Source organism: Rhodamnia argentea, chromosome 11 (genome assembly GCF_020921035.1).
Source record: "Rhodamnia argentea isolate NSW1041297 chromosome 11, ASM2092103v1, whole genome shotgun sequence".
Taxonomy (NCBI): Eukaryota; Viridiplantae; Streptophyta; class Magnoliopsida; order Myrtales; family Myrtaceae; genus Rhodamnia; species Rhodamnia argentea.
The window spans coordinates 21,365,456-21,436,107 of record NC_063160.1 but is presented as its reverse complement, the minus strand read 5'-3'; the positions used below and the strand labels follow the sequence as shown (position 1 = coordinate 21,436,107).

General features: G+C 40.3%; 8 protein-coding genes and 3 pseudogenes across 8 annotated transcripts; all 11 read right to left on the bottom strand.

Moving 5' to 3' along the window:
• Positions 1-8,758: 8,758 nt before the first annotated feature.
• Positions 8,759-9,614, bottom strand: LOC115735852 (chaperone protein dnaJ 11, chloroplastic-like). Its single transcript, XM_030667278.2, has one exon. The coding sequence runs from the start codon at positions 9,543-9,545 to the stop codon at positions 9,036-9,038; it is 510 nt and encodes a 169-aa protein (XP_030523138.1). The 5' UTR covers positions 9,546-9,614; the 3' UTR covers positions 8,759-9,035.
• Positions 9,615-14,138: 4,524 nt separating this feature from the next.
• Positions 14,139-15,512, bottom strand: LOC115735984. The gene has a single exon (XM_030667472.2). The coding sequence runs from the start codon at positions 15,296-15,298 to the stop codon at positions 14,342-14,344; it is 957 nt and encodes a 318-aa protein (XP_030523332.1). The 5' UTR covers positions 15,299-15,512; the 3' UTR covers positions 14,139-14,341.
• Positions 15,513-18,761: 3,249 nt separating this feature from the next.
• LOC115735868 (dirigent protein 22-like) lies at positions 18,762-19,439 on the bottom strand. Its single transcript, XM_030667296.2, has one exon. It carries the CDS (start codon positions 19,411-19,413, stop codon positions 18,829-18,831), a length of 585 nt encoding a protein of 194 aa, XP_030523156.1. The 5' UTR covers positions 19,414-19,439; the 3' UTR covers positions 18,762-18,828.
• A 2,042-nt stretch (positions 19,440-21,481) lies between these two features.
• Positions 21,482-23,048, bottom strand: LOC115735733 (annotated as a pseudogene).
• A 4,355-nt stretch (positions 23,049-27,403) lies between these two features.
• On the bottom strand, positions 27,404-28,525 carry LOC115735734 (dirigent protein 21-like). The gene is made up of 2 exons (XM_030667134.2): positions 28,397-28,525; positions 27,404-27,973 (listed from the first exon to the last, which is right to left on the bottom strand). Exons 1-2 carry the CDS (start codon positions 28,523-28,525, stop codon positions 27,500-27,502), a joined length of 603 nt encoding a protein of 200 aa, XP_030522994.2. The 3' UTR covers positions 27,404-27,499.
• Positions 28,526-32,529: 4,004 nt separating this feature from the next.
• LOC115735953 (dirigent protein 23-like) lies at positions 32,530-33,314 on the bottom strand. The gene has a single exon (XM_048272358.1). The coding sequence runs from the start codon at positions 33,205-33,207 to the stop codon at positions 32,623-32,625; it is 585 nt and encodes a 194-aa protein (XP_048128315.1). The 5' UTR covers positions 33,208-33,314; the 3' UTR covers positions 32,530-32,622.
• A 2,857-nt stretch (positions 33,315-36,171) lies between these two features.
• On the bottom strand, positions 36,172-36,953 carry LOC115735952 (dirigent protein 22-like). Its single transcript, XM_030667426.2, has one exon. It carries the CDS (start codon positions 36,826-36,828, stop codon positions 36,241-36,243), a length of 588 nt encoding a protein of 195 aa, XP_030523286.1. The 5' UTR covers positions 36,829-36,953; the 3' UTR covers positions 36,172-36,240.
• Positions 36,954-41,570: 4,617 nt separating this feature from the next.
• LOC115735735 lies at positions 41,571-42,156 on the bottom strand (annotated as a pseudogene).
• A 5,329-nt stretch (positions 42,157-47,485) lies between these two features.
• On the bottom strand, positions 47,486-54,476 carry LOC125312968 (annotated as a pseudogene).
• Positions 54,477-55,576: 1,100 nt separating this feature from the next.
• Positions 55,577-58,257, bottom strand: LOC125312788 (probable amidase At4g34880). The gene is made up of 5 exons (XM_048272233.1): positions 57,617-58,257; positions 57,072-57,286; positions 56,743-56,985; positions 56,447-56,642; positions 55,577-56,128 (listed from the first exon to the last, which is right to left on the bottom strand). The coding sequence occupies exons 1-5, from the start codon at positions 58,166-58,168 to the stop codon at positions 55,772-55,774; spliced, it is 1,563 nt and encodes a 520-aa protein (XP_048128190.1). The 5' UTR covers positions 58,169-58,257; the 3' UTR covers positions 55,577-55,771.
• A 9,240-nt stretch (positions 58,258-67,497) lies between these two features.
• Positions 67,498-70,161, bottom strand: LOC125312785 (probable amidase At4g34880). The gene is made up of 5 exons (XM_048272231.1): positions 69,541-70,161; positions 68,996-69,210; positions 68,667-68,909; positions 68,371-68,566; positions 67,498-68,052 (listed from the first exon to the last, which is right to left on the bottom strand). Exons 1-5 carry the CDS (start codon positions 70,090-70,092, stop codon positions 67,657-67,659), a joined length of 1,602 nt encoding a protein of 533 aa, XP_048128188.1. The 5' UTR covers positions 70,093-70,161; the 3' UTR covers positions 67,498-67,656.
• Positions 70,162-70,652: the final 491 nt, after the last annotated feature.

Sequence of the window (70,652 nt, the reverse complement as noted above, 5' to 3'; positions counted from 1 at the left end):
CGCTTGGGGTCGAGGGCTGTTTGCATCCCGTTATATGTGATTCTGGCAAAGACATTCAGAAAAGGATAGAAAGTATAGAGTGAAGCTATGACATTCTAAATTAACTCGTTGACAAATTGTACGCTTTGGCTTTGGCCCATTCCGTACCAAGTCTCATGATTTTTTACTTTAAGCATATATGTGAGGTCATTCATCCCAATAGTGTCCCATCTGAGCGCACTTAACTTTGAATTTTTAAAGCAAAGCATTGTTGTTGCTTTAAAAGGCGTCTCTGTGAGTTAATTTCAGTTTTCAGATTTTAATGTGTCCAAGAATCGCTCTCCCCCTGCTCGGTTTATCCCTACCCCATTCGCCATCCTAGACGCCTAGTAGAAGCCCCTCTTTGTGTAGGCCCTCGAGGTCCGGTGATTACTCCCCGTTCTTGTTGGACAGGGTCATTGCAGAAGCAATGTTTATTTTATTCTTTTGGACAATACGGAATTCATGATTGCAAACAAGAACTTGTTCTTCCAGTATGGAACTTTCCTTGTAAGCTTCATACTATAGTAACGTCCAAAGCTTCGCGTGGCCTTCTTGAGCATAGGATGCTTCATGTGCACAGGTTTCATACGAATGGAGTGATTGCCAACATCATCGAGACGGCTCGTACCAAAATAAATACTATTTGCTTCGAGAGAATTTTGTCTGCGTTCACTGCCGCTTAAGACACATGATGCTCTCTGTCGCTATTTGTGAAGAAACTACTGCTAAGCGACGAAGTCATGTACTTCAGTCATATAACCAAAGTAATCCTCGTATATACATAGTATTCTCTTTCGCCTAAGTAATAATGAGTGGAAGACAAGTGCCATTGATTAAGTTTAAGAATTTTGTTCATCTCATTAATGAAATTGACAAGTTTGATGATAACTTGTTTTGTGCTTATCATTTTTAACAAATGTTTAATCTAATTTCTTCTTTTGCCTCATCCACATAGGCCTAATTCCCTAAGAGGGCCCTCAACTTTAGGTCCAATCTCAAATTTGCCCTCAATTTTTTTTTTGTCTAAAAAAAAAACCTCAACTTTAGGTCAAATCCCAAATCTGTTTCGAACTTTTTTTTTTGTCTCGGAAAAACTCAAACTTTAGGTTCAGTCACAAATCTACTATAAACTTTTTTTTGTATAGATAGTTAATGGGGGCAGATTTGATATTAGAATAAAATATGCTGATTTTTTTCTTAGATAAAAAAATTTCAGGGTAGATTAGGAGTGGACTAAAGTTTGAGGTTTTTTCTGAGACGAAAAAAGTTTGAGACAGATTGTAACTAGATTTTTAATTTGAGGTTTTTCTTAAGAAAAAAAAATAAAGTTCGGGATATGTTTAAGATTTGACTTAAAGTTTGAGGTTTTTTTTTTGGGACAAAAAAAAGTTATGGGTAGATTTGGGACTCCCTAAAGTTGAGGGTTTTTTCTTTTTCCAGGGAATGAGGCCCATCCGAATATAATGCAGATTATGCCTTTTTTGAGATTTATACGCATATGATAAGTTTCTGGTCACATTTTTGTTTTTAAGTAGTTGGATTATGGGTCTGTTCTTGTCTTTCTTATGGGTGATCATTGAAGTCAACGCGCCGAGAACAATGATTTATTACATAATCACATCTATCTCTTGAGAGTACTAAGCATTACCATACCTATCTTAATATGTGGACTTGATTTTTTTTCGCCATTCTTTCACATAAAAAGATTGTTCTTTATATATATATTACTGATAATGATGCTCTGACGACCAATTTAAGTGTTACTATTTACTTTTTTTTCCATCCTATTTTAACTCTTCTTTCTCCGACTTTTGTTTTGCCTATTTATAGAGCATCGGAGTCGAACCCGTACCTGTGATACTAGCTTCCCCCCACAATTCCTTTACTAGCAAGGTTGCATGTTTATTGGCCACCAATTACTTTCACGAGCTGAAAAAAGGAAGAAAAGGAGGTTGGATAAGGCTTGAGATTCGTTAATGTCTTTCATGTTTGGCAAAGTTATTTTCTCAAAATTTTAAGCTATCACAAAGCAGAGACCAAAGCAAAGATAAGACGAGGTACGAAAATTAAATTGAAGGAGGCTCCGTTTGTTTCACAATAAATATTTTCTCATTTTTCGGCATTTGGATCGCTTAGGAAAATAAGTGGACATAAAATATATTTAACAATGTTTAAATTATGACAAAAAAACAATGTTTAAATTCAAAAAAATGATTTCTTTTTTAAATATCAAAAATCATTTTTCAAAATATGGCTAGACATCCCGCTTGAATCAAAATCCTCCGCTTGGGCAAGGAAACTCCGACACTCATTCCTAGGCACTTAGTAGAGTGGCCAGGTCCCTAATGTTTGGACTCGGGACCATGAGTCCGGGCCCTGGACCCGGGACCCCGCGCCTTGGTCCGGTACCATCATGCCCGAGACCTTGGTATTCACGCTTGGGTCAATCGAGGCCGGGCTCGGCTCCTCGGCATCCATTCCCCGGTCCATTAAAACCGACCCCAACTCCCATGTCTGGGTGCTCGACTTCTGAAAGCCCGGTCCTGTCGAGAACTTCAAGCATTTGATATAGATAAAAGCCTTATAACAAAATATAGGTAAAAATATTCAGACATAACTTAAGGCGGTAAAGAAGTGTTCAACAAGAATTTATCTCATTAATTTTTTGAATCTAACTTTGTATCTCATACCAAAATATCAACATTGCCTTTTCTAGGTAAGTTTTTGGTAACATATCAACACTTTATGGAATTACTAGCTTTTTTATAGTTTTCAAATTACCAATTTTTTCTAACTTACTTTTATTTTATGGTTTACCGATGCTTCAAATTTATCAACTATTATGTGCGGTGGAATTATCCGAAAAGTTCTAAATCTATTGTACGTCGCCTAATTCTATCATAAACTTTTCAATCTGGCCAATTTAATCCTAAATCTTTCAATGATTTGTCAATATAGTCTTTCCAGTCAATTGTTCTGGAACTCGTTGACGTGGACAATTTTTGTATTTTTTTTAATTTTCTGAAGTTTTTTTTTCCATTCCTTTTATTTCCTTTTCCTTTTTTTTTTTTCTATTTCCCTTCGCTATTCTCTGCCACATGTGAGGATGGGCGGAGGTTGTTGACCATAGGCAAGGGTTAGTGGATGGCAACCTCTGCGGGCCATTCCTGAGGTTTGGAGACAACCGAAGAGAAAAAAGAAAAAAGGAAAAAATTACAAAAATCGTCCACTTCAGCATTGGTTGTGCCACGTAGGATGATTGACGCTGATTGAATCATCATGTTAGTCATTTTTGACCAATTTATTGGTAAATTGTCAAAATATTTAGAATTATATTGACCAAATTGAAAAATTTAGAAATGAATTGGCCGCCGTACAATATATTTAGGGCTTTGTGGATGATTTTCCCTTTACATGAGATTTACCAATCTACGTTTGAGTGACTTATCAACTTTTGTTATGTTATATTAGTTTTAAATTAGCACTCTCATTTGAGTAACTTACCAACATTTTTTTTTTTTGCTTTTTTGTTTTAATTTGCCAACTGTTATGTCTAGTTACCAGTTTTTATTTGCCTTAGTTAGTAACATCTTATCTTTGCCGATATTATTAGAGATTACCAGCATTAATAAATGTGAGTCACGGACTTTTTTCCTACTGAATTTACCACCTAAAACGACGAACTCTCATTTTAAGTTACTAATTGCGTTTACAGAATTTAATTTGCATCTCTTAGCACAACGCCTTAAAGTTAATAATTCTTTTTAAAAAATCGTCAATATTAATTAAAATGTCTAACCAAATTTTCTCCGATAAGTTATCAACTAATTTTGAGATGTCAGCTAATTTTAAGTTGCCAACTATTATTTGAGCTAGGAGAGTTGGAAAGTTCGAAGTGTGGCTTAGTTAGACAAACAAAATAAAAGTCGATAACTTGCTATGAAACAATGGTAGTTTTCGAACGTTAAAAAGAATTGGTGACTTGTTAATAGATATAGTAATTATCAATTCTTCTTAATAGTTACCAACAGTTAGCCCCTGAAGAAAAAAAACAACCGACCGTTCTTTATTTGTCGACTCTTCTCCATAGTTATTAAGATTTCTTTAATCTTACCAACACGGGGAAAATATAAACCAAAAATCCACTTTCGGACACAGAAATCAAACAAACGGAACAGAGACATCTTCATGCTCGATATCGAAACACCATGTGATTTTCCTTCTGATCCCCTACAATGCCCTTGCCCTCCCAACCCCCACAAGACATACCACGCAATTACCTCAGCAAGGAGTACTGTGAGTAGACGATGCGCTTGTCCTCTTTAGGTCGGACTCTTAAGGCACAGCACCCACCTGCATGCATGGCAGTGGACTGACTCGTAAGTGACGAGCATTACCCATCTGATGATCTGGGTGTCTCTCAGTTTGCGTGCAGGGGAGTTTCCATTCCGTCTTTACTGTCGACTGAGGTGGGGCTCGAAGCTCAGAGACAGCACAGTTGAAAAAAACAGAAAAAGAAAAAAGAAGAGGAATCTTCGGGTGGCTCCTTCAGGAATCGGAGCTGGAAGCTGCAGAGATGCGTGTTGGCTTTAACTTCACCTTCGTATTTTCTTCTCTCTCTTTCTTTTTGTTTGTTTCTCTCTTTTGGTCGAGTCCAACTTAAAATATAAAATTGATGGAGGAAAACGGCATGGAGCCATGCACAGACGTCCAAGTCAGGATTGCATCAGCTGCAACTGTGATGGATTCTCTCTCTCTCTCTCTCTCTCTCTCTCTCTCTCTCTCTCTGTTTGTTTCCTGCCCAAAAAAGTTCTGCAGTGTTCCAAGCAGCCAAGTATGGATTTCTGGGTGATTCTGATCTTACCCTGGAAAGCAAGTTGACGAGGATTTGGAACTTCTCTAGTTTGATATTTCTTGATTTTTTTGTGACTAAAGTTTCTCGTGTCGTAGTAAGATTAGAATCGCGCTGAATTCACATCTTAAATAGGTTCATCAACCCCTAACAAAATTCAAAGGACGGAATGACACAAATCATGGGTCTCACTCCCCACTTTCTCTCTGCATCGCTCTCCTTCTCTCCCCCTCTCCTTGCTGCTCGTGTAGGGTCGGTTGTGGCAAAGAGGGCAGCGGCGATGACGAGCGATGCTGGACAGCAGTGGAGTTGGAGGGTGGTCTCCTGTTGTTGAATTGCCGGAGGGCGGATCCAGTGCCGTGTAGCGCTCGGAGGTACATGGAGTACGAGAACAGATAAGTATGTTTCGCTTTCACGAACTGCTTCATGTACCCCTTCTTTGGTCTGCAACGAGATGCCATTTACTCGCTCCCTCCTCTCGAGTAACGATGCTCGAAAAAGCACTCATTTTCTCGTCCAAACAATTTCTTGATCTCCTCTCCTTCGTGGAAGCAATAATTCAAGTCTATTTGATTTACTTGTAAGATCCCCAATCTAAATTTTCCTCTTTCTGAAACGGGTGAAAGGAAATGTATTTTATTTTCGGTATGTAGTGTTATTTGACTTACAAACTTTTGTAAGTTAGGGTCAATGAAATTAGTCAATTAAGTCGAGTCAATGACAATACATGTCAAAAAACAACATTAGCCCGCATCAGTACCGACCAGAGTCGAGGACATAAACCTTCTTCGAGTACGTAGTCGAGGACATAAACCGGCGTCCTCTAATCTTGTTCGTACATAAAACTAAATCTTAAGCAGCTTCTCCAAATATGATGAAGGTGTCTCGGGATTGTAGAGTTAATTTTATTGGGGTGTTGTTCATGCTTTATTGTGACAGGAAAGCACGTGGATCCCGCTCCACACCGAGTGGACGGGAAATCCGGGAGAGCCGCCCTAGCGAGGGTCTCAAGGGGGTAGTGTTCTCTGGACATTAGAGGGCTTTTACGATTTAAGTCCGTAATTTTTTATTAGTAGTTTGGATTTGGACTTATGAATATCTATGCTATATATATTCTTTTTCGCTTGTAAATTGAGTGATGTAACAAAAAATACGAGGTGTTAATTATAGTGGACAATGATCAAATAATGGACATAACCAAGCCCAAGCATGAAACAATGTGCAAATTCATCTCGTCTTTCTTCATAAGTGATAGACTTGATTTAGTAAAAACTATTCAGGGTGTGTTTCAAAACATAACGAGGAGAGTTGATGCATCTTCCGTGCATTCCATGAGAACTCTCTTGGAGCGTCGCCAAAATTAGTCCAAAAGAAAAATGGGTTCGACAATTTGAGGCCCAATGGGCCTCACTTTGGCCCATGGGAGAGCCCGCAATAAACGGGCTCGAAGATGGGCCGGTTTGGTTAACTTGCGTCACTTTCAGTTCAATCCGACCCGTTTGGGTCTTTCATGCAGTCACCCTTTTCACTAGTGCTCCCTATGTAAACATGGCCTCCACCAGAACCCGGTCCAACCCGGCCAGCAACCAAGGACCACCGGCTAACCGCCGCTCAGTGAAGAAGCTGCATCGATCTATGGACTATAGGAGTCACGCAAAAATTAAAATTTTCTTTTTCGGTCACGCACAAAGAGAAAATTAAAATTAAAGATAACAATAAAAATGGCCCAAGCTTCGGCTGGATGTCGATGAGAATGGGCCCATGTCATTGTCGATGCATAATGTTTCTCATTTATTGCTTTTATCGAGATAAAATAACAAAAAACGTCACAATCGGACAACGAGGGCTCCCGACACGTGGCACCGCCCAAATCCTGTCGTCCACAAGTGTCAGCACTCAGATTCAGAAGCTTGACACGTACAGACGTGCCTTCGGCTCCTAAGAAAACCAAGGCACCTTAGTTTGTCGAATCGATGCGGGGAAAAGGGAAGATGTCCCATGTCTGTCTCGGTGGGGCTTTCGATTTCGAATCCGTTATTATATGTTTGTTCTAACTTTTATTGTTTTTGATGCTGTGATTTTGACAAGTGACAAAAAAATCCTCATCAGCTGAAATTAATAAATGCATCTAAGTATTTGTATGTAGACGATAACTTCAGAAGAAAAGACAATATCAATACCGTATGTGACTTTAGATTTTATGAGTTATATTACAAAACTATGAACCACATCAGTCTACTCGTCGAGGATGATCTTATGAGTCTTCCTTGATTTGCTCAAAATCCGAGATGCACATATTCTCAAGGCATTTGACTAAAATAGCTATCAAACTCAAACTCAGAACGTAAGCCCGACTTATGTTCAGACTCAAGCGCAAATCATATTTACAACAACTAGTGATTTGGCTTGGATTTTACACATTGGAAAGAATCAATTTAGATAGTCTCGCTTATTAAATATTATAGCAAAATATTTTTGATTGATTGGAAAAGATAGGATTATTTTCTAAACGAAGAACTCTACTTATGGAAATCAAATTCTAGTTATATGGGCACCGAATCAATGGGAGATTCTGATCTCAATCAACGACTACTTAATCTTTTTTTGGTAATTTTATCCAAAGGATTGATTGGAGAATTGATCCTAAGACTATCCAACGGGTAGATTGGAAAATGAAAAGTATAAAAGGAAACCAAATTAGTGAAGAACATAGAGATTTAAGAATCCAAAATTCAAAGTCTGAAAAGAGCTTTGTTTCTACACTTGTCTTTACTAAGCTTCAAACTGTAATCCTTGAGAGGTTCGTGTTAGAGTGATTGCGTGAGATAGTGTAATTTCTCAACAAGAATATCATCACTCATTGTAACCTCTAAACGATTAAATAATGGAATCCAGCCTCTAAGCAGTCAGTGTGGAGAGTGAACGTAGGCTTGATTTAAAATCGAACCACTATAATTATCATGTGCACGTTTCTTTATCATTGAACATTTTCATACCACATCCGAAGTTCCTTGAATATACGTGAATCTGAATATAACTTGGTAATTTAAATTCCGCATTAATTGTTCAAGTTCTTTAAATTCACCTATTCACCCATCTCTATGTGATTCTACTAGCATCATCAACTATAATTAACTTTGTCTTGTGAATTCCGTATTCAAATCTCAACATCTCGCATTGCTATCGTTCCATGATCAAGCCTTACATTATGTTTGAGGGCTCAGTAACTTGCGTGCAAAAATCATGGTTAGTGAAGTCCTAAGTTAAGAGATGGAACTATGACTTGATAATTACCAACATATCTTTAGAAAATCTGTTGACCCTTTTGCGAGAGGACGAGGAAGCGGGAGACCGTTGGTTGGCAGGCCATTTAGGAACGAAAAAGTTCGTTGGGATCGAAGTCGCATCATTCACTTTTGTTTAATCGGAACCGTATTCGCCTCTCTTTTGTCAGCGTGTGCAGAGCCTGATGCACGTGACCCCCCCCCCTGCTCCCTCATTTCTGACTCAGCTTCGACTAAGAACGCAGTGTTTCATCAGTTTCCCCTTTGTTCTTGTCTTGACGTGAGAATCCTATGAATTAGTCCCTGTCCTCGGGAATTAACAAAGCAACCTCGTAATTAAGTCCATCGTGTTCTTTATGTCTAGGACAGTTTTCATGCAAACCGGAGAACCTCGGAATCCAATGAAGCATCATCCAGATTTTAGGCAGAGCTTGCCCGGTTGTTCACCAGCAGATGTGTTATACAATGTCTGAAATTTGACCCACGGGTGGAGTTAATCGTCGAGGAATGAACTCATATTTGCCGATGATCGGATCCGTTACGCATGTTCAACTCTCGACATCATCAAGTGCGAATAATATCGCGTTCGAGATTTACTTAATCTGAGATGATCTTCCTTGCCATTGGAAAAACGCACTCACATGCACGAGGATGGCTTCAGTGGACTCTTGCTATGGTAATCAAAGGGAAAGAAATAAGGAGGAGAGAGAGAGAGAGAGAGAGAGAGAGAGATATGATTCGTCTCATTGGGACTACTTACTCATTTACACGAAAGTTGAGGCATGTTTACATTTCCCCTGTTTCTTCTACTCTGCTTTTCAACTGAAGAACAGGGTTGTCCCTTGCTATCTGCTATGTGTATCTGGCCAGTCTTGTATCTACCAACACTGATCAGTCTCCCACTTCTTGCAAGTGTACCCCGAAAACTGGGACATCGATGCTGCGGCTGCCGCCATCGTCGCGGAACTGAGAGGCGACCCGTACAGCCGGTTACGCCGGAAAAGATCCTGGTCGTAGTTTGCTCTCTTGTCCGGATCAGACAGAGTCGAGTATGCTTCATGGATCTTCTTGAACTCATTGGCTGACGTCTCTTTGTGGGTCACCCCGACAACGTCAGGATGGCAGACTCTCGCCAGTCTCCTATAAGCGACCTTGATATCGTTGAAGGAAGCGCTTGCGGGAATCCCGAGAACCTCGTACAGAGACGACGCCGACGCTGCCATTTCGGTTTTCACTCCCGGTGGCCTCCTGAATTCTGTGGAAGTGTAAGCAGCCACAGTTCTGGGCCTTGGGAGCCTAGCAGAGGATGAGGATTGAAGAGTGTAATGCGTGTGGATGACACCGGGGTGAACTGGGGATTGAGTGAAGCTTGGAGATGAGGAATACATTTGATACTTGCTGTTGTGAATGTGAAAATGAGGGAGCTTTTCTTGGAGGGTGGCTTGAGAATGTTAAGGTTTTTCATGGGATTTTATAGAGAGATAGAGACAGATAGAGAGAGTTTGAGGAGGGAAGTGTTAACCATGGTTGAATTTGAATATGGTCGACATTGTTTTGAGGCCTTTTCTGAGAGGCTTATCCATACAGGATGCTGACTCGAGAGCTGACTCAGCCAACTGTTTATATGGATAGACCTGAATGTCTTCAAAAGGTCCCCCACTATTTTGTCTTCCTCGTTAATTGCAGGAATTTCTGGGTCATCATCAGTAAATCCGCTTTTTTTACACGTTAATACTTAAGCTCTGAATTTATCATGCACCCAAAAATCAAACGTGTCTGCTGAAAAGATATCCATTCATCTAGATCTTATCATATTCGAAATCAAACAAGAGAGCCCTGTTTCTGTTTTGAGCTTCTTTGTTGCCTGGTTCTGTTTTTATCCATATGGATCAGGATTCAATAAGGGTCAATAGTGACCAAACGGAGATATGCCTACCAAAGCTAAGAGCACGGAATTCAACGTGTCGTTATCTTTATGTCCAGGATAGAAATGGTTCATGTCAATCCACCACCTATGATGCCCCATGCTGAAGCAAAAATCGATTCTATCTGATGTCCTTCTTTACTAGACAAATAGAAGCACGACACCTGGGCATCTTAAGAAATTCCTATGATACCATCTCTCCTATCATTGCATTGGTGCACAAGAGAAATAAAAAAAAGGGAGTGTTTGTGGTTTTTTCCCTTCAAGGAATGTCATTATCCTAGTTCCCTCTGTTCAGAAGACTCAAGGGGAGCTGCTTAACTTTATCCACTCTTTTTTTTCCCCTTTTGTTCATCACCTTTCCTTTTGTCTCTTTTGCCTTGAGCCGTAGATTTAACAAGAATGTAGGGTCTTGGCCTAAATGCACAGCATCAAGCTGATCTCAATTTAATTAGAGTAATGCACACTATACATACACAAAAACACAGGTAGATCCCGGCCTAGCAGCGAGCACTGTACTCAGTTGTTTTTTTACAGCGCACAAAGTGATTTTCTTCTCCTGGTTCTCATCATCATCGCTGTGGGTTTTACGGTCTACGTATTGGTATTCATTTTGAATCCAAGTGATGATTAATTTCCAGGTACAGAGAAGAGACGGTACTTTGTGAAAACAAACAAGAGAACAGAACCCAACCGCAAAGAGCAAAGAAGAGGAAAATGCTTCTCGCTCAGATGGATGTGAATGAACAGAAGGTCCTGACAGTACACTAATCAACTTTAATGACTTGGTTTTGATTTGATATTCCATACTTTAGGAGATCTTTAACATCTGCACTGTAGTAGTCTTGCCCCCACTGTCTCAGGAATGAGTGTGCTGTATTGCTTTTTTGTTTCTTTCTTTGGAAGTCTTCTCATTCTCAGATTTCATGAAGGACTAAGCTTCAAACTTAATGTCAGCATGTTTGTGGAATTAGATTGGATGAAGATTCACCAAATCCTGTTAATACACTTCATTTGTGTGCCACTTGCTCGTATTCCTTGTTGAAATGGAAGTAGGAGGCCGCGATTGCACTACACCAATCCTAATTCTTTCGAGCGAAGCTGGCTATAGTCTGTACTCGTCTTTCAGCTAAGTACCGGTCTGAGCTCGAAAGCCTTAGAGAGCAGCTTTAGCAGAGTTTGCATGCCTCGGTAGGGAGGGAAAGAGATCACCAAAGTTTCAGTTGAGAGCATTGAATTTCCTAGAGCCTCTCTTCCACAAAGGAAAGTTGTAGATCCTTCAGCATCAGATTCTTCATACCATTACAAAAGCTGAAAGAGGAATACAATCACACTCACTGAGTTACAAAATCTTTTCTTGAGTGGTCTTAACTTGAGGGTGTGGGTAGAAAGAAAGCGGAGCAAATCCTATCCTGAGGCGATGTCCTTGGAGTCTTTCGACATTTTTCATATCCATCAGAGAATAAGTCCTTATTCTACGATTACCTTCTCCATTACTATGTTCTAATACGAAGGAGTAGGGAGGAGTCACCCTTGTGTTCTCTCTCTTAGGTGGGTTTAGCCCTCGTAAAGTATTTCTATGACTCATCACATGACTCACTGATCGTGATGCGCGGATTACGCACCGAGGTTCGAGATCCAAGTGTTAGTATCCAGGCCCCTGTAAGAGAGAGCACTGTTGGATATAGCAAGAGGAAAGGGCAGTTTGCTCGGTTACTGAGTGTGCCGGAATTGAGTAAATATTAGTGAATTTGTGCAAATGGGTTTTGGGCAATTTAACTTGCTCTTCTTTCATCTACCCCTGTTGACGCTAAAAAAATGTTCAAGCCTTTTAAATCAACACGAAACGAATATGAGTGTCGATGTTGTGGGTGTACCATCGATAAGTTATCGGAGTTATTGATAGCTTATCGACAGAGAGATGCTTGTTGATGCCTATGTTTATTGATGAACATGATACAATTATCAGGAGATGCAATGTCGATTGGTCTAACGATAGATATACTTAACAAATTACCGATGACCGTGGATCCGTGATACAGCTATCGACATATGATGGTGATCGGTTGACGATCGACAGTTATTGAATTTGGTTTAGTGTGGAATACAGAAACTGGCGATGTCAAAGCGAAGTCGCAAAAGTTTAATGTAATTTTCGGTTTATCAGGTCATGTTAAAAGTAGTTTGCATTCACTTTTCTTTAGTTTGAACTAGTTCTTGTTACGCCATCTACTTCCAGGCATCGACATATTCACATTGTGGTACGAAAATTCTAATTTTAAACGCAACAGTTTTTGAAGATAATGATAATAATAACCTCTCTTTGTAGAGCTGAATGTAGTACTCTTGGTTATGATTTTGTTATAGCTGTACCTGCTCATTCAACTTTACTGCTTCCGTGTTTGCCTTGTTGTTCTTACCATGCCCAGTGTTAAAGCAAATTGGCCAGGACATATCGGACGACATACTCAGGTGCCGCATGCTAAGTGTATCGTAGAGTAGAGTAGGTTCGATTGGGGAAAAACTCCATAATAAAGGGAAGTTGCTATTTTTTCTATGTTTAGTGCTATGTGATCGAAAACTTTTTTTTTGGTGTTTGGATCTCATCCGAAAAACGATTTCAATTTCATAACTTTATTGGAGGAAAAAAAAAATTAAAGTTTCAAATAAAACTTTGTTTTATTTTTTATTTTGTTTTTTTTTACCTCCTTCCCGGCCCGTGGCCAGCCAAGGCGATGGCCGAGCAAGAAGGAAAAAGAAAAAGAACATAACAAAAATAATCACAAAATAGAAAATAAATAAAAAAAAATAAAAAAAATAAACATTATGAGTATAAAATACATAAAATGTAGATAATATAAAATAAAATAGAAAATAAAATTTTGTAAAATTCGAGATGAGTAATACCGAAAAATGTTTTCACCTCTTTAGATTTATGTTTTTTTTTTCTTTTAGATTTAAGAACTCGCTTTCCCAATTTTTTGTATGAATTTTCTGTTGATCATGTCATTGTGGCAAACCATACAAGTGAAAGTCCGGAAAACTAATTTTCTGAAAATAAATTCCCTGAAAAAGAGAATGGATTATCATTCCTTCCAGCTTTCTTTCCCTCATCAATTCCTAAAGTATGGAGAGAGGCAATTAATAGGACTACTTCGACAGCACGGGCTCTCTGTTTCACCATCTGCCTATCTGAAGAACCTTTTTACGGGGACAATTTGCTGCAATAATCTAGTAAACTGCAGCTTATCCGCACTCGGAAGCATTCCTGGAGTCATCAGAACAATGTAAGCACCGTAAACCAAATTCATTGTAGCAAGGTGCTTTCTGTTCGGGGCTGTTTCACATAATGAAGGATCAGGTTTCCAAATTTGGCAGATAAAGGGTTTTCATCAGTGTGAGCAATGCCAAAGTTTGCATCATGAATCATCAGCCGCAAAATCTTGGTACAAACAGATTGTGGAATCTCCAACTCGATAAATTTCAAAACTCGATATACTTGTGATAGTCTCTGTCCTCCATCTGGTTTAGGATCTTTATCTGAAACTGTTCAATATGCAGAAATGAATTCCTAATTTTTAGTTGTTCTGAAATGTGCTCAACCTGACTGTGTCGCTTCAGTTTATCGGCAACTGGATTGTTTCCATTCTCCATCCGGACCATCACCAGTCCAGGAAGTGATTCCCACCAACACCGATACTGCAAACTCGTCTCAATCCAATCAGGATATTGCATCATCTAGTATGACAGTTGGGTACCATAGTCAGTGGCTTGATTTTTCTTTCGTCCATTCGGTGCTAAAGTCTTCCAACAATAACAGTCGCTTCATTAATTGAACCCGGTGATTTGCAGGTCGGAGCACCTTGACATTTTTAAAGCAGGAATCTGAGCTCGACAAGAAGGCTCATAGCCGTTGGTGGAAATCATTTTCTCAAAAACTGTCTTTCAAGGTTTAGAAACTAATTTCTTACAGGACATGCCCTGAAAGACAAGGACTAGTCTAGGACAACTCAAGAAAGCAGAAGGGATCTTCTAAGTTAAGGCACTTGTCCCAAGATTCGGAAAACAAATTAACAGATAGAAAGACTGCCTATAAATTGAAGTGTAACTGACATTGGTACATTCCAACCCTATTGAAAACAAACTGTCCATGTCTGTGAGAACAAAGAAGAACCTATAATAGCAAGTGTGCAAAAGTGAACCTGAGACAAATGGGTAATCAGCTTCACAGGGACAACTGAACAAATGAAATGGCACTTTTTAGGCTTTCCCTTCAATCCTGGCAGATGTAAGACCGGTACAAGCATCTACGAAATCTGCATCTATAAAGTCCGTTGAGAATACCTGCAACCTATCAGCTAGCCCTTTAGAGAAGCACCGAGATATAAACAGCCTAGCATATCCGTGAATGCGATTAGTGACCGGCTTGACACACACTACTGGATTGTCCGCTTGCGGCGTTACTGTGTTCCCCACCCTGTAAAAGTACTTCCTTACGGAAGCTGGCGGCTGCTCACCCAAATGCTTCATATTGCTATCAAACTTGGTTGATGGTAAATCGGTATTCATCCAGTCATCCTTCAGATAGCCCTCACTCCACAATGGGCCTCCCGCCTGCGGTTTGGGCGAGTTCCTAGGCTTCCAGACACAAATCACTCTCTTCGGCAACAAATCCGCAATTGTCTTACCGAAAACACTTTCATCCTGGCCGATCAGGTGCCCCCCAAGTTGATCCACCAAGTACTGATCAAACTCAGGCGGGTCCTGATGACCAAACTCAGTTCGGACTTCTAGTATTATAATCTCCGACTTCGTCTCACCTAAAAACTTCTTGACGTCGTTCAGGACGACATCCACACTATAAGTCGGTAAAATCCCATGGCATACCCGGCAATCCTCCTGGACTCGAATGTCTAATACCCGAGTGCCTCCCACGAGCTGATCGTAGATGCTTAGCGATTGGCATTGGGCAAAAGGACGAGACACGAACCGTACTCCAATCTTGTTGGTCGCGGAATCATGAGTCCCTGGCCAGACAATCTTGAAAAGTGGAAGCTTCTCGGGATCGAGGCTGTTCATCCAGTTCTTCCTATCCAAACAGCGGTAGTCACAACCTGGGAATCGCGTCCCACAGGTTTCGCTGAGATCACTCAGGACTTTTGCCTCTCGCAACACGTCTTTCCGTCTCTGAATCTGCCTCGAGATCTCAGAACCCATGCTCAATACAAAGAAGATGAAGAGCAAAGTTTGATTGACTTCTCAAAACTCTCCTTTCTTGCTGCCTTGGAAATAATTTCTTGTTCCTTGAGGCTACGTTTGTCTTAACCACAGATGGATTCTATGGCCGATGCAATGCTGATGCAGGTATGAATAAATTTATGGAGGTAGACCCCCGTGGAGTACGACATAAGTCGAAGTTTATTTCATCGTGGAAGCTACTGCCTGATTTAAAGCCATAATCGAGCGCTCAAAGAGCAAAAATATTGACTATTGGTTGGGGGATTGGACATGTTGGGTTGGAATATGATTGTGGTGGACCACCCTGCTTGCGCGATTGATGGAACATTACCCTCTGATTCTGGCGTAGATGATTAGCTGTTATCCTTTGACAAAATTATCAAATAAAAATCCTAAACCTATTACAATTATGTTAATTCAATTCTAAATTTTTTATTTTTACCGATTCAATTCTAAACATTTTGTAATTGTGCCAATTCGGTTCACCCGATCAATTTTGACACTGTCGACGTGGATGCCGACCGTCCAATGACTTAGCCATGGTGAGGCTCACAATGATGCGGGCGGGGGGCGAGGCTTGCCGTCGCTAGTGGCCTGCCAGGGCAAGCTTCCCTAGAGATCGGCTGGAGGAAGAAAAAAAAAATGAAAAAAACGAAAGGAAAATGAAAAAATAAAAGAAAAATTAAAAAAAATATTAAAATATCATGACGTCATGGATTAAATCGATACAATTACAAAAGGTTCGGGACTGAATCGACAAAAAAGAAATGTTAAGGACTGAACCGACACAATAACAATAGGTTAGAATTTTATAGTTAATTTCCCCTTGTCCTTGTCTATATTTATTTAGATTACGATAAGTTGGGTCCGAATTTGAAGAAACCGAGAAGAACAGGTCTCTCAAGAACATATCCGATCTTGGATGACCTTTGAAGTTAATACTAGTCATTGGAAGCTTCACGTCTCGAAAGTCTGTTTTGTTAAAGCAAAATCGAGCAAGAATAATATTGTAGTTTCTTGAAAGATAACTCTCCTTGTGACATCTGTAGATAAGAATTTTGGAAATCGGATGATTATCTATGATCCAGGATGCTCAAATTCAACTTGGGCTTAGAACTCATAAGCGAAAAATGAGGGAATCGTTTTTTCTTTTTCTTTTGATAACCGAGGTGTCCGGGCCAATTTGCGCGCACCTAAAAAAAACCAAAGAATCATTGTAAAGCAGGAAGGGCAACAAAAGACAATTTTTTAGCACTTGATTTCATGTGACTACCTAAAAGGGACGAAACACAAATTTACGTCATGGAATATTCGACGCTTGTTTTTGCTTTCCTTTGGCTGTGATGTTCACGGATCATGTCGCTCGAACTTTTCACCAGAAGTGTCGGAAATATGAGGGCGCATCCTTTTTTTTTTTGGGCCTACATATTTAAAACTCGAACGACACATACCTAATCGAACGACAATGATTCAGCAATTGAATTCCACCCCACTACAAATTCAGTGTAGCGGGTTGGAACCATAAAAGCAGATGTGAAAACGGATCTCCCGAATTGCCTAGATGTGCAATTTTATCCTCGGACTTTTACTTCTTTCAATTTAGTTCTTAAGTTATTCCTAAATGTTCAATCCAATTCCTAAATTTTTCAATTTGTTCAATTTGATGCCTCAACTTTCCATAACAAAATCAAATCGGTCATTTGGTATTATTAGCAACTTCTTATAATTACACTATTACCAGATTTTGTAGTATCTTTTCATTCCGATCTATTTCTTAAATCAACAATAAATATACTATATTTTTATTTCCTTTTTAGCTTTTCGGTCTTATAAATATTGCTGTAATTCAGTTTAAATATATTTTAACTAAAGGTAGAAATATAACATCATTTAGAGTTATATTGGATTCATATTCCTTTTATATTACAAATAAGTTACTAAACTATTGATAAATTTATCATATTTTAATTTGTTGAATGTGGTCCCCGAATTTTGGTCAAATGTATACTATCGTCCTTGAATTTTCAATTTTTTTAATATAATCCTCGAACTATTAATAAATGTTCAATGTAGTCGCCAAACTGTATGAAAATATTTAAAAGGTTAGGGACCATATTGAGCATTAAACCAAAGTTCAGAGATTATATTGAACTAATAAAAAGTTCAGGAACGACACTGTACATTAGACCAAAGTTTAGAGACCATTTATGCTACTATCTTTTTCTCGTGCTTATATTAACCTAAATCTTGTTCCTAATTTTTTTGGTAGATAAAAATTTCAGATTTTTGGGCTCTGTGTTTTCTTAACTGAATTTTGTTAAATCTGTATATCGGGAATTATTATAGAAGAAATGTCAACCTGATACAAATTCAAAAGAGGCTCTACTTTTACTATTGTAAAGATCATAAAGTAAATTTGCATAAATAGAAATGTCGTAACATTTGTAAAAACCAAAAAGGTAAAAAAGTAATAAAGGAGCCATATTATTTTTCGTTAATTTAGGAAATAGATTGAGAGCAAAAGATATTCTAAAGGCTGAACAGTAATGTAATTATGAAATTTTCTACCATTTTTATGAAAATTTAAGGGGTTGCGTTGAACATCTAAGAATAGCGTCAATTCAAAAGTTCAATGATGACTTTGCACGTTGAGTCAATGTTTATGGACTATTTGTGTTAGTATCTCTAATCTTGAATGCACTTATTCCAATTCCTAAGTTGGAGAGACGCAGAGCAATGGATATATTGTTAAAGGGTTGCTTGTGCTTAGCTAGTATGATGCGCGCATGATAACACTTATGGAATAGAATTTCTGCTTAGAAAGTGCTTCCGGAGTAAAAATTTGCTTGTTTATACAACTTTATTTTTCTACTTCTGGAACATTTTTTTGGTCCGGAAATAATTTTGAAGTCACTTGAAGAAGTAAATTTTTTTTTTTTTTATAGAAGTAGAAATATTAACTTTTGCTTGATAGGTAAAAGTAGAAAAATCAACTTTTGGTCAAAAATTGATTTCTAGAGTAGAAGTGTTACCATGCGAGCCCTTGGATTCCCGAGACAGTTTTCATATGGAAAACGCAATCCCTAAGCATTCAACAATCCTACAATATGAAATTCCCTAAACAAAAAGTTAATTTTCATGTCGATTACTTCAAATTTCAGAATTATTAGGTGGGTAAGTTTCTATTTCTCAAGATGGTGAAACTTGCACATCACCTACTTTCTTCGCACTTCAGTTAGGTGACTGGATCTCTCTCCTAGCGATAATCCGAGTCCAAGCTAGAGCCTCATAAAAGGATACCATAACGTCCAATTTGAATCTCCGCCCCGACTCGAATCAATCAAAATTGAACATCACTTTAAAAGCATTACCAAATAGAGGACAACACCTCATCCACACACAAGCTACAACGATATAATTACGCCACGACATTGGGCCCGCATAGAACCAAAAGGTCAAAATGAAAGAAGAAGCGGACTACAACATGCGCCATTACATGTCCAAAGTGTTTAGTAATGCATATATATCAGATTATATTCAACTACCGCATCCCCCGTGGTGGAGTTGAAAAAGTACGTCTTCGCCGTCGCTATTCCGCTCGCCAGCCGAAAAACCCCTGTCCCACCTACAATGGGCATCTCCCGATAGGTCTCGAGTATTGGATTGCGGCCCAATATGCTCAGAGTGCTGCCGTTGAACTTCGGACTTGTGAATACGAGGTTCATGCTCATGAGCAGGGCCATCGACTCGAGCCCAACATTACCATAGAACCCCTGAGCCCGGCCCAAGAGGGGGGACTCCGGCTCGGGCCCCTCGGTCAATGGGTCGTCGATGATGGTGACCGCCCCGAACGTTGTCGAGGACTTCTTGGTCATCGCTGCCTTGGCAACGCGCACCGCCGTGGGACTCTTGCCCGAGGGTGTGTCGTGAAAGTAGAAGTGAAGGCGTGTGGTCTTGCGCTTGGCGTGGCTTAGCCTACTGAACCAAGCGTCGACCTTCTCAGGGTCATCTGTCTTAGCACGGGCGAGTATCGCGGCTGTAGCCACCAGCGCAAGTGCCACCGCCACCATTGCCATTAAACCTAGCTTTGCCATCTCTCTTTCAACCTGAAATTGTTGGGAAAAACGATACTGTTGGAAACAATTTATAGGCCACAATGAACTCAAAAAGGAGACTTACCAAAAGAATGCATCTTTTCAGACGGAAGCAACATAAGTTGTCGAATCTAATCACTAATTAGTCGTGCTTTTTTATCAGCGTCCGACTCCATTATTTTGTTGACCTTATTAAGTCATCGTCTTTGCGGTTAGCGAAATTGACCCTAATAAAATCAGTTTTTTGCACGTTTTAGTTAGAAAACATGCCATGCGTTGGACGAGAGGACATGTTAAAAAGGCATATTATTTCTAAATAAAAATGATAACACGAATATCATAAATTTCATACAAGGAAAAGTGTCAAAAAAGTCCTAAACCTATTACATTTGTGCCACTTTAATTATAAACATTTTGCACTTGTATCAATTGAGTCAATCCGGAAAATTTTGACCAGAAATTTCTGAAGTAGACGTCAATTGTCCTACGTAGCACGGCTAGCATTAATGTGGACATTTTAATATTATTTTAATATTTTTAAATACTTTCAATATTTTTTTAAAGAAGTGCAAGAAAAGAAAAAGAAGAAAAGAAGAAAAAACCAAACAAATTATTAAAAATATTTAAACATATCAAAATAATATAAAAAATAATCCACATCGGCGCTAGCCGTGCCACATAGGGCAACCGGCGTCTACGTCAGAAATTGTCGCCCAAAAGTTGTCGGATTGACTCAATTGGCACAAATGCGAAGGTTTATAACCGAATTGACACCAATGCAAAATGTTTAAGATTGAATTAACATCAATACAAAAGATTTATGATTGAATTGGCACCAAAAAAAGATTTATGATACCCACCACGGGCATGGCGCGTTTGGTGAGCTTTGAGCTCTTTGGCCTTAAGGTATAAGCTGGTCGAAGGTTCAAAACCCTCCCAACGCGTTTCTCGGACTTAAGTGGGGGGCCCTTGTTGGTGGGTTGCGGGGCTAGCCTCCCTCCAGGTATAGTCGCCGTCGGAAAGGTTTTTCGCCGCCCTTCGGGTGGTGGTGAGTTGACTCGATTACGACTGGCGGATCCTGGATTATAAAAAAAAAAACAAAAAGATTTATGACTGAATTGGCACAAATGCAATGTGTTTAGGACTTTTTTGACACTTTTTCCCTTTCGTACGGGACTTATTTTGGTGCCATAACTTCTCAATTGATCTCCTAAGTGTCATAACATGTAAAAATACATTCACCACAAGTGTCATGACTTTCCAATCGTTCATTAGTGTACCATAACTAAAAAAAAAAAAAATTTCATCACAAGTGCCACAAATTTTAATACCATATCGGATCTTTTGGCAAGGGAAATTGATGACGTTACTCAAATGAGATCTTTTTAAAAGCAAAAATAGGTTATGGCATTTAAGTAACTGATTGAAGGTTAAGGGATTAGATTGAATATTTAGGAATAGTTTAAGGACCACATTAAATGAATTAAAAGCTCGATGGAGACATTGCGTACTGAGCCAAAGTTCGGGGACCATTTGTGTCAATTTCTCCGATCTTGAATGCACCTATCCGAATTATTGTTAAGGGGTTGATTGTGCTTAGCTAGTTTGGCTTCCCGTAAGTCAGTTTTCATAAGGAAAACCGAATCCACCAGTAATTCTATAATACGAAATTCCCAAAACACTACGTTAACTTTTCATGTCGATTACTTCAAACTCCAGAATTATTAGGTGGGTAAAAACCATCGACATATTCAGCAAGTTTGTATTTTTCAAGAGGGCGAAACTTGCACATCACTTACTTTCTTCGTATTTCAGTTAGGTGGCGGGATCTCTCTTCTAGCGATAAACCGAGTCCAGACTAAAGCCTCACAAAAAGATAACCTCCACCACGAATCAATAAAAAAGGAAAAGCACGTCCAGCATTACCAAATGAAAGGACAACACCTCATCTACTTCTACACACAAGCTACAAAGACATAATTGCGCCATGACCTTTGGCCCGCATAAAATCAGGAGGTCAGAATGAAAGAGGTGGACAATAACATTAGCCAATACATGTCCCAAGTGTTTAGTAATGCGTAGCTATTACCTTATATTCAACTACCGCATCGCGGGTAGTGAGGTTGAGAAAGTACGTCTTCGCCCCCGCTGTTCCGCTTGCCAACCGAAAAATGTCGGTCTCGCTGACGATGGGCAGCTCCCGATAAGTCTCAAATGGCAGGTTGCGGCCCAATATGCTTAGAGTGCTATTGGTGTATTCCGAGCTCGTGAAGATGAAGTTCATGTCCATAAGTAGGTCATCAACTTGAGCCTAATTGAGGCGTAGAACCCCCGAGTCCGGCCCACGAGGGGGTGGGGGACTCGGGCTTGGGCCCCTTAGTAAATGGGTCGTCGATGATGTTGACCACCCCGAATAGTGTCGGGGACTTCTGGGTCATTGCGGCCTCGACGTTGCGCACCGCCGTTGGGCTCTTGCCCGAGGGCGTGTTGTGTAAGTAGAAATGGAGGCGTGTGGTCTTGCGCTTGGCGTGGCTAAGCCTAGTGAACCACGCGTCGACCTTTTTAGGGTCATCTGTACCAGCACGGGCGAGTGTCCAAGAGCCACCGCCACCATTGCCATTAAACCTAGCTTTGCCATCTCTCTTTCAATCTGAAATTGGTGGGAAAAAACCACTGTTGGAAAGAAATTATAGGCGAAAATGAACTCGAAAAGAAGACTTACGAAAAGGACACATCTTTAGAGACGGAAGGAACATAAGTTGTCGAAACCAATCAGGGCAATCACTAATTAGTCGTGCTTTTTTTTATCGGCGATCGACTCCAATATTTTGTTGACCTTATTAAGTCATCGTATTTGCGGTTAGGGAAATTGACACTGAGCTTTTTTATAGGATATAAATGGCTTGTCTTTGCACGTTTTATTTATACAAAAAAACATGCCATGCTTCGCACGGGTTCACGTCACAAAGGCATATAATTTTAGACAAAAATCATACTATAAGTGCCATAACTTTCATACGTCATTCACTTTAATGCCATAACTTTCGATATCTTAAGTACCATAAATTGTAAAAAAACATTCGCGACAAGTGCCATAACTTTTTGATCGATCACCAGTGTAACATAATTTTAAAAAATCACCACAAGTGCCACGAATTTTAATCCCATATCGGATTTTTTTGCAAGGAAAATCGCTAACATCACTCAAGTGAGATTTTTTTAAAAAAAATAAGTTATGGCAATTAAGAAACCGATTGAAAAACTGTGGCATCAAAGTCAGCGCCGTACAAAAGTAATGGCATTTGTGATGTCATTTCCTAAATTTTTTACATACGTAAGGTATATATAGGTATAGTAGAAAAATTTGAATGTAGAGAGTGATTTATATCAAAATATTACAGTTTTTTTTTTGTCAAAATAGAATTATAATAATTAAGAACGTTCTGTAAGAAAGTCACCGAACCAATATAAATATAACATTCAACTCAAGATCGCAATACATTTATATGGATCCCCAAATAATCGAGCTTCTTTACTCAGGTCTTTCTCTCGAATCTCCCATTTACCTTGACGGCTCTCGATGGATGGGATGGCAGAGCATGTATGTTAGGAAATGGAGAGAGGACCTTAGCCATTTCTACATAGTCACGACTAATGATTATTGAGCCCATCTATCATCGGTCACTACTACAACGATATGCCTATAGTAAGCCCTCCTGCCACATTTTCACTAGACTGAGATGTGTAGAGCCCAATATGATTCAGTAATGTAATTGAACTTAGGTTTCATAATAGCCTGTTTTTTTTGGCAAATATAAAGTGATGTCGTAATCGGTGGCGTTGCATATTCATAATAAAAAGATTGTCCAATGTGCTCTACTCTCTCACATCGAGGTTTGTAATATGAATCGTAAGTAATGAAACGTGGTGATTCATGTTCTAGGACCCAATTATTGGTATTTGTAAGTGGCATGTTGTCAAGTTCATGAAACCAATAAATATGATTTGCATCTAAGGAGTAAAAAAGGTTGGACAACTACAATGGCAAAATTTGAAAGATTTGGGCTCCGTTTGTTTCACGGAAAATATTTTTCCGGAAAACATTTTCCCCAATTTCCGGTGTTTGGGGGGTGGAAAATGAGCGGTCAACGGAAAATATTTTCCAGTCAACAAAAAGAACGTTCTAAAACTAAGGAAAATGATTTCCTCATTTTGAAAAGAGGAAAACATTTTCCACACTTTTCATTCCTCCTCTCTTTCAACTATTGTTTCTTTTTAATTATTTTTTGCTTTCTTTTCGTTTTTTATTTATTTTTTCAAAATTCAAAAATTTCATTTTTAATTTTTCGGATAAAATCTATTTTTTAATTACTTTCTTTATTATTATTTTTTTTGTGTTTTTTTTTAGTATTCCTTCTTCTCCCTCGGCAGGTTGCTGGCCACGGACGCAGCCGGTGGTTTCGGCCTCGAGCAAGGAAAGCTATAGCGAGGAATAAAGTCGTGACATCCGTCCCGAACTTCTCGTGCTCCACGCAGAGCTCCATCTCGTACCACGACGTGCGGTTGGTCCAGCTGGCGCAGCCACCCATGCTGATCTTGGTGATGCAGGGTGGTCCGATCCCAAACCAGATGAAGCAGGCTTCTTCGCAGGGGAATCATAAGTTTCATGATTATCACTGATCTTTTAAGCAAGAAGAGCATAGTGTGTCAGTTAGTTCTTTCAGCATTATTGCTTGATTTTAACTTTCTTCTACTACATGGTTGGATTTCTATGTGTTGACATGTCAATCGCTAAGGTTGCTACTATTTAGGGGTCAGATTTTCCTAGGGGGAGACCAGAATAACTTAGTAGCGATTAGTGAGATTGGTGCACGGTGACTTTAACGGTTTTGCCAAAGATTGAATTTTGATCGGATGGGCGAGTGAGTAGCGTTCTAATTTCTTTTACAACTCTTTATTTACCAGAAAAATGAAAAAAAAAAACAAAAAAAAATCTGAATTTGCCTGGTCGTCGTTTGATTACAAGAATCCACGCCAGGATTTGGGGAAGATGCATTTTATTGAAAAACCACTTATCCTTACTAATTTATTCAATTTTATGAAACACAGGCATATCGTCTCGAGCGTGAGCTCAAGACGCCTCCCCACCTTTAACCAATTCACTTTAATTTTCCTTTATTTTTTAATTTCAAAATATAAAAAAAAAAATCATAAAAAGAAAATCCAAAAAATTGCACCTTTGAACTTCAAGTCAGAATTCATCGAAATTGCCAAATTGAATTTTTTTCATGAAATTGGTACCGGAAGGGCATTAATTAAAAAATTAATATAATCAAGTCTCCGAACTTAAAATAAGACGAATTTTCCTTACCAAACGGCGGAAAACATTTTCCAGAACTTTTTCAAGTTTTTGCCGAACATCGGAAAAGGAAGTCATTTTTCTAGAAAATGACTTCCCGAAAAACATTTTCCGAAAAGGTCATATTTTTCGCGAAACAAACGGAACAGTAGTATATTTGCATCTAAGGAGAAAAAAAAAAGACTTGGATGAATAGGAACGTGCTAGGGTCGGGAAAAATAGTTCATTCAATGTCTTGTCTTTAAGTCGAACAGTGTCGCGTCACATCATTCAAGTTCAAATGCACTTATTCCACTTATAAAGTTGAACAAACATAGAGCACCGAGTCTTATTATTATCGGGTCAGAATTTGAAACAATCGAAAAGAAGAGGTTTCTCAAGAACATATCTGGATCGTGGACGACCTTGATGTTCAAATTCAACTTGGGCTTAGAACTCAAGCGAAAAATGAGAAATCATTGTAAAGCAGAAAGGCAACAAAAGACAATGTTTTAGCACTTGATCTCATGTAATTACCTAAGAGGGACAAAATACAAGTTTAATATTCGACCCTTTGTTTTTGCTTTCTTTTGGGCGTGATGTTCACGGATCATGTCGCTCAAACTTTTCACCAACAGTGTCGGAAACATGAGGGCGCAACTTTTTTGTTTTTAAACTTTTTGGGCCTACATATTAAAGGAGCACTTGACCAAGACAAGAAATTTAACTCACGGATCCAAAACATGTGCACTTTATGAACTACAGCTGCTAAAACTCGAATGACAATGATTCAGCAATTGAATTCAACCCCACTACAAATTCAGTATAACGGGTTGTAACCATAATAAGAGATGTGAAAACGGATCTATCCACTATTAGTTTAAACTTTTGGATTATATTTATAATGACCAAGAAAATTACACAAATAATATCTAAATTTTGGTCCGATGTGTAATTTCATCCTTGGATTTTTAATCCTCTCAATTTAGTTCTTGAATTATTCCTAAGTGTTCAATCCAGTCCCCAAACTTTCAATTGTTCAATTTGGTCTCTCGACTTTCCACAACAAAGTCAAATCAGCAATTTTGTAAGTTCTCATAATTACACTTTTGCCCATATTTTAGAGTATCTTTTCATTTCATTCCATGTCTTAAATCAGCAATAAATACCGTATATTTTTATTTTCTTTTTTGAACTTTTGGGTCTTATAAATGTTCCTATTATTTCATTTATAGTTACATTGGATTCATATTTCTTTCTTTTTAAAAATAAGATATTAAATAATTTATAGATTTTGCATATGTTCAATATGATTTTCGAACTTTGATTCTATGTGCAATACGGTCCTTAAACTTTTAATTTGCTCAATGTGGTCCCTAAACTTTGGTTCAATGTAAAATGTTGTTCTTGAAATTTCAATTTGTTTACTATAGTCCTTGAACTACTAATAAATGTTTAATGTAGTCCTAGACTATTTGAAAATGTTTAAAAGTTTAGGGACACATGAAGCATTGGACCAAAGTATAGGGATCATATTGAATAAATAAAAAGTTTAGGGATGACATTGCACATTGAACCAATGTTTGGGGACCAAATTGAAAAAGTTAAAAGTTCATGGACTATATTGAACATTAGACCAAAGTTTATGGACCATTTATGCTACTTTTTTTTTAATAATATTTATGCTGCTTTCTTTTTCTTGTGCTTATATTAATTGAATTCTTCTTCCTAATTTTATAGATAGATAAAATTTTCAGAGTTTTGGGTTTTGGGTTTTCTTGAGTAAATTTAGTTAAATCAGGAAATTGTGAATTATAATAGTAGGAATGTCAACCCGATACAAATTTTAAAGAGGCTCTACTTTTACTATTATATAGATCATAAAGTAAAGTTGCATAAATGGAACTACCATCATATTTGTAAAAACCAAAAAGGTAAAAAAAGTAATAAAAAAGCCATATTATTTTTTTTTGTTAATTTAGGAAATAGATTGAGAGTAAAAGATACTCTAAAGGCCGAACAATAATGTAATTATGATTTTTTTTTGAATTTTTGTTATGAAAAATTAGGGGACTACATTGAACATTTAAAAATAATGCCAATTCAAAAGTTCAATGATGACACTACATATTGGGCCAACGTTTAGGGATTATTTGTGTCAATTTCTCTAATCTTGAATGCACTTATTCCAATTCTTAAGTTGAGTAGACGTAGAGCGCTGGATATATTGTTAAGGGTGCTTGTGCTTAGCTAGTTTGGCTTTCTAGGACAGTTTTCATACGGAAAACGAAATCCCTACGTAATGTTGGGTTTCAGCAATTTTATAATACGAAATTCCCAAATCAAAAAGTTAATTTTGATGTCTACCACTTCAAATTTCAGAATTATTAGGTGGGTAAAATCATTGACATATTCAGAAAGTTTGTATTTTTCAAGATGGCGAAACTTGCACATCATCTACTTTCTTCGTATTTCAGTCTGGTGGCTGGATCTCTCTTCTAGCGATAATCCGAGTCCAAACTAAAGCCTCCCAAAAAGATAACCCAAAGTCCAATTTCAATCTCCACCACGGGATCAATGAAAATCGAAAAGCACTTCAAAAGCATTCCCAAATGAAAGGACACCACCTCATCCACGCACAAGCTACAACGATATAATTACGCCATGACATTTGGCCTGCATAAATCCAAAAGGTCAAAATGAAAGGAGATGTGGACTGTAACATGAGCGATTACATGTCCAAAGTGTCTAGTAATGCACAGATATTACATTATATTCAACTACCGCATCGCCGGTGGTGGAGTTGAAAAAGTACGTCTTCGCCGTTGCTATTCCGCTCGCCAGCTGAAAAACCCCGGTCCCGCCTACAATGGGCATCTCCTGATAAGTCTGGAACTCGAACGGTGGGTTGCGGCCCAACATGCTCAGAGTGCTGCCGTTGTGGTCCAGGCTTGTGAATACGAGGTTCATGTACATGAGTAGGGCCATCGACTTGAGCCCGGTCAAGGCATAGAACCACTGAGCCCAGCCCACGAGGGGAGAAGCGAGCTCGGGCCCCTCGGTCAATGGGTCGTCGAGGATGTTGACTGCCCCGAATAGCGTGGGGGAAGTCTTGGTCATTGCGGCCTCGGCGGCTCGCACCACTGTGGGGCTCTTGCCCGAGAGCGTGTCATGTAAGTAGAAGTGAAGGTGTGTGGTCTTGTGCTTTGCGTGGCTAAGCGGCTTAAGTACACCACAAGTGCCATAGGTTGTGTCTGACGCTCACTTTAGTGTCAAAACTTCCAAATCGATCACTTTAGTGTTAAGTTTTTGTAACTTCGATCACTTAAGTGCCAACTTCTTTTAAAAACGATCACTTTAGTGCCGGAGCTAACGTGGCTTGCCGAAAATTCGACATGTACTATTTTTATTAATATTTGAGATGACGTGGCTCGGTGAATTTGACACTAAAGTGATTGTTTTTTAAAAACATTGGCACTTAAATGATTGTTTTTAAAAAAGTTGGCACTTAAGTGATCGTTTTGAAAGTTTTGGTACTTAAGTGATTGAAGTTACAAAAACTTAGCACTAAAGTGATCGATTTGAAAGTTTTGGCACTAAAGTGAGCGCCGTACACAACTTATGGCACTTGGGATGTACTTAAACCTGGCTAAGCCCTCTGAACCATGCATTGACCTTCTCGGGGTCATCCGACTTAGCACGAGCGAGTGTCGCGGCCGTAGCCACCAGCGCAAGAGCCACCGCCCCCATTGCAATTAAACCTAGCTTCGCCATCTCTCTTTCAATCTGAAATTGTTGAGAAAAACGATACAGTTGGAAAGAATTTATAGGCCAAAATGAACTCAAACAGGAGACTACGAAAGAATACATCTTAAGAGACGGAAGAAACATGTCGAAACCAATCACCAATTAGTCCGACTCCATTATTGTTAAGTCATCATCTTTGCGGTATCAAGTCACATCGTCTTTGCGTTTAGCGAAATTGACAATAATAAAATGAATTTTTTGCACGTTTTAGGTAAATAAAAAACATGCCATGCTTTGCACGAGATGACATGTTAAAAAGGCATATTAATTCTAAATATAAAAAGGCATCATAAGTGTCAGAACATTTGTACGTGGTTTATCTTGGTGTCATGACTTTTCAATCGATCTCTTAAGTGCCATAACATGTAAAAAATCATTCGCCACAAGTGTCATAGCTTTTTGACGGATCATTAGTGTGCCATAACTTAAAAAAATCACCCCAAGTGCCACAAATTCTAGTACCATATCGGATTTTTGGGCAAGGGAAATCGTTAACTAATGCTGCTCAAGTGAGATTTTTTCTTTAATAAGTGATGGCATTTAAATGATCGATTGAAAAATTATGACGTCAAAGCGAGCCTCGTATGACAGTTATCGCACTTGTGATGTCATTTCCCAAAATTTCTACATTCGTATGGTATGTAAATATATAGTAATTTCATTTAATTAGTGAAAGAAAATTTGAATGTAGAGAATGATTTATATCAACATATTACATATTTTTTTGTCACAATAGAAGGATTATTAATGAAGAACGCTCCGAAAGTCGCCAATCCAATATAAATAAGACATTAACTCGAGATTACAATACATTACATAGCTTCCCATAAAATCGACACCTAATTAGTGAAATGGACAGTGTGTGGAACCAACGGATTTGATTCTAATCGAGCTTCTTTACTTAGGTCCTTCTCTCTAGTCTCCCTTTTACTTTGGCAGCTCTCGATGGATAGAACGTATAGAGTATGTACGTTAGGAAATCGAGAGACGACCTTAGCCATTTGTATGTAGTTGCGACTAATGTGCCCATCTATCACCGGTCACTACGAGAACACGATGTGAGGATAATTGTCCAAAACGTCCTAAATCTATTGTACAGTGGGAAATTCATTCCTACACTTTTCAATAGCACCAATCTAATCCCAAACATTTTGAATGATTTGCCAATTAAGACCCAAACCTTTTGACAATTTGTTTATGACTATTACAACCTAAACCTTTTGACAATTAAGACTTAATTGATGACTTGTCAAGATGTTTAGGACTAAATTGACACAATTGAGAGGTTTATGACTGAATTAACCGCCGTACAATAGATTCAGAACTTTTTGGGTAATTTTCTCCTAAGATGTGTGAAGCGCAATATAATTTGGTAACGTAATTGTACTTAAGTTTTCATGCATCGTCCAATTTTTTTATAATGGGAAATGTTTCTCTAACAGTACTATCGGGGTCGGTAAAATCTCAACCGTAAATCCACACACTATCACATCATGTTTTGCATGAAGCATTCATTGATTGAGAGATCGTGTGGTCAGAAATAATCGACAAGATTGTCTCGGGCTAGTAATTTCCTTTTATAATAGCCTGTTTTTGACAAGTATAAAGTGACATCGTAATCCATGGCAAAGCACATAGATTTTTTCCAATATGATCTATTCTCTCACATCGAGGTTTATAATATGAATCGTAAGTAATGAAATGTCGTGATTCACGTCTAGGACCCAATAATTGAATATTTGCGTTTGGTATGTAGTAAAGTTTCTCGGGCCAACAAATATGTTGGTTCGGTCAATTAGCGCCATCTCCCTGACATCATCTTCTATAATGTGGTCTTGCAATCGGAACGTCGTTGACGACACACTTCTCTATGCCCTTTTGTTTTTTCAAGGGTTGTGGAAGCCGGTGTTTAAATAGCGAATCTGGATTACAATTGCCTAATCACTTTTCTATACTTCGACTGAAAAATCAGATGATTGTGTGTTCGAACTAGAGAATTGAGAAATAAGTAGGATCATGGCGGTGAATTGTTATATTAGTTCCTCTTCGGGTAACCGGTTAATTACAATTATGCCTTTGGATTTTCCTGAATGAGAAAAATAAAGAGGGTCGAAAAAGGTTGGGCAACCAAAGTGGCAAAATTTTAAAGATTCGTGGCATACCACTATTCAAATATTAGGGATAAAAAAACTGCGTGAACGAGTAGGTACGTGCTAAGGTCAAAACAAATAGCTCGTTCAATGTCTCATCTCTAGGTGGAACCGCGTCGTGTCACATCTTTCGAGTTCAAATTGCACCTATTCCAATTATAAAGTTGAACGGACATAGAGCACTAAGTGTTATTATCCTTAGCTGGTTAATTGAGCTTATCGTGAGACGGTTCTTGTTAAAATATGTTTCGAGTTTGAGCTCGAAGAGAAAATATGAATTTTAGAAATAGATAAAGTAAAGTGCTTCTTGATCATGGAAATTAGAAAGAAAGAAAAATAAAGGGGCATACATGCGTTGAAGTCAACTGAGGAAACTACCCTTTATTTTTGGGCATTGGATTCCAATTTGGGGATTTTCTTATATTGTCTTGATATAAATTTACTTGGTGGACAAGTTTTGCCAGCCAAGCAAATAAAATTGAAAAAAGGGAGGATATTTACAGAATTGAACTTCCAGTTGGATTCGAAAACGGAAATAATTATTTCCACCGGTATTCATATCCAATGGTGGATATGCACAGAAGACTTCTTCGTGCTTCTTCAACGTCGTGGCCGTAAAATTGTTATTAAAGCACCGTTTTTCATGAGTGCTCGGCAGTGGACATTCTCGTGGAATTACATCAAGTATTAATTCATTTGTGAGATTGAGAGATTATTTCACGAGGTATTGCGAGGCTAAACACTTACGGGTTATTTGATGCAATTGGGGTTGAGAAACACCGAGAGTGTTTGAGTAACTCGAATGTGGTTTGTAATCTCCCAATTGTATCACTTGATCTATAGTGGAATTCGTTGCCGTTCTCCCCGTGGACGTAGCTCTCTACGATCGAACCATGTACATATGATGTCCGATTTATTTTCTTGTTATGTCTATTTATTTTTCAATCGCTTGTTCTGTGCAACAATTGGTATTAGAACCGATGCTTGATTGATGGGCCTCCAATCAGCCCTGGTGTTTGGTGAATATCTCAAGGAAGAAGTCTCATTATCGACACTTGTTTTGGGTGGAAATTGCCATCACGGTTGGTTTGGCGAGAAGCGACCATGGACAGTTGGTCCGGTAAAGCAAGTCTTAGCAAGAAAAGACCGTGGAGTTGGTCCGGTGACGCAAGATTGAGACCATGGGTGATGCAATCCCAAGCGAGCAGTTGATGTTGGTTGATTGTGGTGCATAGTTGCGGGTGCATTGCAATGATTTGGAGAGTCAAGTTGAGATAAATTCACGTGACGGGGAGATAGGATGCATGTGTGAGCTGTGTTAGAGAAGTTGTACATCGGATAATTGATGTGATATTGAGTTGTTAATATATCCAAGTTGACTCATAACTCATTGACTTAAGCTTTTGAGTGAAGGTGGGTCCAACTAGATATGTTGACGGGCTCGGACTTAACCTCCCTCTTGGCGGTCTCTCCGAGTGAAGCTATCGGACTTCTATTGCGCACTCCCAATAGTTCTTGTATCAAAACCAAATGAATAAATAACCATGGGTTTCAATAATTTTAAATTAAGCATTCCAAAAATACCAAAAAAAAAAAAAAAAAAAAATTCACGTCGATTGCTTCAAATTTCATAATTATTAGGTGGGTAAAATCATTGACGTTTTCAGCAAGTTCTCTTTGTATATTACCAACTCGGTGATAAACCGAGTCCAATTTAGTTCATCCAAAGCCACACAAAATCAATGAAAAATCACAGAGCACGTAGAGATTACCAAATTGGAAACGACAGGACATCTACACACAACTACAAACGAGGTGATTACTCCACAACCTTTGGACCGCACAAAATCAAAGGCCAAAAAAGAAAAAGAAGAAGTGGACTACAACATAAGCCACGATATATCCACTCGGTGTCTAGTAATGCATAGCTATGACTTTATATTCAACTATAGCATCACCGGTGGTGAGGTTGAAAAAGTACGTCTTCGCCGTTGCGACTCCGCTCGCCAGCCGGAAAACGCCGGTGCCGCCGATGATGGGCATCTCTCGATAGGTCTCGAGCGCTGGGTTGTGGCCTAATATGCTCAGAGTGCTACCGTTGTACTCGGGACTTATGAATATGAGATTCACATTCATGTGCAGGCCCAGCGACTCCAGCCCGGCTGAGGCGTAGAATCCTTGAGCCCGACCGACAAGGGGGGACTCTGGCTCGGGCCCCTCAGTTAACGGGTCATCGATCATGTTTACCAACCCAAAAAGCGTCGGGGACTTCTCGGTCATCGTGGCCTCGGCGACGCGTACTGCGGTGGGGTTCTTGCCAGAGAGCGTGTCGTGGAAGTAGAAGTGGAGGCGCGTGGTCTTGCGCTCGGCGTGACTGAGCCTAGTGAACCAAGCGTCCACCTTCTCGGGGTCATCCGCCTCGGCACGGGCGAGCGTCACGGCTGAGGCCACCAGAGCAAGAGCCGCCACCACCATCGCCGTTAAACATGGCTTTGCCATCTCCTCTCTTTCAATGTTGGGAAAATGGATACTATTGGAAGGAATTTGTAGGCGAAAATGAACTTCTGAAAGGGGACTTATGAAAAGAAGACACCTTTAGAGAAAGAAGCAACAAAGGTTGTCGAAATTAATCACTAATTGCTCGTGCCTTTTGGCTGGCGACAGACTTCATCATGTTGTCTCCTTTATCGAACGCGTGGGCCATATACATGGACGGGCGTGGACATATGTCTTAATCGGCCATAGGACCAAATCAATCTGAGAAAATCAAAAGCTTCAGGTGGGACCGCTGAGTCAATCTTTGCATTAGCACCGACTTTGCATCGTCTTTGCGGTCTTTGATTCGGAAATTGACTCCAACGATTTTTTTAGTCCGACAATGATTCGCTGACGGTGCCGTTATTTTGCAAAACAAACGGTTGAATTTCAGCCACAAAATTTTATTGAAAAAGTGGTGGAGTGGAGACTGGTTCCACCGGTTTCAATTTTCTTTTTACTTCTCATGTCTCCCTATTTTTCCTGGCTTAATTTAGCATTAGATTAGAGAATTTCAAAAGGAAAATGATTAGCCAACAATACCGAATAAACAAATAGAAAAATCCCAGGAAGTGGATATTTTTCCATCAAAGAGAAGATTGAAGTAAACTTAAAATTTTTGGGAAAATTGTCAAAAAATTTCTAAACCGATTGCACTTTTGTCAATTCAGCCATAAACTTTTTAAATTTATCAATTAAGTACTAAATATTTTTACTTTTTGTCAATTGAGTCATATTAGCTAGAATCACTAACGACAGATGCCACCTGTCCTACGTGGCAAGATCGGCATTGACGTGGATAATTTTAAATAATATTTAATATATATATTTCATTTTTTTCCTCTAGTTTCTTCTTCAGAATCGGGTGAGGATTGCCTAGCTCTCGCCGGTTATGGGTGAGAGCCGCAACACCCTCGCCAACAACCGGCGAGGGCCGTGACGCCTCACCGACCACGAGCAAGGGTCACGACCCTCACCGAGATCTCGGCAAGGCTGCCTTGCTCGCGGCTGGTGAGGCCAGGCGATGGCCACAACCCTCGTTTGCGGTCGGTGAGATGTTGCGGCCTTCCCCGGCCGATGAAGAAGAAAACCAGAGTAAAAAAAAAAAAAATAAGAAAAATTTCAACAAGTATAATATCATTTAAAATTATCTACATCAACGCAGGTTGTGCCCCGTAGGACTATCAGCATCCACGTTAGCGATTTTCGGTCAAGAGGACTCAATTAGCAAAAACTAAAAATGTGCATGACTTAATTGGCAAACTTAAAAGGTTTAGGATTTAATTGGCAAAAGTACAATAGGTTTATGTCTTTTTTGACAATTCCCCAAAAAAAATTAATTGCAACTTTTAAAGGAGTCAATATCATTCTCTACCAAAGAAGGGATTTGGAGGATGCCGTTCGCAAATGTTAGTGATAATATATTTTTACTCGTGATAATCTTGTATTTTGGATTTAAATAGCTTTTCCATTCTTCATTTTCAAAATGTTCCACTTACTCGGATTTTTCCAATTGTGATTTCGGTAATGTTAGCTAACAATTTTCCTTTCCAATTTCTCTAATCTAATCCTAAATTATGTGGGGAAAGTGGGAATTAAAAGAAAATGACCCCCAATTCATCCATAAGAAAGTGTGGCCGAAGGTGAACCGTTGCTACCGTCAGGCTAGCCGGACTCTTTTTTGTCAGATGCAAGGGCATGCTTTGCACGAAAGAGCATGTTAAAGAAGGCAAATGGTCTCTACATATGCAGTAGGGGTGTCAGTTTTAGGGTAAGCCAGTTCCTACCTGGAACTGAGAATCGGCCCACTGATTTGCCTCTAGCATTCGAGAATTTTTTCCTGCTCCAAACAACAAGTATTCTTGATACCCCATTCAATTTACTCAGTAAATCTTCTCTCTTTGCCACTGGGAAATCCCACACTTCTTTAACCAGCTTGCTGCATTCTTCCTCCTCGAGCCAGCAGGCTTCAAAATTTGAATTCTTTTTTTCCTTTCCTTAGTATCAGGGGATAGAGACAATAAAATTGCGCTGTGACCTGACCCAATCGCAAGTAAGACTAAGGCATAGGCTTTAGCTTCACGAAATTATCCCCTTCTCTATTATTTGCCCATGTGAACGCGCACCCCCTTGCATTCCACTTCCATTCAGTAACATTCATTCAAAAAAGTGTTGAAATGCTGTGAATCGATAGTGCTTAGCCGTCCCCCTTTCCAACCTTCTCTCAATGATCGAGTATTTCATTGAAGTCTCCCAAGCAAATCCAAGGAAGATGGTTTCTCAATTGAATGTTTTTCAACTCCTCCCACAAAATTAGTCTTTCTTGAAATACACATGGTGCATGACCAAAAGTAATTCTCATGGGTTCATAACAATACCAGGCTATTATATTCATGGCACCTCAATACGTACAGACTTCCAAATCAATACTCCTGTCGATCCAAAAGATGCCAAAGGAACAACGAAAACAAAACCTTAAACTCAGCATATTGCAGCGACGTAACCCAGAGAGAAACTTCTTGGGCACTTATCGAGTGGAGGAGGAAACCACAACAAGACGGTGGCGCGGCCAAAAATTATGGCGGCGTGCTGCGACGGAAATGGAAGGGCAGGGTCGTGGGGTGGTGGAGATGAAGGTTTCACTGGAGGCGTGAAGGAAGATGTGGAAAAACTCTCAGATCGAAATCGAGACAGAGAAAAGCTCCCATTCAGGGAGAGAATGTCACTTGCAATGTCAAGAAATTGAACCCAAGCTCATCTCTGATTTAAGTGGGTTTCAAATTTCAAGATTTTCAGCTAGTTCCATTCCACGAGAAGACGAAAATCGTACCGTCCAATTTAAATCTACACCACGAAATTCAATGATAAATCAAAAAGCACGTGTAGCATTACCATATTAGAAACGACTCCTCCACACATAACCTTTGGATCCCACAAGCCGAAGGTCAAAAGTAGAAATGGACTACAGCATTAGCCATGATTTTGTCCAATTAGTATCTAGTAATGCATAGCAATTACATTATATTCAACTACCGCATCAAAGGTGGTGAGGTTGAGAAAGTATGTCTTTGCCGTCACGATTCCGCTTGATAACCGGAAAATGCCGGTTCCGCCTACAATGGACATCTCCCGATAGGTCTCCAATGCCGGGTTGCGGCCCATTATGCTCAGAGTGCTGCCATTGTACTTCGGGCCCGTGAATACGAGGTTCATGTTCATGAGCAGGCCCAGCGATTCGATCGCGGCGGAGCCATAGAACCCCTGAGCCCGGCCCACGAGGGGGGACTCTAGCTCAGGTCCCTCGGTCAATGCATCGTCCATCATGTAGACCACCCCGAACTGTGTCGGGGACTTCTTGGTCATAGTGGACTCGGCGATGCGCACTGCCGTAGGGCTCTTGCCCGAGAGCATGTCATGGAGGTAGAAGTGGAGGCGTGTGGTCTTGCGCTTGGTGTTGCTAAGCCCGTTGAACCACTTGTCCACCTTCTCAGGGTTATCCGCCTCAGCATGGGCGAGCGTCGCGGCTGTGGCCACCAGAGCAAGAGCCACCACCACCACCGTTGCCGTTAAACATATCTTTGCCATCTCTCTCTTTCAGTCTGATATCGCGTGGAAAGTTGGTATTGGAAAGGATTTATAGGCGAAAATGAACTCAAAAAGGAGACTTACAAGAAGAAGACGCCTATAGAGACAGAAGCAACGGAAGTTGTAGAAACCAATAAAATCAATATAAATGGCATCTCTGCACGTTCTAGGATAAAAAATATGTCATGCTTTGCAGGAGAGGACGTGTTAAAAGACGCATATTATGATTAAAAAATGACAAATGTCATAATTTTCATGTAACATTTATTTTGGTATCATAACTTTTTAATAGATTACTTCAATGTCATAACTTGCAAAAAATGTTCATTTCAATGATGTGGCGATTTCCCTTGCTAGAAAATCCGTCATGGTATTGGAATTTGTTGTACTTGTAGTCACTTTTTGAAAAACAGATTAATAACATTCAAGTGATCGAACGAAATGTTATAGCATCAAAGTGAGCGATGTGGTGTCCTTTTTCATAAATTCTACATATACATAGCATATGAAGTTGTAGTAATTTTTTTTATCACTAGCAAAAAACTTTGAATGTACAAAAAGAATTACATTAGCATGTTACGTTTCTTCAAAGTATAAGAATTGTTGAAGACAAACACTCTGTAAGAAAATCGCTAACCTATGAACAAAAAAGTTCAACCCGAGATCCGTAAGAATTGTATAGATTCAGAACACCTAAATGATAATTCGAATAATGCCTACTTATTAAACCAAATGGACAATGTGCAAAATCCACATACTTAATTGTATTCGAGCCTCCTAACCTTAACGGCTCTTGATGGATAGAACCCTGGAGTATGTATGTTTGGAAACGGAGAGGAGACCTTAGCCATTTGGCCATCCATCACCGACCACTATGAGAACATTCTATATGTTTCCATGCATCGTATGATATTTTGTAATAGCCTGATTTTCGCAAATATAAAGTGATCTCGTAATCAATTTAATGCAAATTAGTGCAGGCATTTTCCAATATCCTCAACTCTCTCTCATCAACGTCCATGATTTCAATTGGAAGTAATAAGGCATCACGATTCACGTTACCGGACCAAATACTTGGATATTTGCACTTGGTTTGTCGTGGAGTTTCTCAAACCATATTAAACCCTATCAAATTTGTCGGCTCTTGTCAAATTATTCGCTCTCGCCCTGACATCATCCAGTGTCGCAATGTTGCAAAATTTCTTTATTCTTAGCTTAGGGGTTGGTAGGTGAAGAAGTCCTCTTTTTTTTTAATTAGTAAATCTTGATAATAATTGTTTAATCTCCTTTTTTTATTTTGTAAATCTTACTAATAATAATTGTTTAATCACCTTTTTTTCATTTTGTAAATCTTAATAATAATTGTTTAATCGCCTTTCTACGCTTCAATTCAAAACTAGATGGTTGTGAGTTCGGTTTCTCATAGAAGCTCATAGTTGCAACGGTGGATTACTGTGTTATTTTCCCTCAAGGCAATCGGCTAATTATGGTTATGTCTATGGATTATCATCTAAGAAAAGGCTGAAAAGGCAGCGCAACCGCAGTGGCAAATTTGAAAGCTTCTTGGTGTGATATACGCATTTTACGGAGAAAAAGAGAGACAAGAACTTTAATAAGTTCTTGTTGTTTTGTTGATTTAATAAGTGGCTACTCCAACATGTCAACAAATTGTTCATTCAGTGTCTCTTCTCTTGGTCGAATCGCATGGCGTCCCAGAATACGAACGAACGTGTAAAAAAGGCATATGATCTCTGCATATATGAAGGCATAGTAATTTCATTTCGCTTATTTAATAAAAAATTTCAATGTAGGAAACGAACAATATTAGCAGGTTACATTTCTTCAAAACCGAAGGAGTATTAATGACAAATGCTCCATAAGAAAATCACTTATACAATATGAACAAAATGTGCAACCTAAGATCACTATATAAATATAGTTAGAATGCCCAAAAGATAGTTCGAATAACATTTACTTAATAAATCAAATAGACAATGTACAGAATCCACATATTTGATTCTGATCGAGTCTCTTTACTTTTGGATTATAATCGAGCCTCTTTGCATAGGTCTTCCTCTCCAATCTCCCTTTTTCCTTGACGACCCTTAATGGATAGAACCGTAGAGTGTGTATATTAGGAAATGGATAGAAAACCTTAGGCATTTGTTCATAGTCACTTCTAATGTGCCCATCCATCACTAATTATAGTTACGACATTATGCCTATAGTAAGCGTCCTACCACATTTCTATAATTCGATAATGCAATTGTACTTTTATTTTTGGGTACTAATGCAATTGTACTTAAGTTTCAATGAATTGTCTATTATCATAAAATAGCCCTGTTTTCGCAAATATAAAGTGATATGTACTCGATGGCAATGTGTATTGATATAGAAATCTTCCAATATGCTCTACCCTCTCACATGAACTTTTATGATTAGAATTGGCAAATGTCGTGATTCAATTTATTGGACCCAGTTATTAGATATTTGCAACTAGCTTGTAGTAAATCAAATATGTTGGTTCGGGTCAATTTAGCCCTATCTCCCTAACATAATCAAGTAAGTGCTATTAGAGTATTTAAATATCAAATCATGTGTTCATCTAGCAGCCTAAATTTTTAAACAGTTGGTAATAATTCCACAAGATCTCACAGGTTCAATGAGAATGTTGACGATACACTTTCCTAATCAATTTCTCTTTCTCTTTTTTGTTTGGTGGGTGGTAGGTGTGGAAGCGGCCTTTAATTAGTGAATTTTGATGATAATTGTTTAATCAATTTTCTATACATCGAATCAAGAATGGATGGTTCTGTTTTTTTTTGGGTTGGAAAGAAGAAGAATGGATTGTTGTGAAGTAGATTATTAGAGAATTCAGATTTAAATGGGGAGTCATGAGGATGAGTTGTTATGCTAATTCCCCTTTGATAATTGATTAACTACGATATGATCATAACTCCAAGGTATGATTAAAGAGGGGAAAAAAAAAAGCTAAAAAGGTAGGGAAACCACCATAGCAATTTGAAAGACTCTTAGGGCATGCATTGCAATGATTCTGATTCTTTGATTATGTTCTCCGGAACAAAAAAGGAAGAGAAACATGTTTGGTAACATAAATGATTCTAACTCTAATTCTCTTTCGAGGAATAATTTTGGAGCAAAAAAAAAAAATTAAAAAAAGTTCACTTTGGAAAAAACAATCACATTTAAAAAAAATTTGCGTTTTAAATGCAGAGATTGAACATGCTAAGAACACATATAATCAACATCCTTATTTAAGTTATATATTGTAATTGACCTATTCATTGCAGTCATGTTTAACAACAGATCATTGTACCATACTAAAATTACATATGAGAGTCTAAAATCTATTTGGACAAATGAAAATTAAAAGGTAACTAACTAACTAATGTGAAATCACATAGTAACCTAGTATGGTCTCTCTTTTTTTAAGCTTACAATGACTCATTATGATGGAAAAATTAGACGGAATAGCACAAAAAAAAAGTTATATGCAGTATACGATATGCTATATAAGAGAATCAATATGAATTAATTTTCAATTAATTCGAAATGTGGGATGAAATTTCACAAAGTAACTTCTCAATTCTTTGACTTAAATAACAAAAATTGGGAAAAGAAATTGTTCTCGGTAACAGAAATTTTATGCAGTTACCAAATGCACTTCTATTCTAGTAACAAAAATTTTGTGTAGTTATCAAATACGTTCTAATTCTTTAAAACTCATACATGAAACAGAATTAGAAAAAATCGATTCCAATCAGAATTGTTTTTTCAGATTAAAATCGTTGCCATGTGGGTCCTTAGTTTACGGTCCGCATTTAAGGACAAAAAAGAGATGGAGTTTAATTATTTTTTTTTAATGGATGAATGAGTAGCTACTTGCTAGGCCGGAGCAAATTGTTCATTCGATGTCTATTTCGTGGTCGATTCACATTTTGTCATAGAGTACGAGTTCAAAAATCTTTTTAATTTTCGTTGTTTGGTTTATATTGGATTATGTCATCTTAGGGATCCAATCGGTCATAAACCTGTTGTACGAGTCCTAATCCTAAACCTTCTATTCTTACCTAGTTAGTCCTAAACATTGGAGCGCAATTCCAATGCAATTCTTCCGATCAATTTTTACCGTAAATCGCTAATAATGCGATATTGCCACGCAGGACAACCGATGATGATTGGACCTCCATGTTGGCGATTTCTAGCAAAAATTGACCATAATAACTATGTTGAATTTTGGTGCAAAGATTTATAACTAAATCGACAAAACTGAAAAGTTGAGGATTGTATTGGCATCCACACAATAAGTTTAGGACTGATTGGATAATTTTCCTCTCTAGGAAAACCTTCGAAGCATTTCTTGATGGTTTTAATGAAATAATGCTCACTCGAAAACTGAGAAAAAAAAGGTTTTCCTCGATGAATGGTCAATACTATTAGTAGTACATTCTTGTGATGTTAAATCTATATTAACCGACTTTTCAAATATAGTAGTGCAATTTAGGTGGCGGGATCTCTCTTCTAGTGATAAAGCGAGTCCAATTTAGATCGCCTAAAGCCTCACAAAAAGATACCATACCGTCCACATAAAGGACAGCGCCTCATCCACACACAAGCTACAACGATATAATTGCGCCATGGCCTTTGGCCCGCGTAAAACCAAAAGGTCAAAATGAAAGAAGAAGTAGGCTATAACATGAGCCATTACATGTCCAAAGTGTCTAGTAGTAATGCGTAAATATGACCTTATATTCCACTACCGCATCGCCGGTAGTGCGTTTGAAAAAGTATGTCTTCGCCGTCGCAATTCCTCTGGCCAGCCTGAAAATGCCTGTCCCACCTACAATGGACATCTCCCGATAGCTCTCCGACACTGGATTGCGGCCCAATATGTTCAGAGTGCTTCCATTGTACTCCGGACCCGTGAATATGAGGTTCATGTTGATGTGCAGGGCCAGTGACCCGAGCCCGGCCAACGAGTAGAACCCTTGAGCCGGCCAACGATGGGGGATTTTGGCTCAGGCCCCTCGGTTAAAGGGTCATCGATCATGTTAACCAACCCGAACAGTGTCGGGGACTTCTTGGTAGTCACAGCCTTGGCGACGCGCACCACCGTGGGGCTCTTGCCTGAGAGAGTTCGTGGAAGTAGAAGTGGAGGCGCGTCGTCTTCCGCCTGGCCTGGCTAAGCTGACTGAACCACGTGTCCACCTTCCTGGGGTCATCTGCCTCAGCACGGGCAAGTGTCGCTGCTGCAGCCACCAGAGCAAGAGCCACCGCCACCATGGCCGTTAATCTTAGGTTTGCCATCTCTCTTTCAATATGAAATTGTTGGGAAAAACGATACTATTGGAAAGAACTTATAGGCGAAAATGAACTCAAAAACGAGACTTACGAATATCATATAAATGGCATCTTTGCACGTTCTAGGAGTAAAAAAAAAAAAAAAAATGGCATGCTGTGCAGGAGAGAACATGTGGAAAGAAGCATATAATTTTTAAAAGAAAAAAGAAACACCACAAATACCATAGCACTTACTTTGATGTTATAACTTTTTAGCCATGACTTTTTAAAAAATATTTATTTGAGTGATGTCGGTGATTTCCTGTGCTAGAAAATCCGCCGTGCCATTGAAGTTTATTGTGTTTTTAGTGACTTTTCCTAAAAAATATTAATGACATTCAAGCGATCGATCAAAAATTTATAGCGTCTTTGACAAAAAAAAAAATTATAGCATCAAAATGAGGTGCCTGTACTAAAACCATGGAACTTATGGTATACTTTTCCTAAATTCTACATATGCGGAGCATATAAAGGTATGGTAATTTCTTGCTACTAGTCAAAACTTTGAACCTAGAAAAAGAATTACATTAGCATATTTTCTTTCTTCAAAGTAGAAGGATTGTTGATGACGAACACTACTTAACAAAATCGCTAACCTATGAACGAAACATTCAATCCAAGATCCCCATGTATTGTATAGATTCAGAACACCTAAACAGTAATTCGAATAACGTTTACCAATTGAACCAAATGGACAATGTCCAGAATCCACAGATTTAATTCCGATCGAGCCTCCTTAGTTCGGTTGTTCTCTCCAACCGCCCTTTTACCTTAACGGCTCCCTTTTACTTTAATGGCTCTTGATGGATAGAACTCTATATATGTATGTACCGAAACGGAGAGGGAACCTTAGCCATTTGTGTATAATCGAGTCTAATGGGCTATCCATCACAGTCACAGGTCACTATTAGAACATTATGCTCGTAGTAAGCCGTAGTACCGCATGCCTACTGGACCAAGATGTGGATATCCTAGTACAATATATTATGAACGCGATTGTACTAAGTTTTCATGCATTGTATGATAATTTATCAATGTAGACATTTTCCAATATCCTCTGCTCTCTCTCAGGAACGTCCATGATTTAAATTGGAAGTAATGGTATCGTGATTCACGTCATCGGAGCCAATAGTTGGATACTTGCACTTGGTTTGTCGTGAAGTTTCTCAAACCATATCAAACCCTACCAAATCTATCGGCTCTTGTCAATTATTCGCTCTCGCCCTGGCATCATCCGGTGCTGCAATGTTGCAAAGTTTCTTTATTCTTAGCTTAGGGGTTGGTAGGTGTGGAAGTCCTTTTTTTTATATTATTATTAGTAAATCTTGATAATTATTGTTTAATCACCTTTTTTATTAGTAAATCTTAATAATAGTTGTTTAATCACGTTTCTACGCTTCAATTCAAAAATAGATATTGTAAGTTCGGTTTCTCATGGAAGCTCAGATTTAAGTAGAGAGTCGTGACGGTGAATTATTGTGTTATTTTTCCTCAAGTTAATTGGCTAATTACGGTTATGTCTATGGATTATTATCTAAGAAAAGGCTGAAAAGGTAGGGCAACCGCAGTGGCAAATTTGAAGAATTCTTGGTATAAGATACGCATTTTAAGGAGAAGAAAGGGACAGAGCTTAAGATTCTTGTTGTTTTGCTGATTGAGTAAGTAGCTACTACTACTTGTTAACATTCAGTGTCTGTTCTCTTGGTCGAATCGCATGGTGTCACGTACTCACATGAGCACGAGATCAAAATCTTTTTGTACTTTATCATTTGGTTTTTAGTGTAGGGTGTCACCTTGGGGACCTCCAAAGCATCTCTCGATGGTTTCAAATGGAATAATATGTCTTTTGAATCCAGAAAAATGAAAAATGAAAGAGATTTCCTCGATGACACCAATGATGGCAACTCCATTTCACACTGATAATTTTTTTAACCAGCGTAAACGGCATGCTTGGCACGAAAGAACATGTTAAAAAAAGGCATATAATCTCCACATATGCAGGGTATATAAAGGCATAGTAATTTCATTTCACTTATTTTAATCGAAAACTTCAAAGTAGGAAAAGAATAATATTAGCATGTCACATTTCTTCAAAATCGAAGGACTATTAATGACCAACGTTCAACCTAATCAAATAACACTTACCTAATAAATCAAATAGACAAAGTATAGAATTCACGGGTTTTATTCTAGTCAAGTCTCTTTACTTTCGGATTCTAATTTGGGACTTCATGCCCTGATATCATGTGAGAGATTTTATAGGATCACTGTCAATTATTCTAAAAGCTTAAGCTATTAGATGAAGATATAATTTAATATTTGAATTATTTTATCATAGACTATACACTTTTCTAAGTAATTGTTCTTTTTCTTTTTTGGTTGATGTGTGTGTGTGTTTTTGTTTTTTTTTTTTGGGTTGGGCGCGTAGGTGTGGAAGCCGCCTTTAGTCGGTGAATCCTGATAATAATTGTTTAATTACTTTTCCATATACATAGAATTAAGAATCGATGGTTCCTTTGCTACCGCGGGTTTTTCCGTGCACGACATTTTATCACTGCAGTAGATCGACACTCGGAGAATTCGGATTTAAGCAGGGAGCTATGAGGTCGAGTTCTTATGCGGATTTCCCTTCAGATAACCGGTTAATGAGGATCATACCTCTGAATTACGACTAAAAAGAAAAAAAAAGATAAGTGTAGTGGAATTCATAAAATTTGTTGCGAAAGTACAATTAAGTTATAAAACTTGTAAAACAGTGCAATCACGTCTTGTCAAATTAGTGCGATCAAGTCCTTTCGTTAACTTCGTCCAATTTGACTATTAAAAAATGTTGTTGTGGCTTTGTTATTTTTATTTTTATCCTACATGGCTCTATCATGGCTAAAGCAACGTCGTTTTGATCCATATAAAATTTTTAATTCGAATTTTATTTAAATTATACTAACAATAAGAATTTATTTTTAGAAAAGAGTACAAAAAAAAAAAAAGGAGGAAGTTGCGGGCAAGCCCTCGCAGCTACACTGCCCCACCATCCACAAGAAAGGCCGGTGAAGGTTTAACCCCTCGCCCAAATATGGGTGAGGGTAGCGGCCCTCACCTAGATCGGCTGATTGTCTCTAGGATGAGGGTCGCCAAGGGTAGTAATCAGTTGCCATTGGCGACCCTCGGGCAGACCTGGGCTTGGGCTTGCGGGCCCTCGCTTGTAGGCCTTGCCGGACATTTCGAGCGATGCTAGAGCGTCGGTAACATGCCATTGCATCTTCCTCCTTTTTTTTTTTGGTAGATTTTTGCCTATTTTTAATATAAATTAAATAAGATTCGAATTTAAAATATGATTTAGACCAAAGCGACATCATTTTAGCTACTCAGCACCACACATGATAGAGAATAATAATAATAAAAAAAGCCACGCCAGCATTTTCAGTTAGTCAAATTTGACAGGGTTAACGGAAGGACTCGCTTGTACAAATTTGACAAGTTTTAGGAATTATACTTTTTGCAAGTTTTAGGACTCAATTGCGCTTTCGTGAAAAATTTTAGGATTTTCACCACACTTATCTTAAAAGGAAAAAAAAAAACTTAAAAAAGGTAGGGAAACCAAGTAGCAAACTTGTAATAAGATTAGTAGCATAACGAGGAGAAAAAAGGGGACAGAGCCGGTTTTTTTTTTTATTTTCTGATTTTATGAATGATGGAGTAGATACTAGGGGTGTGCAAAAGAACCGAATGGGCCGATTCTGGGTGATTTCAATTCCAATGAATTGGGACTGGTATAATATACATATGTATACACACATATATATGTGTATATATTGGCTTTTATGTTTTCAAAACAATTATTCCGGATCTTACACTCCTGAGTCCTCACGCTCTCTCCTAAAATATCCAAATTCCCCCAATCTCTCTCCCTCTCCCTCTATCTGGTTGCAAGTTGCGGCCACGCTCATTGCTCAGGAGAGGGTGGATTCCCAATTGTCTGGTACAGAGTGGTGGAGAGGGTAGAGCCCCCTCGTATTCAGTGGAGCTTCGAGGGTTAGAAGTAGTCGAGGACAACGGGGGTGGCGAGCTCGTTCTTAATGACAGAGAGGGGCTTTTTGTCAGTGAGGGCGGACATGGCACCGTTTTCGAGGGCGAGGATGGTGATGGTTTGGTGGTTGTTGATCTTGTCGGCCAGCTTGATCTGGCTGAGGTAGGAGTTGAAGGAACGAGTACTCAGAGAAGCCCTCGAGGATCTCGGTGATGTTGTGAGCGGAGACGGCAGCGGAGCATAGGAGGAGAAGGAATGCAACAAGGGGGCATAGCGCGCACATCGTGAAGATAGCAGAGGCTGTGCGATGGCCAATTCCATGGACCAATTGGAGAATGGGATTGGATCGGTGGTCCGATTCCTAGGACCCAATGGATGGTTCTCGTTTCCTGACTTGTGGAACCAACCCTTTGTGAGAGGTCCTCGATTCCAAGTTGGAAACTAGCTCATCCTGAAATCGATCACTCCTAAATTAGCTACTTGCTAAGGTCAGAACAAATTATTCATTCAATGTCTTGTTTCTTGGCAAAATTACCGTCTCATATAATATGAGCTCCAAATATTTTTGTTCTTCATCGTTTGGGTTTTAGTGGTTCCAATCAAGTCATGAATCTCTTGTAAGAAACCTAATTCAATTCTAAACATTCTTTTTTTTTTTTATCAATTTAGTCAAAAACATTTGGAAATGTAATCTTTATAACTAATTTTCACCTAAGATCGCTAACATTGCGATATGTCATATAGAACAACCGATGATGATTGTACAGTAATGTTAGCGATTTTTTAGCAAAAATTGATCTAAAATGCTATATTAGAATTCCATGCAAAGATTTTACACTAAATTGACAAAATTAAAATATTTAGGATTGATGAATTTACATTCATACAATAGGGCAAGGATCGATTGGGCAATTTCCCCCCTAGGGAGACCGCCCAAGCAATTCTTGATGGTTTTAATGGAATAATGCTCACTCGAAAACTAAAAAAAAAGGGGGGGTTGTGATGGTACGAATAACTAACATTAATCTCTGTAATCCATATTAACTGACTTTTCAAACATAGCAGTACAATTTAGGTGCCGAGATCACTCGAGATCTCTCTTCTAGTGATCGACCCAGTCCAATTTAGATCACCTAAGGCCTCACAAAAAAATACCAATTAACGTCCAATTTCAATCTCCACCACGATTCGATGAAAATGGAAAAGCACGTAGAGCATTACCAAATGAAGGACAACACCTCATCCGCACACAATATATGTCCGAAGAGTCTAGTAATGCATAGCTATGACATTATATTCAACTACCGCATCGCCGTTGGTGAGGTTGAAACAGTATGTCTTCGCCTTCGCGATTCTGCTCGCTAGCTAGAAAACGCCGGTCCCGCCTACAATTGACATCTCCTGATAGGTCTTGAACACCGGGTTGTGGCCCACTATGCTCAAAGTGCTGCCGTTATACTCTGGGCTTGTGAATACGAATCGGACGATCACACGGAGAATCAAGAAAAATTGGAAAGACGCACGAGATTACCCAGGTTCACCCCAAGATTAGGGTTACGTCCCGCAAAGAGATTTCACTATATTTTTTCGGTTTACAGCCAATTCAACTCAATATAATGATAAAACCAAACAAAATATATATGCCCAAAAACGGGCTAAAAAACCTAAAACCTCTTAATTCCACCATATGGGCCAACTTAAATAAAAGCCCAAACCCCCGTCGGGAGGCGCCGCCCCTGAACCCCCGCCCGCCGACCGGGCAGCGGGACACCCGTGTCGGGGGCGCTGCCCCCGAACCCCCGCATCCCATGCGTATGGGTCATATGTCGTTGGGTAACACTTCGGTTTCCCTAAGCTCACGTGGGCGTACCCGGTGTGAGAAACAAGGGTCCCCGAAGTATTCGCCAACTCCAACATTCTCCCACTTGGTGGATACTTCGCGCAAATGAGAGCCCTTCCAATATCATTCTTCTTCAATCCAATCGCAGCAGAGCACCATTCAAACTTCGCACCCGTGACGGCTTTAGTAAGGAAGTCCGAACTATTTTCTACCGTGTCGACCTTTACAAGTTGAACCTCATTATTCTCCACTTTTTCTCCGATTGAATGATATTGAATATCAATGTGCTTTGTGCGTGAGTGAAACGCCAGATTCTTGGCTAAATAAATAGCCCCTTGATTATCACATCTCACATCTACAGCACCTTGCTCAAAACCGAGCTCCGAGCACAACCGCCGTAACCATACAGCCTCCGTAGAAGAAAGCGCTACCACGCTTTGCCTCCTACTCATCCAACTCAATGCAGCACCAAACAATGTGAAAACAAACCCGCTAGTGGACCGTCTACTATCAATATCCCCACCCCAATCAGCATCTACATGGCATACGATATCAAGCATATTTCCATTCCCCGTACCTTCATAACACAAAGAAAAATTCGAAGTTCCACAAAGATACCCGAAAACTCTTTTGATCGCATTCCAGTGTTCTCTACCCGGGTTAGACATGTATCGGCTCAAGACTCCCACTGCTTGAGCTATATCCGGACGCGTGCACACCATAGCATACATCAAGCTACCCACTGCACTCGCGTATGGAACTTGGGCCATCTCTTCAGCTTCTTCATCCGTTTTAGGACATTGCTCCGTGAATAGCTTGGTCCCTAAAGGTATAGGGGTATCAACAGGCTTGCAATCTATCATATTGAATTTCTTCAAAATTTCTTTGATGTATTTCTCCCGCCCTAGCCACGCCTTCCGTTTCTCACGGTCCCTCCTAATCTGCATGCCCAAAATAAAATTTGCAGGCCCCAAGTCTTTCATTTCGAACTTTTTAGCCAACAAACTCTTCACGGACTTCACCATCTTCACGCTATTCCCGATCAACAACATATCATCCACATATAGCGTGAGAATGACAAACCGATTGTCCGTCCTCTTCACATAAACACAATGGTCAGAATTTGAACGCACAAAATCAAGTTGGAGCATATACGTGTCAAATTTCTAGTACTACATCCTCGGTGACTGCTTCAGTCCATATAAGGACTTTTTCAATTTGCACACCAGATTTTCTTTTCCTTTTACTTCAAAGCCTTCCGGTTGCCTCATATATATCTCCTCCTCCAAGTCCCCATGAAGGAAAGCTGTCTTTACATCCATCTGTTCTACCTCAAGATCATATGCAGCTGCTATAGACAGGACAAACCGTATCGAGGTCAATTTCGCCACCGGAGAGAAAATCTCGTCATAGTTAACACCTTCGATCCGAGAGTACCCCTTGGCTACAAGCCTAGCCTTGTACTTCTCTACAGTCCCATCTGGTTTCAGCTTTCGCTTGAAGACCCATTTACACCCAATTGCCTTTCTATCCTTAGGCAATTTACACAGGCTCCATGTCTCATTATGATCAAGCGATCGCATCTCATCTATCATCGCAAGCTCCCACCGATTCGCATCATCCATGGATCTCGCCTCTTTTACGGAACTAGGATCATCTCCGGTAATGCTCAAAGCATGAAACGTACTCAAAGCACTAAGGGAATATTGAAGTGGTACCTTTCTTTCCCGCGTCGATCTTCCGAGAGCCGGCATGCTATCTATATCCGAGTCTTCATCCGAATCTACATCCTCGACTTCATTAACCGAGTCCCTTTTTTTCGATTCGGAATCATATTCTACTGGCGTGTCTTGTGGAACCATCTCCATAGTTTCAGCTTTAGGACTTTCTTCAAGCACTACCACTTTCTTGGGCTCCTCCCCTTTACGTGTGCCAACCTGGGATTGTGATTCACGAAAGACGACATCCCCGCTGTAGACTATGGTCTTTGATTCAGGATTCCACAGCTTATAGCCCTTGACCCCCTCCTTGTATCCGACAAATATGTTCTTCTCGGACTTATTGTCAAGCTTACCCCGTTTCTCCTTGGGTACATGAACATATGCATCACACCCGAACACCCGAACATGTGACAGATTCGGCTTCTTCCCAAACGCTGCCTCATATGGTGTGCGATCCTTCACCGATGAGGTCGGTGACCGGTTCTTCAAATAACAGGCCGTGGCTACGGCCTTCGCCCAAAATTCTGGCTCCAAACCTACCCAACTCAGCATGCATCTCGTCTTTTCTATGAGTGACCGATTTAACCTTTCGGCCACCCCATTCCGTTGGGGCGTATATGGAGTCGTCTTCTGCCTTGCAATACCATTATCCACACAAAATTGCTCGAACTTATCCGAACAAAATTCACCTCCGTTATCCGTACGAAGGACCTTGATCTTCCCGCCCAATTGATTTTCAACAAAGGCCTTAAATTCACGAAATTTCTTGAATACATCCGATTTACTCTTAATAAAATAAATCCAGCTATATCTCGAAAAATCATCTATGAATGATACATAGTACCTGGATCCTCCAATAGATGGAGTCGGAGTAGGTCCAAAAACGTCGCCGTGAATCAGCTCGAGAACCTTAGCTGCTCTCGTACCTGTGTGTTGGAAGCTAACTCGGTTCTGTTTTCCATGGAGACAGTGTTCACGGAACCCGAAACCCATAGAGCATTTTGGAACTCCTTCTACCATCTCACTCGAAGCTAAGGTAGACAGCCCCTTTTCACCGATGTGCCCTAACCTCCGATGCCACAACATGGACATATCGTGTCCATCTTCCTTGGCCTTTTCGAAAACAAACCCGCTACCAACATCACTTGTTTCCCCGAGCAGCTTGTATAATGTCCTGTAACGGACTCCTCGTGCAATCACAATAGAACCACGAGTCATCTTGCACGAATCCTTATCACGGCTAAAAGTAACCCCCGAATCAGCCATCGTACCGACCGATAACAGATTTCTACTCATCAAGGGTATGCGCATCACGTCCGGAATAGTCTTCACGGTGCCATTACTCATCCTCAACTTCACCTCGCCACGCCCGACAATCAGAACCGCAGTATCATCTCCGAGCATGACATCCCCACCATTATATTGCTCATATTCACAAAACCGGTGTCTATGAGGCGTCATGTGGTATGAAGCATCGGTATCGATCAACCGGATATCCTTGTCTCATTGCGCTATACATGCAGCAGCCAAATACATATCTCCCGCATCGACCTCCTTTTTACCCGAGGATGATTCAGCTTCCTTCTTAAAAACCGGCTTGTTTTTACAATCTCGCTTCACATGGCCCCATTCTTCACATCTCCAAGACTGTACCCTCCTCTCCCTACTCTTCGATCGCCCACGAGATTTGGACCTGGACCCTTTCCGATTTAGAGTCTTCTCTGCTGGCCTTCCCCTAGCCGCCAATGCCTCTTTACCGGAATTTCCCGATCCCTTTCTTTGTGTCTCCTCGGATAACAAAGCAGAACACACACTTTCATATGATAATTCTTTATCCCCACCACCGATCACAACAATCAAGTTATCCCATGAATCCGGCGGTGAACAAAGCAGTGTTATCGCCTTATCATCATCCTCAAACTTAACACCGATTGATACGAGTTGACTAATCAACGTGTTAAAGCTATACAAATGTGCAGAAAACGAGTCGCCCTCATGCATCCGAAGATTATACAGTTTTTTTTCTCAAAAATAGCTTATTAACCAACGACTTACTTTGATACAAAGACTCCAGTTTTTGCCACAAATCCTTGGCTGTAGGTTCGCTCATCACGTTCGTCAGAATCGAATCCGTGAGACAAAGCCGAATCAAGCCCTTTGCTTTCCGATCAATCCGATCCCAGTCTTCAATCTCCTTTGGATCCGCCCTTTTGGAAGACGTCTCGTCATCCTTCCCCGCTTCCTTGCCTGATTCCCTTATCACGACACCAGGCTTCGCAGCAACAGGCCTTTCCGTTTCGATTGCCGACCAAAGGTCTCGATCGCAAAGTAGATCCTCCATCTTCATCTTCCACGGATCGAACCGCGTCCCATCGAATTTTTCGATCTCAATTCGTGACCCTCCCGTCATCTCTGATAAACCCTAATCTCTCGAATACAAGGCTCTGATACCAATTGAAGGGATTTAACAGAACCGAATCGGACGATCACACAGAGAATCGAGAAAAATTGGAAAGACGCACGAGATTACCCAGGTTCACCCCAAGATTAGGGCTACGTCCCGCAAAGAGATTTCACTATATTTTTTTGGTTTACGACCAATTCAACTCAATACAATGATAAAACCGAACAAAATATATATGGCCAAAAAATGGGCTAAAAAACCTAAAACCTCTTAATTCCACCATACGAGCCAGCTTAAATAAAAGCCCAAACCCATAGATGTTTCGGGGGCGCTGCCCCCGAACCCCCACTCGCTCACCGGTGAGCGGGGCAGCCATTCGCCGACCGGGCAGCGGAACCCCCTTCGGGAGGGGCTGCCCCCGAACCCCCGCTCATTGACCGGGCAACGGGACACCCGTATCGGGAGCGCTGCCCCCAAACCCCCGCATCCCACGCGTAAGGGTCATATGTCGTTGGGTAACACTTCGGTTTCCCTAAGCTCACATGGGCGTACCCGGTGTGAGAAATAAGGGTCCCCGAAGTATTCGCCAACTCCAACAATACTCTGGGCTTGTGAATACGAGGTCCATGCTCATGTGCAAGGCTAGCGACTCGAACCCGACTCACGAGGGGAGACTCTGGCTCAGGCCCCTCAGGTAATGGGTCGTCCATCACGTCAACCAACCCGAACAGCGTCGGGAATTCTCGGTCATCGTGGCCTCGGCTACTTGCACCGCCGTGGGATTCTCACCCGAGAGTGTGTCGTGAAAGTAGAACTGGAGGCGTGTGGTCTTGCGCTTGGCGTGGCGAAGGCTAGTGAACCACATGTCCACATTCTCGGGGTCATCTGCCTCAGCACGGGCAAAGTGTCGCGGCCGTAGCCACCAGAGCAAGAGCCACCGCCGCCATTGCTGTTAACCTAGCTTTGCCATCTCTCTTCCAACCCTGAAATTGTTGAGAAAAACGGTACTATTGGAAAGAATTTATAGGCGAAAATGAACTCAATAAGGAGACTTACGAAGCTAAATACATCTTTAGAGACAGAAGCAACAAAGTTGTCGAATATTTATTAGCGACCGACTCCATTATTTTGGTGACGTCATCAAGTCATCGTCTTTGCGGTTTCGATTTGGATTTGAAACTAATAAAATCAACATAAATTGCATCTTTGCACGTTCTATGATAAAAAAAAAAAAAATGGCATGCTTTGCAAGAGAGAACATGTTAAAAGATGAATATAATTTTGAAAAATGAAAAACACTATGAATGTCATAATTTTTATGTACAACTTATTTTAGTGTCATAATTTTTTAATCGATTACTTAAATAGGATGACTTTTAGAAAACGGTCATTTGAGTGACGTCGATGATTTCCCTTGCTAGAAAATCTGTCGTGGCATTGAAATTTATTGTAGAGTAACTTTTTTAAGAGAAAAAAAAAAGATTAATGCCATTCAAGCGATCGATCGAAAATTTATAGCACTGAAATGAGTATTGTAGTAAAACTATAGAACTTGTGGTGTCCTTTTTCATAAACTCTAGGTAGTAATTTCTTAGCACTGGCCGAAACTTTGAATGAAGAAAAAGAATTACATTAGCATATAATGTTTCTTCAAAACTTAAGGACCGTTGGTGACGAACACTATGTAAGAAAATCGCTAATCTATGGACAGAACGTTCGATCCAAGATCACAATGTATTGTACAGATTTAGTAAACTAAAGGATAATTCGAATAACACTTGCCTATTAAACCAAATAGACAATGTGCAGAATCTACAGATTTAATTCTTATTGAGCCTCCTTACTTAGGTCGTCCTTTACGGCTCTTGATAGATAAAACCCGAGAGTGTATGTTCAGAAACGGAGAGGGTAACTTAGCCATTTGTGAGATTCTTGGTACAAGATAAGCATTTTAAGGAGAAGAAAGAGACAGAGCTTAGAGTTCTTGTTTGTTTGCTGATTGAATAAGTAGCATTCACGGTCTCTTCTCTTGGTCGAATCTCATGGGGTCACAGAAGACGAGATCACAACCTCTTTTTTTTCCTTTTGTCATTTGGTTTTTAGTGTAACCTAGGGGCCTCTAAAGCATCACTTGATGGTTATAATATTATGATTTGTTCACTCGAAAAGTTGAGAAATAAAAGAGATTTCCTCGATGACGCCAATCAAGGCAACTCCAATCGACAACGGGAAAACGACGGTCCCGTCGGTTGTAGGCATCTCCCCACAGGATTCGTAAGTCATGTTGAGACCCATGGTGCTTAGGATGCTTTCATTGAAAATGAGGTTCGTGTTCATGAGCAGGCCCAGTGACTCGATCCCCGCCACCGACAAGGATCGTCGGTTCGGGTCCTTTTGTGAGCGGATCGTTCATCATCATCATCATGCCGAAAAGAATTGAGGACTTCTCGATCTTCGTAACCTCCACGACATGCATGAGATTGTTGTGGAAATAGATGTGGAGGTCTGTGGTTTTCGACTTCGAATGGTTGAGTTTAGGAAACCAAGTCGGCACCTTCCGGGTGTCATCAACTCGTGATCGAGGGAAGTTGTCAAAAGGTTTCGGACTAAATTAGTAAAATTACAAATTTTATATCTGCATTTGGCATCATACAATAGGTTTAGAGTTTTTTTGAACAATTTTCTCTCTCGACATGGTTGATAACAACTTCCTCTTTTAGTCCCAAACCTTTCAATTGTATTAATTTAGTCATAAATCTTGTCATGATTTGTCAATTTACTCATAAACCTTTTAATGGTTTCCCTATAATTTCATGAAGTCTATTTTTACAACATACGGGTATCTACAGACTCTTTGTTTACCATGCAATGTGTCCCTAAAGGAAAGTAAATGTAGGGACCGGAGAAATAAATTGATAAATTATAAGATACATAGTTTACGATGATGACTATGGTCCCTTTTTACAATAGTCCAATGTAGGTAGTTTACGATTTTCAGCTAGTTAAATTTCACAATAAGAAAAAAGCACGTAGTGTTACCAAATTAGAAACAACTCGTCCCACACACACAAAATTAATGATTTGTCAATTTAGTCTTAAACCTTCTAATAATTTGTCAATTTAGTCATTTCGGCTCATTTTAGTTGGAAATCGCTGACGTAACGGCCTAGTCAACGCCAGCTAAATTGATAAGATTGAAAGGTTTGAGACTAAATCGGCAAGTTGTCAAAATAATTAGGATTAAATTGACAAAATTGAAAAGTTTAGGACTGTATTCACCGCCATGCAATAGAGGACTTTCTAGGAAACCTTGAATTTAATTTCTCAATTCTCAATTGACGTGCTTCACTTTTTGTTTTGGCAGAGAAAGTTGTGATGAAGGCTTCGCTAAACTGTGGGGAAGTCATTGCTTCATTGGTAGTTGCATCTGAGCGAACAAACACATTCTAAATCGTTATTGTTTGACAGTCTCACTTCTTAATCTTGGAATGTGGCTGCTTATTCCTTCGTTGCTTCATCACTTGGATCCTAATCCAATAACAGAGAAAACATCTCACACGCAAGAGCTCGGACCGAGATCCGAATAGCGGTCACTGCATGAGCGATGGTCGCCTCCTGATCTTGGTGGCTTGCTCGAACCCGTAAGCGATTTCGATGAGCGTAGGCTCAGAGCCTCTCAAGCCTCCGAAGCAAATTCCAAAGGGCACTCCATCCTTGTCGTATCCGGCGGGCACGCTAATTCCCGGGAAGCCTCCGATCGCAAGAACGGTGCTCACTGCAAAACCCGGAGTCACCAGTGCATCCAACTTGTTCTGCCTCATCAGCTTCTCAAACCCATCTCGGGTCAATCTGTCCATGTTTCGCCTCGCTGATTTCACAGTCTTATTGATCCCACTCGTGGCTTGCGCAGCGAGGAACAAGTCCTGGCCGTACTCATCGATCTTTTCCTGCAAGAACGGCCATTTTGGTGAATAAAATTAGAGATAAACAGGGTAAGGGTCGACGAATCACTATGGGACGACTGTTCAGATTCGCATCACAACGTTGGCATGGAGTATTTGAAAATATTCTATCCAGTGTTCCATGATAGCCATGCTGCAAGTTGCAGATGGCGTAAAAACGAGAAATTATCCAGCGCATCCCTGGTAAGGGCACTGCCCTCTTGCTTGATTCTGCTATATGTTCCCCTAACATTATGCGATTCTACGTAATTTTGAGTCGATTAAAGGTGATGTATAAATTGATATGTGATTATACCAACTCACCGCATGCTTGTGCTTGTTGTTGAAGGCAATTACATCGGCAAGGGATCGAACTGGCGAGACGACCAAATCTCGCAGGTAAGTATTCAGGGCTAGCTTGAACTCGGCTGACGCCGCTGCACGTTCCCCGCTCGCTTCAGAGTATATTTCATTGACGTTGGCTAATTCCAAGTGGTCCACCAATACTGCACCTTGTTTCCTGTCCATGAAAGAAATGAAAACATTTGCATATATTATATGTCGTATTGGTTCATTCCAAACTTGAGGAACTAATGGGTCCTGATATCACTATTAACTACCTCAGGGTGTTGAAATGGCTATTAAATGCTTTGAGGACCGGAGTTCCTGAGTAGATGTCGAAGAAAGGGTTCCTAACGATTCCGAGTCTCTTGCCTTTGAGCCCGTCTGCTTTGAGAAATCGCTTGTAGCCCCCTCTCGGGATGTACTTCGACGCTTCTCTAGTGGCTTTAGCATCATAAGGATCGAATCCTACGATGACATCGAGGACATGGACGGCATCTGCAATAGTCCTGCACATTGGCCTGAGAGATCCCACATATGGTGGTCAATACGTTCGGAGTAACTTCCGCGAGTATAAAGAGTGTCTGTGTGATTCGCCCCGGCTTACCCGACAGTGTCCTGTCTGGGAGTGAAGGGGACAACCCCACCTCGGCTCGTCAAGCCAAGCGTGGGTTTGATGCCCCCCACTGAGTTAAAACTAGAGGGACACAAGATTGAGCCGTCCGTCTCCGTTCCCAGCGACACTGCCCCCATATTCGCTGCCACGGAGATGGCCGACCCGCTACTTGATCCGCAAGGATCCGCTGATAGGTTGTATGGATTCTGTGTTCATATGCATTAACTTTAGTCATCAGACAAATAGATTCAAAGGAGGTTCCCGTCATATTATCATGTCGAATCTGCCTCTTCTAGGAGAAACAGCTCGAGTGCTTCATAAGCAGCTACCATGGCGCACTCACTGGCGCATGATTTTAAAATGTCCAACAGATTCTTGTAATGATTAGCACACTTAACGAATAATTTTCATAAAATGCAACTCTAAGTACGGAGGTTTGATTAAATTAATAGCCTCGCACAAAAGCAATTGAATTGCTAAACCTTGCAGAGACAGACAAGGATAGAAAAGTGGATCGGTAAACTTGGTTGGCTGACCTTTCCCTGGCCGCTCCTGGCGCACCATCCACTGGGCCCACGAGAAAAGCGAGAGTGAGCCCACTCGCTCAAGCTCGCCTTCCCCAGCAACACGGCTCCGGCCCTCCTCAGCCGAGCCACCACGCCGGCATCCCGAGGCACGACTGAGCCGAGAAGCGCGAAGGAGCCTGCTGTGGTGTTCATCTTGTCTTTGGTGGCTATGTTATCCTTGAGCAGTATAGGGATCCCGTGCAAGGCAGAGAGCAAGCCATGTGGCTTCGCCTTGCGTTCTCGGTCGGCTCTATCAGCTTGGCGCAGCGCATCCGGGTTCACCTCGATGACCCCTCTGAGAAGCGGGTTGAGTCTCCGAATCCGGTCAAGGTAGAACTCAGTCAGCTGCCTTGAGGTGAGTTCGTTTTCCCTGAAAGCGAGCTGGAGATCGTGTACGCTCGCTTCTTCGATAGAGAAGGCTGGTGGAGCTAGAGCGTCGATTCGGAGCACGAGCAACGCAACGGCAAAGAGAACAAGAAGCACCCGTGATGGATAAGAGGCAAATGGAGGTTCGGTAGCCATTGTTTAACCGGTCTTCGAGGTTTGGGTAAGTTGTAAAGGAACTGAGAGCAGAACTCAAGGCAGCCTAGGAGAACAATAGAGGGAGGAGGGGCGAGTACATCTCGATTTAAAGAGGATATAATCATTGACCCCAAAAAAAAAAAAGGGGAGGGGGAGAAAAGAATAATCAGTAGACTGTTTTTTTTTTCATTTAATTGATAGAATTTCGAGTTCGTCGGCTTGTTTAGGTCTCTTATTTGGCTTTGGTATTCTCAAGTGAGCAGTGCTTATCTATACTATAAATTTGCAAACTCATTTATTGAAAGTGATAGAGTTTTGAATCTTTTGATACACTGAATTATGAAAGAGCATATTTCTTGCATATTGGAATGGGGTTTTACTATTTTTGGTCAATTGAAATGACATTCCGACTAAAAAAACAAATGACATTAGAGAGCATTGTTTGAAATGATTATTTGTGAATGCTTTTGAAAAGAATCGCCAAAGATTCTATGCATTGATTTGTGAATTATTTTATGAAACGCATTGTATTTGGTAAATTAAGTTGTGAAAGGTAATATGTTTCAGTTTATAAAATCTTTTTATAAGATGTATTCTGAATTTGATTTGTGGTCTTTGGAGGATGAGCTAATGATTTCATGCTCATTGACATTTGACATTATGTTTAAGACATGCTGAGGGGTTGAGTATGATATTACTTTTAGGATATCTTTTAGGTCGAGCCAACTGGTATAAGTAGAGACCTCATTAAACATGACTATAGTTGAATATTAAGCACTAGGTTGATCAACAGAATTGACCATTGATGTTTCATATTGTTGATTGATCTAATACATAGCTTTGTTGAATGACTCATTTTTTATTTTGTACGTAAATCATAATCTGGATTTGATCTAAAAGAGTTATTGCCATGGATGCTCAAATTGCGGGAAAATTATCAAAGAAATCTTAAACCTATTGCAATTATGTCAATTCAGTCCCAAACTTTTTTTTGTCAATTGAGTTGTAAACCTTTTACAATTGTGCCAATTCATTCCATTTGGCAGGCCGGCAATGAGGAATGCAATTTTTAATAATATTTTTTAAATTTTTGAATTTTTTTAATACTTTTTTTTGTCTTTTTTTCTTTTACTTTCTTTTTTGTTAGGATCGGCCCTCAGCCGATGGCCAGAGGCCTCCTGTCGGCCCTAATAAAAAAAATAATTAAAAAATACAAAAAAAATTATTTAAAAAATTATTTAAAAAATTGAAACTAATCATTAAAATTTAAAAAATATTAAAATATTATTAAAATTTATTCACATTAGTGCCGCTCAGCCAAATGGACTGAATTGGCATAATTATAAGAGTTTAGGACTCAATTGGCCAAAAAAAAAGTTCAAAGCTGAATTGGCACAATTGCAATAAGTTTGTAACTTTTTGGCAATTTTCCTCTCAATTTGTTTAGAAGAGATTTGTACTACTCACTAGCTGTGATTACTCATACCATTCATCTTAAATCTTTTTAAGATTCTTCAGCTTGGGGGCAAGTAGAACGAGGGCGCTATTAGCAACAAACTTTTGTTAGACTTATTTTGTATGAGTTGAGATAAATGTATATGTATGATAATAGTTGCTGGGATCTAGCTGAGTTGAAATATGTACTTCTTTTAGAGTTCTCAACTTGTTACCAAATCATTTTTTTGTCAAATATATAACATGTTGGTTATGTTCGAGACTACGTCCTTTGGGGGGAAATTACGAAGTCGTTCCATGTGAATGATACCACACACACATGATTCATCCTCTTCAAGGTAAATGAGTGCGACCAAAGATTTTTATAGGTAAAGAGCAAAGGGGATGCTCTCTTTACCACATAACGGGAAAGGCATATTTCTCTTTTATTTTCAATGGACCATCATCACCTCCTCTCCACTAAGGGAACAAGACGAACACTCGAGAAAACCATTGGACCGCGTGCACAAATAGCATCAATCGGTCCCCGAGAGCCATGAAAATTCAGTTTTCATTGCAGCTTTTCACATGCACTAAAGAAAGTATTCATAGTAGAACAATCAAACTTGAGTGAAGATATTAGACTATTGGACGAGCTAAATCACATCAGCATTTATCCGTACGAACCGCATTGAAAAATGGGCTTAGTATTTGTTTATACGTAAGTAAATATTGATCGAAATTTCGATTGTTGACATACCATCTTAATTTGTCCAATTGGGAGCGATCACGAGAATCAAGGACTTCCCCCCTTCTCTCTATAAATAGGAGACGCATCTCTATTCATTTATAGGAGATGAAGAGGAGTGAGCTAGTGTTGAATGAGGTCGTTTTTGATTTGCTTCAGCATGATTTGAAGTCAGTGTTGGTGAGGAACTGGATTTTTCTCTTTTGTGGTCGGATTTTTTTGCTGATATCAATCAGATGAATCCAGCACTTAGTTGGACGGTGAACAAACTTAAGCGTAAAAGAGAAAAACCGAGAACCACTCATCAGAATGAGGAGAGGGTCTGTAATTCCTCATCCAGGGAAAGGCAAAGCTAATAATCACACCAAGAAAGAATTGGTTATATCAGCATCAACCTTATCAACTTGTGTCGGTACCTTTCCAAGTTGGCGTTACCGCAATGGACCTGCTTCTGTGTGCCCGTCAAGATGCAAAAATGGCCTAATAATGGAGGTAAGAAACACAACAAAATGCGAAACACGTGTGCACTTTCAATGAGAAAGCGAAAATAAGGAAGATAAGATAATCAGGCACATCATGATGGCTAAGCAGGAGTGAAATACAGATTGCGGCATGTGAGAAGCACATATAACATGGAACTGCTAAAATCGTCAAAAAGTATTTCATTTTCACTGTAATATGAATAAGCAATTTGGAAACACTTCCAAGGATATTCGTAGAAGGGGCCTTGTTTTACACTGTCAAAGCTGTAGATCATATGTAGCTAATATGTCAACCATGGGGCTAACTAAAACCTGTGTCCTGACTAGAAAAAAGTATGATTAGAAAATGAACTAACAAGACCTCATTTACATTGCAGTAGTCATTTATCAAATATCCTCAAAAAACAGATGTTACAGACAAGCTCTCCGGAACGGTCGGACCAGATAGTAGGTATACGAACCCCATATCTCAACAATGGTTAGAGACATCTTACCTAGTCTCACAATTTTGGCATCGGAAATAATGGAACTAAACCACAACAAGATGAGATGAAGTGGGAAACTCATGTATCCACACGGTTCCATCGCGTATCTGATAATACCGATAGTAAAACTCAGTAGAAAATGAAAGAGGAGGTTTACGCATCCTCGTGGCTTATTCAAAAGAATAGGCTATCTCAATCAACTTTGCTTCGGATCCCTTCATTCCCCCAAAGCAAATCCCAAATGGCATTCCATTGTCGTCATATCCAGCAGAAACAGTTAGCCACTTGTATGTAGCATAATGGTCATTAACACAATCGAATTTGCTGTAACAGTTGAGAAATATTTGGAAAGTCCAATGGACGCTATTGGCGTCAACTGCAAAACTTACACCAGGGAGGTTATGTGTCACGCCCCGATCCTCGAGCATGCGACATCCCCGCCATCTCATCTCTCGGGTTAAAGGATAGCGTCCCGGGCACGCTACCAACCCATAAGATTAACTACGCTTGCGGAAACGTATAATACTCCCGGACAATAATATAAGATAGGGATAGACAAGTAGGAAAAATGCATTAATTCAAAAACATGATCTTCTTTACAATCACGTTGTAAATCAACCGAAATGACACCCTAATTGGCCTCATACTTTGGGGCAGGGTAGGGTCAACTTTGTATTTACTCCAAACAAGGTTACGTCACCCTCGTCCTTATTAGCTTCTCAAAGAACTACTAGCTTCGTTAGTTAGAACCCGAAAATGGTAACCACGACGAGGTGAGATATAAATCTCGGTGAGTCGGCGCCTAAGTCCGGCTAGGTCGTTGATTCACTCAGGACCCCTACTAAATAGTCGCAGTATCATGGTGTAAATTTTTTAGTCACATACAAGCTTACCCGACAGAAGCCACATCTAATATAATGCAAAACATGACGTGACAATCATATCAATCAGCTCACGGATCGGGCATCATATCAACTCGTCCAGAACGTCTTATCAATAAACCACGTGTCTCAATGCCGATATATCAACCACATGCGACTTATCCACTAGGATATCACACAAAATGCAATGATAACTCGAACATGTATGAATATGTACCTTTGGCATTCTACTCTATCCGTCCCATACCAGATTTCATAGTCAAGATGCACATATACTTGTCCATGAACAAGTCACAATTGCATGCGGTTTAATTATTAAGGACCCTTTGGCCTTGCACACTAGACAGTTGGTGCATAACACACTAGATAGATGGTGCTCTTCCGGTAGGACCAGATATCGTCCCTTACTTCTGGTGACGGCATCTAATAGTCCGTGTGATTCTGATTGACACGGTGCGGAACTACCAGGAATCCCCGTAAGGGCTTCAGTCCGTCACAAGCTGCGACCAGCATCCGCTCAATCCGACAACACGGAAAGGCGTGCATCCAACAAGTCGTGGAATTCCGATCGACACAGCACGATATTGTCGGGGAAGATCCATTATATGACCATTCAAGCACACTTGGCAATCCATCAATTCATTATTCCATTTTTAGCCATATGTTCACACGATATGCTCATGACTTGGCTCAAGGTTGTTTTCATACCAATACGTGAAATTGATGCCAAATGTGGTCATACAAATGCACGAAATCATTTATTGAACTCTGCATGCATCACGGGGTAATTTTCCCTCAAACCGAACATCCAATCCGTCAATGGCTAATCATAGTGTTCAATCAAACAATCGACATAGGCAATCAATTTAAGTAGATCAATCAATTCAATCATAAATATTTGATCGAATTATGCACATTTAAGCTCAATTCAAGAGCCAATTTAATCTTAGCCAATTCAATTAGTCAATCGATCGTACGCTCGTCTCTAATACATCGCTCACTCCCGATCAATCAATAACGGTCATTCAATCAATCAATCTCATCCAATTAGCCGTAGATTCCTAACTAATTAGACTAACTTAACTAATTAGGGTCATTGAACTTAAACTAAGTTTCTACCCTAAATCGGCCCTAATCGAGCTACCTAAACACCTAATAATCTAAATAAATTAATCCGAACAAAATTAATGACCTAACCAAGGATTAGAGGTCAACTCACAATCGAATAGACGAGGTAAGTGCGACGGCGGTCCTTGAAAGCCTTCGGCACGAACGTCGTACGCGGTTGGAAGGCGGGTCTAAAATCTCGGATAATGGGCTCAAATTTCCGGCCCAACGGGCCTGACTTGAGATTAGGCCCAATTACATGGCCCAAAACAGGTTGGACCTTGGCCCAACTCGCCGGCCCACAAAACAGGCCTAATTAGGCCCAAAAAGAACCTGCCCCGGCCCAAAAACAGGGGAAACAGTGGCTGGCCGGGGCTGTTGTGGCTCCTACGGTGGGCTACAGGCAACGAACGGCTTCAGGGTTGGCGGTGGAGGTACGAGATGGTCGGAGGAAGGTTATGGGGGTTGGTGGTGGCTTTTGAGGGCCGGAACAGTAGTCAACAGTCACGGACAGGGGCTGCAGTGGGCGGAAATAGGGGAGCGGTACAGGAACAGATGCAGGGGAAGTTTGGTCGGGGCTGCTCAGGTCTCTGGCTGTGGTGGAACGTCGTGGGGTTGATGGTATAGGTCTAAGGGGACGTCGAGGGTTGGGTGATGGTCACTGGTGGCGGAGGAAGGCAGCGGTAGGCGTTGTTCCAAAGTAGAACTGAACCGGCGCCAAAACAGGGGAAACAGGGTAGGCGAGGGTTTGCCGGCTTTTTAGAGCTCTCTGGTGAATTTGCGGTGGCTGTTGGTGGTCGAGGATGGTAGTTGGAGATCAATGGAGAGCTGAGGCGGTGGCTGAGGCGGTGCGGGGGGTCGGGAACCGTTGCAACAGCAGAGATCCGAACAGAGCAGTAGCAGACGCGAAAACAGGGGACTCCGGCCGTAATGTTGTCTCGCGGCTGTTCCGAGCTGCCACAGTGACGACGGCGGTGGTGGTGATGATCTGGCATGGCGGAGGGGAGGGTAGCTAAAGGCTAGAGGCGATGGTGGTGGTTGTGGTCACACGAAGTGAGTGCTGAAGAAGAAAGAAAAAGAAGAAGAAAAGAGGAAAAGAAGAGGCGGCAAGGGAATGGACGTGGAAGAGGGAGAGAGAGAGAGAGAGAGGTAAAGAAAAATCTGGAAATTTGACCAAGGCCTAAAGTGATAAGGTGGGTCCTAGGGGCAAAACGGTAATTTCCAAAATTGGCCGGGGGCATTTTGGTCATTTCACATCCTAGGTAATTCGAGCGTTCGGAAACCCGACAGAGGGTTATTTAATTTGAACTCGAGTCAATTTAGCCCAAACGAGGCTTAATGTGAAATTTTCTAATTTTAGGACGCAATTACTCATTTAATCAGAATTTAATCCGATTCGAATAACAATCCCGAAAATTTCCAATTTCCGATTTCTAATTCCTTAATATCCGATCTTGAGCATCAAACTAAAATTCTTAGTCATTCCATAGACTAGATTTCACTATTGGCCACTTGTCAAATTTTCGGGCGTCACATTACGTATGAGGAAAACCAAAAAAAAACCTTCGAGAGAAGATTAGTGAGTATTTGTCGGGTTGATAGAGTGGCGGTTGGAGCAGTGCGTGAGCCAGTGAAGAAGGGCTAGATTTGAGCGGCAGCGAAGAAAAGCAAATCGAGAGGGCTACATTTCGCGGATTTGAAATGGAACTGGATAGAGCTTGAACATAGAGAGAAAGATGGATTGTTGCGCACGGGGTCTCGCCCGTGCTACGTGACTCCGTAGAGGCATGCGACCGATCCAATGGGGGCATCCATCACCGGCCACTATTACAACATTATGCTCGTAGTAAGCCGTCCTACCGTATTTCTACCGGACCAGGATGCGAAAAAAGTATTCTCATTTTCTCAAATAAGAGTTTGAAGTAGATTTTATTTCAAATAAAAGCCCGAAGTGCCCTCATTGTCTCAAAGAATGACTTGAAGTGATTATAGTTGTTTTAAATAATGGCCCGCTCGGCCACCTGGCCAAATTTTCTGACCGATCGAGGGTATTTTTGTAAAAATATAAATTTAATCTAATTTTTTATTAAATTAAATTGAAACAAAAAAAAAGCAAAAAATTAAAACAAAAAAAAAAACAAGAACACAAACGGGAGGTTTTGACCTCCTGCATGTGGCGACCAAGGTCACCGGCTCCTCGGCGGGGGCCGGCGACCCCGCCGACCAGCGGTGAGGGCCTGATAGAGGTCAAAAACCTCCCGCCTGTGTTCTTCTTTTCCCCTTTTTTTTTATTTTTTTTTCAAAATTCCTTGAAAACCAGAAAAAGGAAAAAATAAAATAAAATTGTAAATGACCAAAATGTCCCCAGCTAAAATGACTCATGCCCTTTTTTTAGACTAATATAGTCACTTTATGCTCTTAATTGAAATAATATGCACTTCAGGCCCTTCTTTGACACAATCAGGGCACTTCGGATTCTTATTTAAAATAAGGTTCACTTCAAGCCCTTATTTGAGAAAATGAGGGCACTTGGGGCCTTGTTTTGGAATTTTCGCTATAATTTTTTTATAAATGCGATTGTGCTAAGTTTTCATGCATTGTACAACAATTGACAATATCCTGATTTTCGCAAATATAAAAATGATCTCGTAATCAATGCGATGCAAATTAATGTAGACATTGTCCAATAACCTCTGCTCTCTCGCGTCAACATTCGTGATTTAAATTGGAAAAAACAAGGTATCGCGATTCACATTATTCGACCAAATAGTTGGATATTTGCACTTGGTTTGTCGTGAAGTTTCTCAAACCATATTAAACACTACCGAATTTGTCGGCTCTTGTCAACTATTCGCTCTCACCCTAACCGGGCTGCAGTGTTGCAAAAATTCTTTATTCATAGCGTAGGGGTTGGTAGGTGTGGAAGTCTTCTTTTTTTTTATTAGTAAATCTTCATAATAATTGTTTAATCACCTTTCTACGCTTCAATTCAAAAATAGATGATTGTGAGTTCGGTTTCTCATAGAAGCTCAGAGTGTCGCGACGGACTGTGTTATTTTGCTTCAAGTTAATCGGCTAATTACGGTTATGTCTAGGGATTATTACCTAAGAAAAGGCTGAAAAGGTCGGGCAACCGCAGTGGCAAATTTGAAAGATTCTTGGTATTAGATACGCATTTGAAAGAGAAGAAAGAGACGGAGCTTAAGGTTCTTGTTGCTTTGTCGATTGAATAAGTAGCTACTCCTTGTTAACAAATTGTTCCTTCAGTGTCTCTTCTCCTCGTGGAGTTGCATGTTGTCACAGAATACGATGCCATAATCTATTTGCTCTTTATCATTTGGTTTTTTGGGTATGATGTTACCTTAGGGAAAACAACGGTCCCGTCGGTTGTAGGTTTCTCCCTACAGGATTCGTAAGTCATGTCAAGACTCCTGACGCCGAGGATGCTTTCATTGGAAACAAGATTCATTTTCATGAGCAAGCCTAGCAACTCGATTCCTGCTGACGACCGTGGTTGTCGGCTCGGGTCCTTTTGTCCGCTAATCATTCATCATCATCATTATGCCGAAAAGAGTCGAGGACTTCTCGGTGATCATAACCTAATTGACATGCACGAGATTGTTGTGGAAATAGAAGTGGAGGGGCGCAATTTTTGACTTGGAATGGTTGAGTTTAGCAAACCAAGTCAGCACATTCTCGATGTCATCAGCCGTGACATGGAAGGAAAATCGTCCAAAAAATTTTTGAACATATTATACACTACCCAGTTCAGTCATAAACTTTTCAATTTTACTAATTTTGTTCAAAATCTTTTGACAACTTCCCCATTTAGTCTTAAACCTTTCAATTGCATCAATTTAGTCACAAACCTTGTGACGATTTGTCAATTTAATCTTAAAGCTTTTAATAATTTGTCAATTTAGTCCTTCCGGCTAACTTTAACCTAAAATCACTAACGTAATGATCTAGCAGCGCCAACTAAATTGACACGATTGAAAGATTTGATACTAAATCGGTAAGTTATCAAAAAGTTTATAATTGAATTGGCAAAACTGAAAAATTTAGGATTGTATTCACCGCCATGCAATGGAGGACTTTCTAGGAAACCTTGAATTTAATTTCTCAATTCTCAATTGACGTGCTTCACTTTTTTGTTTGGCAGAGAAAGTTGTGATGAAGACTTCGATAAACCGTGGGGAAGTCATTGCTCCATTGGTAGTTGCATCTGAGTGAACAAACACGTTCTAAATCGTTATTGTTTGACAGTCTCACTTCTTAATCTTGGAATGTGGCTGCTTATTCCTTCGTTGCTTCGTCACTTGGATCCTAATCCAATAACAGAGAAAGCATCTCACACGCAAGAGCTCGGACCGACATCCAAATGGCGGTCACACTGCATGAGCGATGGCGGCCTCCTGATCTTGGTGGCTTGCTCGAACCCGTAAGCGATTTCGATGAGCGTAGGCTCAGAGCCTCTCAAGCCTCCGAAGCAAATTCCAAAGGGCACTCCATCCTTGTCGTATCCAGCGGGCACGCTTATTCCGGGGAAGCCTCCGATCGCAAGAACGGTGCTCACTGCAGAACCCGGAGTCACCAGTGCATCCAACTTGTTCTGCCTCATCAGCTTCTCAAACCCATCTCGGGTCAATCTGTCCATGTTTCGCCTTGCTGATTTCACAGTCTCATTGATCCCACTCGTGGCTTGCGCCGCGAGGAACAAGTCCTGGCCGTACTCATCGATCTTTTCCTGCAAGAACGGCCATTTTGGTGAATAAAATTAGAGATAAACAGGGTAAGGGTCGACGAATCACGATGGGACGACTGTTAAGATGCGCATCACAACGTTGGCATGGAGTATTTGAAAATATTCTATCCAGTGTTCCATGATAGCCATGCTGCAAGTTGCAGATGGCGTAAAAACGAGAAATTATCCAGCGCATCCCTGGTAAGGGCACTGCCCTCTTGCTTGATTCTGCTATATGTTCCCCTAACATTATGCGATTCTACTTAATTTTGAGTCGATTAAAGATGATGTATAAATTGATATGTGATAATACCAACTCACCGCATGCTTGTGCTTGTTGTTGAAGGCAATTACATCGGCAAGGGATCGAACTGGCGAGACGACCAAATCTCGCAGGTACTTATTCAGGGCTAGCTTGAACTCGGCCGACATCGCTACACCTTCGCCGCTCGCGTCAGAGTATATTTCATTGACGTTGGCTAATTCCAAGTGGTCCACCAATACTGCACCTTGTTTCCTGTCCATGAAAGAAATGAAAACATTTGCATATATTATATGTCGTATTGGTTCATTCCAAACTTGAGGAACTAATGGGTCCTGATATCACCATTAACTACCTCAGGGTGTTGAAATGGCTATCAAATGCTTTGAGGACCGGAGTTCCTGAGTAGTTGTCGAAGAAAGGGTTCCTAACGATTCCGAGTCTCTTGCCTTTGAGCCCGTCTGCTTTGAGAAATCGCTTGTAGCCCCCTCTCGGGATGTACTTCGACGCTTCTCTAGTGGCTTTGGCATCATAAGGATCGAATCCTACGATGACATCGAGGACATGGACGGCATCTGCAACAGTCCTGCACATTGGCCTGAGAGATCCCACATATGGTGGTTAATACGTTCGGAGTAACTTCCGCGAGTATAAAGAGTGTCGGTGTGATTCGCCCCGGCTTACCCGACAGTGTCCTGTCTGGGAGTGATGGGGACAACCCCACCTCGGCTCGTCAAGCCAAGGGTGGGTTTGATGCCCACCACTGAGTTAAAACTGGAGGGACACAAGATTGAGCCGTCCGTCTCCGTTCCCAGCGACACTGCCCCCATATTCGCTGCCACGGAGATGGCCGACCCGCTACTTGATCCGCAAGGATCCGCTGATAGGTTGTATGGATTCTGTGTTCATATGCATTAACTTTAGTCATCAGACAAATAGATTCAAAGGAGGTTTCCGTCATATTATCATGTCGAATCTGCCTCTTCTAGGAGAAACAGCTCGAGTGCTTCATAAGCAGCTACCATGGCGCACTCACTGGCGCATGATTTTAAAATATCCAACAGATTCTTGTAATGATTAGCACACTTAACGAATAATTTTCACAAAATGCAACTCTAAGTATGGAGGTTTGATTAAATTAATAGCCTCGCACAAAAGCATTTGAATTGCTAAACCTTGCAGAGACAGACAAGGATAGAAAAGTGGATCTGTAAGCTTGGTTGGCTGACCTTTCCCTGGCCGCTCCTGGCACACCATCCACTGGGCCCACGAGAAGAGCGATAGTAAGCCCACTCGCTCAAGCTCGCCTTCCCCAGCAACACGGCTCCGGCCCTCCTCAGCCGAGCCACCACGCCGGCATCCCGAGGCACAACCGAGCCGAGAAGTGCGAAGGAGCCCGCTGTGGTGTTCATCTTGTCTTTGGTGGCTATGTTATCCTTGAGCAGTATAGGGATCCCGTGCAAGGCGGAGAGCAAGCCATGTGGCTTCGCCTTGCGTTCTCGGTCGGCTCTATCGGCTTGGTGCCGCGCATCTGGGTTCACCTCGATGACCCCTCTGAGGAGCGGGTTGAGTCTCCCAATCCGGTCGAGGTAGAACTCAGTCAGCTGCCTTGAGGTGAGTTTGTTTTGCCTGAAAGCGAGCTGGAGATCGTGTGCGCTTGCTTCTTCGATAGAGAAGGCTGGTGGAGCTAGAGCGTCGATTCGGAGCATGATCAATGCAACGGCAAAGAGAACAAGAAGCACCCGTGATGGATAAGAGGCAAATGGAGGTTCGGTAGCCATTGTTTAACCGGTCTTCGAGGTTTGGGTAAAGTCGTAAAGGAACTGAGAGCAGAACTCACGGCAGCCTAGGAGAACAGGAAAGGGAGGAGGGGCGAGTACATCTCGATTTAAAGGGGATATAATCATTGCCCCCCCCCCCAAAAAAAAAAAGGGGAGGATATAATCAGTAAACTCTTTTTTTTTCCATTTAATTGATAGAATTTCGAGTTCGTCGGCTTGTGTAGATCTCTTATTTGGCTTTGGTATTCTCAAGTGAGTAGTGCTTATCTCTATTATAAATTTGCAAACTCATTTCTTGAAAGTAGTAGAGTTTTTAATCTTTTGATACAGTGAGTTATGAAAGAGCATATTTCTTGCATATTGGAATGTGATTTTACTATTTTTGGTCAATTGAAATGACATCCCAACAAGAAAAAAATGACATTAGAAAGCATTGTTTGAAATGATCATTTGTGAATGCCTTGTGAAAAGAATAGCCAAAGATTGTATGCATTGATTTGTGAATTATTTTATGAAATGCATTGTATTTGGTAAATTGAATTGTGAAAGGTTATATGTTT

Excerpts from the sequence above, each read along its gene's own strand:
- LOC115735734 (XM_030667134.2), bottom strand. The coding sequence starts at position 28,525 with ATGGCGAAGCTAGGTTTAATTGCAATGGGGGCGGTGGCTCTTGCGCTG. Across the intron at positions 27,974-28,396 it reads GGTTCAGAGGGCTTAGCCAG|CCGCTTAGCCACGCAAAGCA; the intron begins GTTTAAGTACAT and ends GGTGTACTTAAG.
- LOC115735868 (XM_030667296.2), bottom strand. The coding sequence starts at position 19,413 with ATGGCAAAGCTAGGTTTAATGGCAATGGTGGCGGTGGCACTTGCGCTG.
- LOC115735952 (XM_030667426.2), bottom strand. The coding sequence starts at position 36,828 with ATGGCAAAGATATGTTTAACGGCAACGGTGGTGGTGGTGGCTCTTGCT.
- LOC115735953 (XM_048272358.1), bottom strand. The coding sequence starts at position 33,207 with ATGGCAAAGCCATGTTTAACGGCGATGGTGGTGGCGGCTCTTGCTCTG.
- LOC115735852 (XM_030667278.2), bottom strand. The coding sequence starts at position 9,545 with ATGTATTCCTCATCTCCAAGCTTCACTCAATCCCCAGTTCACCCCGGT.
- LOC125312785 (XM_048272231.1), bottom strand. The coding sequence starts at position 70,092 with ATGGCTACCGAACCTCCATTTGCCTCTTATCCATCACGGGTGCTTCTT. Across the intron at positions 68,910-68,995 it reads CCCAGACAGGACACTGTCGG|GCCAATGTGCAGGACTGTTG; the intron begins GTAAGCCGGGGC and ends GGGATCTCTCAG. Across the intron at positions 68,567-68,666 it reads AGCCATTTCAACACCCTGAG|GAAACAAGGTGCAGTATTGG; the intron begins GTAGTTAATGGT and ends TTTCATGGACAG.
- LOC125312788 (XM_048272233.1), bottom strand. The coding sequence starts at position 58,168 with ATGGCTACCGAACCTCCATTTGCCTCTTATCCATCACGGGTGCTTCTT. Across the intron at positions 57,287-57,616 it reads CCAGGAGCGGCCAGGGAAAG|AATCCATACAACCTATCAGC; the intron begins GTCAGCCAACCA and ends ATATGAACACAG. Across the intron at positions 56,986-57,071 it reads CCCAGACAGGACACTGTCGG|GCCAATGTGCAGGACTATTG; the intron begins GTAAGCCGGGGC and ends GGGATCTCTCAG.
- LOC115735984 (XM_030667472.2), bottom strand. The coding sequence starts at position 15,298 with ATGGGTTCTGAGATCTCGAGGCAGATTCAGAGACGGAAAGACGTGTTG.